At 51.7% G+C, this 67,253-nt stretch overlaps 2 protein-coding genes across 2 annotated transcripts; both read left to right on the top strand.

The window, feature by feature from the left end:
• Positions 1-10,903: 10,903 nt before the first annotated feature.
• Positions 10,904-12,406, top strand: LOC119391869 (uncharacterized). The gene is made up of 2 exons (XM_037659520.1): positions 10,904-10,967; positions 11,058-12,406. Exons 1-2 carry the CDS (start codon positions 10,904-10,906, stop codon positions 12,404-12,406), a joined length of 1,413 nt encoding a protein of 470 aa, XP_037515448.1.
• A 2,504-nt stretch (positions 12,407-14,910) lies between these two features.
• On the top strand, positions 14,911-56,193 carry LOC119391868 (mucin-19-like). The gene is made up of 7 exons (XM_037659518.2): positions 14,911-22,496; positions 23,406-25,093; positions 25,232-31,337; positions 31,755-32,087; positions 32,430-32,541; positions 51,582-51,816; positions 52,065-56,193. The coding sequence occupies exons 1-7, from the start codon at positions 14,967-14,969 to the stop codon at positions 56,191-56,193; spliced, it is 20,133 nt and encodes a 6,710-aa protein (XP_037515446.1). The 5' UTR covers positions 14,911-14,966.
• The last annotated feature ends 11,060 nt before the right edge of the window (positions 56,194-67,253 follow it).

Raw genomic sequence — 67,253 nt, 5'->3', positions numbered from 1 at the left:
TTCGCGAAACCAGTATGTTTAGTTATCGTGACATCGGGAACAGTGGCGGCGTTTCTGAACAAAGGGAAACTCGCGCACGATGATTCTGGTGTGAGGACGCACGCGCAGTGACTCCAAATGTTTTGTAGCGTTAGCTACACTGGCCTAGACGAGCCAGTTTCGCGTGGCTCCTCAAGAGCCGTGCTGTGCATGCGCGAGGATCAGTGATGTCACACAGCTGGCTCGTCGGAGCCGGCACCTCCCGCGCACTCCGCCGCTGGTCTGCGCTTTCCAGAGGAGTGACGTCGTAGCCGAGGTAGACGTACCGGCGCCAGCGCGCGCGCAGCTATTCGCCTTCGCTGTACAGTCGCCGTCTGACACTGCGCTTGAGCCGCTTGATAGCGCCTCTGACTGGCGTTTGCCAAAGTGGTTTAGCCATGGAGAAGGTGAGCGCAAATGCTGCTCAACGGCGCAGAAGAGCGGAGAAGCTTAACTCATCAGATCCCGAAGTAGTTGCCTGGCAAAATAAATATGCATGTGCCACATAATATGTATACCATGTGTGTTTCATTGGAGCATCTGTAAGCATGATAATCAAGGTAATATTACACAATCCGGAAAGCTAAGAACAATCAGCTGAACCTTTGCTAACGCTACGTTATCTTGGCATAGCCGAGCTAAGCCACTGCAACATTTTTAGACGGCGCCCTTGCAGGAAATCTCGGCGACAGGAAGCCCCTCCACAGTGAGTTAAGGCGAACAATTAAAGTGCGCGCTTACTTGCGCGCACAGACTTACGTAACACCGGTCCATGGCATGGCTGCCTGTACATATTCCATTTGCAATTTACATTTTGTCAACACTACCTCAGATTCTAGCAGGGCGGAACCTCTGAATCCTCGTCAATGTTGGTGGGTGGCCTGAGACCCCACACACAGACCTCTAAGCGTGAGATATCTAATATGATATGACGTGTGTATGCCATCTAGAAAAGCATTTTTCTGGATTTTGTTTCGCTTAAGCCATCGCCGCAGAAGGATTCCTTTTTTTTTTCATGCCTTGACGTGTTGATGGTTTATGGGGAGGGATCTCATGGGGATCTATGGGGATCTCATGAAAATTTTTAAGGTGAATGGATGTCAATGAAATTCGCTTGGAACGTTCCTTTGCACATTTACGTCATTCATGCAAAATTATCGTCTTGGTAGATGGGAACATTGGTTACAAATGAACTTTATTGAATAACTCGAACTGCGCACTTTATCGTCATCATCATCAGCCTGGCTACGCCCACTGCAGGGCAAAGGCCTCTCTCATGTTTCGCCAATCAACGCGGTGTGCTTGCTGCTCCGACGTGGTCTCCGCAGGCTACTCAATCTCGCCTGCCCACCTAACTTTCAGCCTCCCCCTCGCGCGCTTGCCTTCTCTTGGAATCTAGTCTGTTATGCATAATTATCGGCGGTTATCTTGGCTGCGCGTTACGTGTCCTGCCCGTGCCCTTTTTTTTTTTTTTGGCTTGATTTTGACTGAGATATCCTTATTTCCTGTTTGTTGCCTGACCCACTCTTCTGTCTGCGACTTCTTCCGTTTAAGTTGAACCCTTTTCGTAAGCCTCGAGGTTTCTGCTCCGTAGGTAAGTACCGGTACGATGCAGCTGTTTTATACCTTCCTCTTGGGGAATAGTTGGAAACTACCATTCATGATCTGTGAACGCCTTCCAAGAGCGCTCCACATGATTTTTATTCTTCGAGTTACTTAATTCTCATGGTTCGGATCTGCGTTCAGTACCTGCCCTAAGAAGACTTATTCCTCTGCCGCTTCCAGTGCTAGAGTAACCTAGTGCAAAGTGCTGTTCTCTTCCGAGACCGTTGAACGTGGCTTTAGTTCTGTGAATATTAATTTTCAGGCCCACCATTCTGATTTGCCTTTCCAATTCACGAACCGCCCACATGGCTTTCCACAAATACGGGACACAATGTAGGTATCTCCTGCATAGGCGTGCGCAGGGTTTCCCATTAGGGGGGTCGTACTTCTCAAAAATTTTTACAAGTTTTCTTTACAATTTTTGGGTCAAACTTTCATCGCAGCACGCCCCCTTCCCCTTTGGTCGGGTCCAAAAGACAACATGCTTAACAATTGATGAAAAAAAAAAGGTGAAAATGGGGCGATGACGTGCTTCACACAATGGCCTGACTTTGGTCCCTGGATTGCTGAAGTAAATTCGGGAAGTAAACAGTTCTTGAAATGCAAGTTGCTTCGGCCGCCATTGTCGTGAACAACTTGCGTAGCCATAACAGAGTAAACTTCTCAATGGCGGTAAATCGGGCTAGTTTAGTTTATTTTTTCCGTTCAATAGGAGGAGTACAGGACTAAAAGCTCGAGAGCTTGACGAGGTCCCGACCCCGTTACAAGTTGGCAATGCAGCAGGATGGCGGACAATCATGCATGCAAAATACAGAATACACTTTACAAGTTTAACATGGCGTCAAGTAATACAAAAGTTATGATACAAAGCACTGAAAACAGAGAGAATAGTTCATATGTATAGTCATGAAGTGGGATGAACATGAAAAGCAACAATCAATAATAACAATGGCCAAAATTCCGAGAGATATGTTATCCCGAAAAATGAATACGATGGGCGAAGTGTTTAATGTGGCAGTTTTGATTAGACGAAGGATCAAAATCTTCGTGCTTTAAGAAGTTTAGTAGGGAAGGCAGCCTGTAGGGCAATGATTGTTCATCATAAACAGTTCTAGGGGTGGGTACAGTCCACATTTCTTTGTGCCTGGTCAGTCGAACACTCGTGTTTACGTTTGGCTTGGCAAGAATAATTGTGGTATTGGTACCATGCTTAATAAAATCCTTATAACACAACATCAGCCTGTAATTATACAAAGCGAACACTGGAAGAATTTCATATTTAGGAAAAAGAAGTTTTGTAGAGGACGGATAGTGTACAGCAGCAATATGTCGTATGGCTCTTTTCTGTAGTAAATACAACTTGCATAAATTTGTCACTCCGGTAGGACACGACACTATGCTACAATACTGTAACAAATATGATACCAGCGCATTGTATATCATAACTTTCACCTTAGTAGGAAGAATGCATCGCATACGTGCAAGGACACCAATGGCAGATGACATCTTTGAGTGCAGGCTATCAATATGCACATTCCATGTTAAGTGCTTTGAAAAATATACTCCAAGGGTACTAACGAAATCTGCCATATCTAACTGCTGAGAGCCCAGAAATAAATTAATCTTATTTGTCAAGGTTTTTCCTTTAGGCCTATATAAAATTACTTGTGTTTTTGAGGGATTTATTTTTAATAAGTTCACCGAGGCCCAGTAGTCTTATGTCAGACAGCGTTTTATTAGCCATTACCTCTATCTCTGTTTCCAAGCTCCCTGTAATAAAAACTGTCGTGTCATCGGCGTACGAGACAAATGTTGCGTTGTCTGTGCAGTGTACAATGTCATTTATGTAAATCAAAAATAAAAGTGGCCCTCGAATACTTCTTTGTGGCACACCAACAACGACCGGCTTCCTTGGAGATATTTCATTGTTGGCATCTACGAATTGTGTCCTGTTTGAAAGATAAGATTTTAGAAGCACATGCGCTGTTCCACGCACACCATAGTTTTCTAGTTTGCTGAGTAGGATGGAATGATCAATTAAGTCAAATGCCTTGGAAAAAGCGACGTATATGCCTAATGCCATTTGATTACGACTAAATGCGTTTATAATTATTTCTTTTTGAGTCAAGAGGGCTGTTTCGGTAGAGCGATGCTTCCTGAACCCATGTTGAAAATCTTGAAACAAGTTGTGGTGATTAAAAAATGATAGCAATCTGATATGCATTAATTTTTCGATACCTTTCGAAAACATTGGAATTATTGAAATAGGTCGATAGTTGTTTATTGTCCCTTTATCACCATGCTTGTAAACTAGAACAACGCGTGAAGTCTGCATTTGTTTTGGAAATATACCTGTAGATAATATTAGATTATAAATGTGGGTAAGAACATGGCATATAGTATCGGGCACATGCTTTATGGCGCGAATCTGGATACCATAGGCGTCCAAAGCCCGGGTGTTACCAATATCGCTGAAGCAAGAAAAGACTTCTAGCGGGGTAGTTGGGGCAAGAAATAGAGCGTTACTGAACGTTTACACGCAGGAACTGAGCATAGCTGTTAAGGCCATCAACATCTTTTAATTGAGGTTTCAATGAAAATATATCATTAAACGCACTCGGTATAGCATTTTCGGAACTTTTTTGTCCGTTATGGCTCGAAACATCTAACAGAACGTGAAGTAGGCCTTAACAAAGCATTCAATTTGCGCCAGACTACATCACTTCTCTGGTTGCCTAGGTCACTAAACATTTCCACAAAATAAGCATCCTTTGCAGCCCTAAGCTGATTCGTTAGACTATTTCGATATTTCTTGAATTCACTTTGTGGGGCTGGATCTCTTGATTTCCAAATTGAGCGTACAGGGCATGTTTGCGTTCAGGTGTTAGCCAAGGTTTTCGTGCTTTGGATGCCCGTGCCATTTTTTTCTTTGAGAAGTGTTCATGGTAAAAATTTTGAAAGTGCTCATAAAAGCAGTGTACGCAGAGTCACTATCTTCCGCTTGGTAAACGCCATGTCAAGCCTCTTGGGCAATAGCTTGGCGAAACGCGTCAAGATTTGATGAAGTGATAGATTGAATAAAAACTGGTTTTTTAGTCTTACTAGCCATACAGTGGATGCGATTTACTAGTAATATAATTCCTAGATGATCACTAATGTCAGTGTACACAACGTCGGCCTCTAATAAATCAATATTAATGTTTGAGATGAATACATCTAATAGGGATGCGATAGTCAAAGTTGCTTGTTCATGGTCGCAAAATAACCGCAAACAACGTTGCCTGTTGGGCGAGTTGGAACAAGTCAGTCATAATGGTATTTAGCGCAAACAGTAGACAAAGGACAAAGGAGAGGACGTGTCTGAATGATAGACTCCGTGAGCACCGCTACAGCGTCCAAACCACGGTATCGGGGCACCTTGGCATCCATGTGCGGGATTGCGAATGTAGCCCTATCTTCGAAGGCACTGTGGTTCTTGCACGCAGCCAGGATCAAAGGGTGAGGGTGTTTATCGAGGCTGAGGAAATCACACGGTCCGGCGACGCATGCGTGAGCATGCCATCGCTGCACCTTTCCGATAAAGAACTTTTGTTTCTGGCGCGACGTAGGGACGGGGGCGGTACCACGGCATAGCGCTGACATGTTATTCTTTTCCAAGCGGGCATATTTTTTGCTTGTATATACTTCTCCTTTTACTCTCAGGTTTTTTCTTCAGTTCTTTTTTTTCTCTTTTTTTGATCACCTGGTCTGTATATATATATATATATATATATATGTGTGTGTTTTCTTCTCGAATAAATTTTAGTTGGAGGAATGCGCTGCGTCCACGTCCTCTCCTTTGTCCTTTGTGTACTGTTTGCGCTAAATACCATTATGACTAACCGCAAACAACGAACAGTTTGTCTCTGTGTGTTCGTCGCTCATTCTTTGCGCTGTTATTTCGCGATCGTGAGTAAACTTATGGGGTGTCCCCTCGACTAGGTGAACAAGGGGGCGGCCGCCTCCCCCCCCCCCCCCCACCTCGTGCGCACGCCTACGGTCTCCTGTGACGGCGGCGTGCAGAGACGGAAGTGAGTGAAGCGCCGGTGCAGGTGTTTATGGATGCAGCGTTGAGAAGACAAGATCGTATGCGTTTTTACCAGCGCCTCGCTGGTGTCCTTGACATTAAAAAGCTTTAATGCCGACTCGTTGGTAATTACGCCGCTGCCAAAAATTTACGCCACCAGTGAAGCAGAATACAATATTTTACGCTATATAAGCAGAAAAAGAAATGTTGTTAAAATAAGCGCATTTGTTTTGTTTTGAAGTATATTGACCGCGGAGCTGTTTAAACTTGGCAAAACTCCGTTGTCGTCCCACGTTAACTAGTTGCGCGAGGAGGAGCCACGTTAAGAGAGGGGGAGTCCAGCCTAGCTGTGCCAAGGCGGGCAAATCCAAGGAGCATATAGTGCAAGGCGGTGGGAAAGGGAAGTGAGGGTGAGGAGGGAAAGGAGGAGAGACATTAAAGCAATCGCATAGCCTTGTATAGTATAGCAAGTAGGTGGGAAAGGGAATTGAGTGCGAGGAGGAGGGAAAACGGGGTAGATGGTGAAACATAGAATAGCCATGCTAAGTATGGTATAGCTTTGGTGATTTTGTAAATCACCAAAGGACACTATTGCACCATCTATGCACCAGCTATGCACCATCTCGCCGAATTTCAAGTTTTGTTAAACACCAAATGATTTTTTTGAATAATTGAAAGCTGTTCATCATTTGCGTTTAGCAAATATTCGAGTTAGGAAAAAACTAGCATTTGTTGCTTCATAACTAAAATGGCAATCTTTTTCTTGCCAGTCTTCAGATCTGCGCGTATTGTATTTCGTTTTGTTAGCTTAAGTCCGGCTAGTGTTTCTTGCACGTAATTATTATAATAAACCAGTTCAAGTATCTATTTAATCCAAAATTGTAAGTGCGCATACGTAAACGACTCGTTAACATGAATAACGCTGTTTCGTAATTAAATTGTAGCTCAAAAAGGTATGGCACTTTACATATTAACAGCGCATAATTGTTGATATTTTAACTGATGCTTCTTGCCCCCCGAAAGGGCACTCCGTAATTTATAATCCGTAACAAAGTGCGTCAACAGTAATGTTTATAGACGTAGGATGTTGTTAGAAACATTTGGTAAAATACTGATCGATTTAGGGGCATACCTGGTCATCTCATGCCAGGCGTTCTTCAACGTTCTTCAGTGTACTTTCCCAGTGTCCTGATTAAAGGGAGCAGCTATATTTAACATCAGTTAACTTGTTAGCCCGATCTCATCAGGGTTATTTCTTGGTCACAGCAATAGCGCCCTGGCTTCATAAGAGTTAACTTTAAAGGGCCCCTCACCAGGTTTGACAGTTTTGAGCTAACGAGCGCAATGCACACACTGGGCGTTCACGATCACGTCTGCCAAAATTTGCAACGCTACGCGCCGCGGAAATTGGTCAAATTTCAAGCTGAACGCTGCTTGCCCTTCCTCTCGCGGGCGCGCGCTTTAGAGAATGAGGGGATGACGTACATGAGAAAATGGCCCTACGTAGATGGTAGTGCTGTGACGTCGCTCCTCTACGTAGACGACTATGCTCTGACGTTGCCAACTGTAACACTGCGATAATTATTTGACACGACATGTGTAGTATGTGTAATTTGTTGCTTCAATAGATTAATAAAACTTGAGAGAAATAATGAGACACACAAAGGGAATGTGTGCGTCTGTTTCATTTTTTTTTTCGTGAATTGCAGCGAGATGCGGGGCTAATGGGCCTCCCATTCCCATGCGTTCGTGTCCCCGCGGTTAGCGCATCGAGCAGACGCCAGCCCTGGAAACGAAAGTAATGTTCTGGCGCGTTCGAGCATTCATTATGCTCATTTATTCTACCGCGTCCAAGTAAACGTTAATGCGGCACTGGCTCATGATACCGCCACTGTCGTGCCCGTACAAATGTCTCAACTTTCATGCCCGTCCCGCAAAAACAGGCAGTACACCACAGAGAACGCCGACAAAACGCCCACGGCCGCTACATAAAAACAAAGGTAGCGGCCGTGCAACGCCGCTCGCGTGCTCGGGCTGGCTCGGGCACGTCATGCGCACGTGACCATGCATGCGCATGACGTGTTCATGCGTATGTGTCAAGTGAAGAGGGCAGGGAAGGGATTTGGCTTGCTAAGGCTACACGGGGCGAGTGGCAAGGGTTTGAAACTCGCCTCCTCGCATCATGGTTTCGCGCCGCTACATATTATTGTTTTTCTCAGCTCGTAATGAACCGATTTGAAAAATTCTTGCGGCATACTGCTCTTCATTCGGCACACAACTTCCAGCGTCTAACTAAAATTTGCTATGTGGCCTGGTGAGGGGCCCTTTAACGTGCACCTAAATCTAAGTACACGGGCCTCAAACATTTTGGCCTCCATCGAAAATGCAGCCGCCGCGGCCGGGATTCGACCCCGCGACCTTCGGGTCAGCAGTCGAGTGCCATAACCACTAGACCACCGTGGCGGGGCGGGAGGGTAAAGCATGGCATAGTCTTCTACAGTATAGTACAGCAAGGGGTGGGAAGGGGAAGTGAGGGTGAGGAGGGAAAGGAGGAGAGACAGTAAAGCATAGCATAGCCTTGTATAGTATAGCAAGTTGGTGGGAAAGGGAATTGAGGGCGAGGAGGAGGGAAAACGGGGTAGAGGGTGAAACATAGAATAGTCATGCTTAGTATGGTATAGCAAGGGTTTGGAAAGGGAAGGGAGGGTAAATCATGGCATAGTCTTCTACAGTATAGTACAGCAAGGGGTGGGAAGGGGAAGTGAGGGTGAGGAGGGAAAGGAGGAGAGACAGTAAAGCATAGCATAGCCTTGTATAGTATAGCAAGTTGGTGGGAAAGGGAATTGAGGGCGAGGAGGGAAAACGGGGTAGAGGGTGAAACATAGAATAGCCATGCTTAGTATGGTATAGCAAGGGTTTGGCAAGGGAAGGGAGGGTAAAGCATGGCATAGTCTTCTACAGTATAGTACAGCAAGGGGTGGGAAGGGGAAGTGAGGGTGAGGAGGGAAAGGAGGAGAGACAGTAAAGCATAGCATAGCCTTGTATAGTATAGCAAGTTGGTGGGAAAGGGAATTGAGGGCGAGGAGGAGGAAAAACGGAGTAGAGGGTGAAACATAGAATAGCCATGCTTAGTATAGTATAGCAAGGGTTTGGAAAGGGAAGGGAGGGTAAATCATGGCATAGTCTTCTACAGTATAGTACAGCAAGGGGTGGGAAGGGGAAGTGAGGGTGAGGAGGGAAAGGAGGAGAGACAGTAAAGCATAGCATAGCCTTGTATAGTATAGCAAGTTGGTGGGAAAGGGAATTGAGGGCGAGGAGGGAAAACGGGGTAGAGGGTGAAACATAGAATAGCCATGCTTAGTATGGTATAGCAAGGGTTTGGAAAGGTAAGGGAGGGTAAATCATGGCATAGTCTTCTACAGTATAGTACAGCAAGGGGTGGGAAGGGGCAGTGAGGGTGAGGAGGGAAAGGAGGAGAGACAGTAAAGCATAGCATAGCCTTGTATAGTATAGCAAGTTGGTGGGAAAGGGAATTGAGGGCGAGGAGGGAAAACGGGGTAGAGGGTGAAACATAGAATAGCCATGCTTAGTATGGTATAGCAAGGGTTTGGAAAGGGAAGGGAGGGTAAAGCATGGCATAGTCTTCTACAGTATAGTACAGCAATGGGTGGGAAGGGGAAGTGAGGGTGAGGAGAGACAGTAAAGCATAGCATAGCCTTGTATAGTATAGCAAGTTGGTGGGAAAGGGAATTGAGGGCGAGGAGGAGGGAAAACGGGGTAGAGGGTGAAACATAGAATAGTCATGCTTAGTATGGTATAGCAAGGGTTTGGAAAGGGAAGGGAGGGTAAATCATGGCATAGTCTTCTACAGTATAGTACAGCAAGGGGTGGGAAGGGGAAGTGAGGGTGAGGAGGGAAAGGAGGAGAGACAGTAAAGCATAGCATAGCCTTGTATAGTATAGCAAGTTGGTGGGAAAGGGAATTGAGGGCGAGGAGGAGGAAAAACGGGGTAGAGGGTGAAACATAGAATAGCCATGCTTAGTATGGTATAGCAAGGGTTTGGCAAGGGAAGGGAGGGTAAAGCATAGCATAGTCTTCTACAGTATAGTACAGCAAGGGGTGGGAAGGGGAAGTGAGGGTGAGGAGGGAAAGGAGGAGAGACAGTAAAGCATAGCATAGCCTTGTATAGTATAGCAAGTTGGTGGGAAAGGGAATTGAGGGCGAGGAGGAGGGAAAACGGGGTAGAGGGTGAAACATAGAATAGTCATGCTTAGATGGTATAGCAAGGGTTTGGAAAGGGAAGGGAGGGTAAAGCATGGCATATTCTTCTACAGTATAGTACAGCAAGGGGTGGGAAGGGGATGTGAGGGTGAGGAGGGAAAGGAGGAGAGACAATAAAGCATAGCATAGCCTTGTATAGTATAGCAAGTTGGTGGGAAAGGGAATTGAGGGCGAGGAGGAGGGAAAACGGGGTAGAGGGTGAAACATAGAATAGTCATGCTTAGTATGGTATAGCAAGGGTTTGGAAAGAGAAGGGAGAGTAAAGCATGGCATATTCTTCTACAGTATAGTACAGCAAGGGGTGGGAAGGGGAAGTGAGGGTGAGGAGGGAAAGGAGGAAAGACAGTAAAGCATAGCATAGCCTTGTATAGTATAGCAAGTTGGTGGGAAAGGGAATTGAGGGCGAGGAGGGAAAACGGGGTAGAGGGTGAAACATAGAATAGCCATGCTTAGTATGGTATAGCAAGGGTTTGGAAAGGGAAGGGAGGGTAAAGCATGGCATAGTCTTCTACAGTATAGTACAGCAAGGGGTGAGAAGGGGAAGTGAGGGTGAGGAGGGAAAGGAGGAGGGGAAGGCACCTGAGTCTTAGCACCACTAGTGCGTAGCTGCCTCAGTTTTTTCATCAACAAACACATCGACTGCCCGTTTGTTTTTCGTTCTATATTCGCATTACTTCTTTAAAACGCGCCAATTCTAGCTTCATTAACTTTGGGCGCCGTGGAATGGGCGCTTAACTGCAGATTATGACGGCTGTACTTCTTTTCGTTACCTCTCTTGCTGATCGCTTCATCTCGTATAAACGACAGAAGTTCTTTATATAATGCAGGCGGCGCGACTGAAGCATTGCTGCTTATCTATAGCGATATGCATACCACCCAGACGGGAACACTAAGTGCTAATTTCGCGCAAGCTTATACGCGGCAACCATCGCCATGGATACATTGCTTCTCGAAGCGAGGCTCACTAACAACGGCGTCATTGCCGTGGAGGCAGAACGTAAGGACTTTTAGATGCGAAGCAGCTTTTGCGCTGGGCTTTGTCCGTAGTTCCATTGACGGACCGTCCGCCTTTTAAAACCTACGACAGCCATCACGGACGATGGGTCCGACCACCAGCCGCAGCAACAGCTAATGCAGACGACGTCAATTGGCTCCTCGCCAACAAGTGTAGACGTTATCAGTAATAGCACCAGCAGCGGCAGCGGCGCGTCAGCTCTGACAGCACGATCGACGTCCTACGATCTGAGCATCTCGGAGCAGCTCGTCGTACAGCTCTTCATGGACGAAGTGCACAGCAAGGAAAAGGAGATGGCTGCAGCCATCGCTGCGGAAGCGGCCAGGGAGCCAGAGGAAGGACACGGCGACGTCTTGGCAACCATGACTGAGGACGACTCACAATGGCCCACCTACAGCAGCTCTGCTGCCGGGCGCCGTGGTGCGAGGAGGATTGGATGCGAGGAGCTGGCCGCGCCGTCGACGATGGCCTTCCTACTCTTGGCTGCCGTTCTCGTGTTCAACGTGCTGCTCGCCGTGGTCTACTACGAAGAACGGACGTGGCTGTGCGTGGCGACGGCAGGCCTGATGCATGCACCATCACTGTTGTTCTTCGTGGCCCGCTTCTACACGGTGACCGTCCTGGCAAGCGTCAAGGAAACCTTCATGAGGGCTCTGGTGCTCATCTGGTACTCGGTCACGCTGCCACTACTCCATCTCATGCCACTTTTCACGCTGTCGTCCGTGCTGTTCGACAAGGTGATGATGATGGTGGGCGACCCTTCGGACATGCGCCTGTTCATCGGCCGCCAGGAAGACGTGGCCTTCAGCGACCTGGTCTGGGTGGCCGTGCTGCGCGCCTTCCCGCAGGCGGTGCTGCAACTGTACCTGCTGCTCTTCCCTGGAGGTGCGGCCCTGCTGCGAGGCGACTGGCCCGACTACACCGCCTTTCTGCAAATAGGATCCGTGCTGTCCTGCGCGCTGCTGATCGCATGTGCGGCCACCTTCTACAGCAAGTACATGGTTCGCGGCCGCGGCACCGACGAGGAAACCACGGATGGATCCGCCACCTACGAGACCACCACGACCGCCACCCCGCTACAGGACTGCGACGAAGAAGACACCGGCACGGGCTACCTGCTCAAGTTCGCCGCCTGGCTGCTCATCGCGGTGGCGCGCATCGTGGCCGGCAGCTCGCTGCTGGCCGCCTACTTCGGGCCGGCCGTACTGGCCCTGGCGCTGGCGCACGTGCCCGTAGTCCTGCTATGGTCGCTGGTGTGTCGCACGCGCTACAGCGCAACCAAGTTTTTCGGCGACCTAGCATTGGGACTCATCACGCTCGTGTTTGTGCTCGACTACCGAGCCCTAAACCGCGAAGGGTTGGCCAGCACCATGTCCGCTGTGGTCTATTACTCGCCCCGAACAAGAGTTCGGGGCGAGTAATAGCAACTACAGTGAATTCATGGTGTGCTCCACATGCGAGGACGCGTTAACATCTGGCAAGGTGCCCATGATGAACAGAACTTTGTTTACCCATGCGCTCCTTCGCATCCCCACATGGTTCGCTTTAGTGGGAGGTGGTGAAATTTTTTCTGACATATCTCTGGCCGCCGCATTAGCGCTGGTGTCTTGGTAGCATTATTTGTGCTGCTGTGATGTGTTACTGTGGCACTGTTACATTTCTGTACTGCCATGCTGTTTAATGTCAACTTCTGACCCACCTTTTGGGATTCGGCTTGGTATAAATGGAAACAACTGGCTCCTTCTGCGAGGCGTAACGCCTTACCTCAAAGGTGGTAAAGCGGTGTAATGGGATCGTATAGCTACCGTCACCGTGGCTGCTTTTTAGGAGCTTGCTCGCCAAGCTTCTTATGCTCGCGCCTTGTCCTCGCCTGTGTGACCGTCGGCGCGGCGGCACACACCACGCTCGGCGCAGCTGCGCTCTCTCTGGTGATTTCAAAAATGCTCACAAGATGGCGCCGCCGCTCAAGGCGGCACACACCACGCTCGGCGCAAGCGCGACTGCTCGAGGGCCGCACCTCTCGTTTCGCTGCCTTCCTTTCTCTTCGCCGGGAGCTCACTAAGTGAACACTCTTCTTTGCCGCTCCGCAGCATGAACGGCAGCAGCGCGACGGGCTCGCAACGAAGCAGCATCTCGGGAAGATCTTGCGTTGACAATACCCAGCCAACACATGATGTCACGTTACGCTCTCCGATGCGTATCGTACGACTACAAACGTCCCACCACTATCAGGGGCACCTGTATCGATGTTGCCTTCTCGAACTTTCCATTGCGCCCCATCATCGATGATCCCTTGGCAACATACTTTACTGATCATAAAGCAATCATCTTTAAAGGGAAACGAGTCCCCAAGCTTATCGAGGGACGCCCCTTCTTGTACTTTGTAAAAGAACATCTCTTGTGTATATGTAATGCATATAGTTTATCCATCATAAAGCAATCATCTTTAAAGGGAAACCAGTCCCCGAACTCATCGAGGGACGCCCTTCTTGAACTTGGGAAAACATCTCTTGTGTATATATAATGTTTATAGTTCATCGAAATGTATATATACTTCATCAAAATGAATATAGAGCATCCAGCCTTACATTAATAAACATTGTTTATGTAATCCACATATAACAACGTTGTCACGTTTATATACGATGGTAGAGGAATGTGTTTGAACTTGGTAAAACATCTTTTGTGTATATATTGCCGCAAGTCTTATATTTCATGAGTTGAAGCTTCACCCACAAAGACTGTGGGCAACGCGCTGCGCAGGCCTCGCCGTGATGTGTAGGAAGCTTCGCGATTGTTTTGGAACAATCCGTTAAGATTGCGCGCCGCACGAGAATGTTCCAGCTTTGTCGAGAGATAACGCCTCCAACAGCGATATCGCTGGAAAGTTCGATAGCACCTGTATAAAAGCCGACGCACTTCGCCGCTTGTCAGTTGATCGACGGACGACGCCCTGTTCGCCGCTATCATTGTACAGCGTGTATTGCTGTAGTTCTAGTTCTCATTTTCCCGGCCACAAGTTCGGCCAAATAAACAGTTTCATTCTGCAAACGCCGACTGCTTTCTTCGTCGACGTCACGACCACGTGACAATATAATGTTTATAGTTCATCCAAATGTATATATACTTCATCAAAATGTATATAGTGCATCCAACCGTAAATAATAAACATTGTAGATGTAATGTATGTATAACAACATTGTCGCGTCTATATATGATGGTAGAGGAATGTGCGCGGAGCATTCGCGGGTTACCCGATCATCTCCGAGTAAGCTCCTCTAACATCATTCACTTCGTGGATATGGCGGTGGATTTTTTTTCCACCAACGCTTTGAACGAAGCTACAAATATAACGCCGTTGATGCGGCTCTGGCGTAATGAAATGTTCACAATATTTCGCTCCTGTTCTTGGTTCACCTTTCGACTTCTCCCAAACCCGCCACGGTGGTGTAGTAGTTATGGTGCTCGAATGCTGACCTGAAGGTCGCGGAAGCGAACCCCGGCCGCGGCGGCCGCATTCTTGATGGAGGCGAAAATGCTTGAGGCCCGTGTTCTTGGATTTTGGTGCACGTTAAGAACCCCAGGTGGCCGAAATGTCCGGAGCTCTACTCTACGGCGTCCCTCGTGATCATATCTTAGTTCGGACGTTAAACCCCAACAATTATTATATGATTGTTTTACTTCGCCCATCTGTTTCTCAAAGTATGTCGTCAGCCTCCTTGTACATTCTCCCCATGTTAAAGCATGAAGCAACATTCTGTGTGCGTGACTGCTCTGTTCAACTTTTCTTTCCCTTGTGCTTTCAGTCCAAAAATCCCAAAAAGTTGCAAGCGCGAGCGTAAGGCCATTCGCCGCGCTGATGGAGCTGAACGTCAAAAAGGACCTGGCAGTGCTGAAGGACATAAAAGAGAAACCGAAGGTTACAAAGGCGAACAGCCAGAAACTGATACAAAAAAGGACCCCGCAGGTTGTAACCGCAATATGCCCGCAACGGAAGGTCATGATTGCTACAAAAGCAAGCAGCAAAGCGACCAGGATATTGCCAAGGACCCCCGGGACGTAACGCACGTCAGAAAGAGCGCCCAGAGCACTAAAGCAGCCGAGCGTGACCACGACGCTGCGACAGAAGGCATGCACGACCACGGCTCCACCCTGCAAGACATTGACGACCACGGCACCACAAAGGAAACTGAGCGCCACGAGGGTGCTACGAAGGAAGCCGAGCCTGTCCACAGCACTGCAGCACCAAGTGAGCGCTTCACACCGCCTACGAAGAAACTGAGTGTGACCACCGCCTTGCGGCATGAGACTACAGCGTCCACAGCGCCTCAGAAGAATCCCAGTGCGACTATGGTGCCTGCGAAGATTGCAAGATGGACCACGGCACCTCCGAAGAATCCAAGCACGACCACAGCCCTGCTGCCTGACGCGAGTGCGTATACGGCACTTCATGTGATTCCAAGCGCGACCATGGCGCCTGCGAAGGCCGCGAGTGCGACCACGGCACCTCCGAAGCTTGCAAGCGTGACCACGAAGCCGCCGCCCCACACGAGAACGTGTACAGCACCTCCGAAAAATCCAACCGTGACGATGGCCCTGCCGCCTGAGGCAAGCGCGTCTGCGGTACCTCAGAGGAATCGAAGCGCGACCACGGCACCTGCGCAGCTTGCCAGTGTGACGGCGGCACCTGCAAAGAACTCAAGCGTGACCCCGGCGCTCCCGCACGAGGCGAGTGCCTCTACGGCACCTCAGTGGAATCCAAGCGCGACCACGGCGCCTGCGCAGCTTGCAAATGTGACGGCGGTACCTGCAAAGAATTCAAGCGTGACCTCGGCGCTCCCGCCCGAGGCGAGCGCATCCGCGGCACCTCAGTGGAATCCAAGCGCGACCACGACGCCTGCGCAGCTTGCAAATGTGACGGCGGCACCTGCAAAGAATTCAAGCGTGACCTCGGCGCTCCCACCCGAGGCGAGCGCATCCGCGGCACCTCAGTGGAATCCAAGCGCGACCACGGCGCCTGCGCAGCTTGCAAATGTGACGGCGGCACCTGCAAAGAATTCAAGCGTGACCCCGACGCTCCCGCCCGAGGCGAGCGCCTCCACGGCACAACAGAAGAATCCAAGCGCAACCACGGCGTCTGCGAAGATTGCGAATGCGACCACGGCACCTCCGCAGAACGCAAGCATGACCGTGGCCCTGCCGCCTGAGGCTAGCGCATCCGCGGCACCTAGGAGAAATCCAAGCGTGACCACGGCGCCTGCGCAGCTTGCGAGTGTGACGGCGGCACCTGCAAAGAACTCAAGCGTGACCCCGGCGCTCCTGCCTATGGCGAGCGCCTCTACGGCACCTCAGAAGAATCCAAGCGCAACCACGGCGTCTGCGAAGATTGCGAGTGCGACCATGGTACCTCCGAAGAATGCAAGCATGACCACGACCCTGCCGCCTGAGGCGAGCGCATCTGCGGCACCTGAGAGGAATCCAAGCACGACCACGGCGCCTGCGCAGCTTGCGAATGTGACGGCGGCACCTGCAAAGAACTCAAGCGTGTCCCCGGCCCTGCTGCCTGAGGCGAGCGCATCCGCGGTACCTCAGAGGAATCCAAGCGCGACCACGGCGCCTGCGCGGCTTGCAAATGTGACGGCGGCACGTGGAAAAAACTCAAGCCTGACCCCGGCGCTGCCGCCCGAGGCGAGTGCTTCTACGGCACCTCAAAAGAATCCAAGCGGGACCACGGCGTCAGCGAAAATTGCGAGTGCGACCACGGCACCTCCCAAGAATGCAAGCATGACCACGGCCCTGCCGCCTGAGGCGAGCACATCTGCGGCACCTCAGAGAAATCCAAGCGCGACCACGGCGTCTGCGCAGCTTCCGAGTGCGACCACAGCATCTCCGAAGAATGCAAGCGCGACTACGGCGCTGCCGCCTGAAGCGACTGCGTCTACGGCACCTCACAGGATTCCAAGCGCGATTACGGAACCTGTGCAGCTTGCGAGTGCGACCACGGCACCTCCGAAGAAACCAAACGTGACCATGGCCCTGCTGCCTGAGGCTAGCGCATCCGCGGCACTTCAGAGGAACCCAAGCGCGACCACGGCGCCTGCGAAGATTGCGAGTGAGACCACAGCAGCTCCGCAGAATGCAAGCGCGACTACGGCGCTGCCGCCTGAAGAGACTGCGTCTACGGCACCTCAGAAGAATCCAAGTGCGATTACGGAACCTGCGAAGCTTGCCAGTGCGACAACGGCACCTTCGAAGAAACCAAGCGTGACCACGGCCCTGCTGCCTGACGCGAGTGCATCCACGGCACCTCAAAGGAACCCAAGCGCGTCCACGGCGCCTGCGAAGATTGCGAGTGTGACCACGGCACCTCTAAAGAACCCAAGCGTGACCATGGTCCTGACTCCCGAGGCGATCACATCCACGGCACCTCAGGGGAATCGAAGCGTGACCACGGTGCATACGAACCTCGCGAGTGCGACCATGGCACCTTCGAAGAATCCAGTCGTGACCACGGTTCTTCTGCCTGAGGCAAGTGCGTCGACGGCGACGGCACCTCAGAAGAATCCAAGTGCGACCATGGCCCTGCCACCTCAGGCGAGCGCGTCTGCAGTACCTCAGAGGAATCCAAGCGCCACCACGGCGCCTGCGCAGCTTGCGAGTGTGACGGTGGCACCTGCAAAGAAGTCAAGCGTGACCCCGGCGCCCCTGCCTGAGGCCAGGTCCTCTATGACACCTCAGAAGAATCCAAGCGCGACCACGGCGTCTGCGAAGATTGCGAGTGAGACCACGGCACCTCCGAAGAATGCAAGCATGACCACGACCCTGCCGCCTGAGGCGAGCGCATCTGCGGCACCTGAGAGGAATCCAAGCACGACCACGGCGCCCGCGCAGCTTGCGAGTGTGACGGCGGCACCTGCAAAGAACTCAAGCGTGACCCCTGCGCTCCTGCCCGATTCGAGTGCCACTACGGCACCTCAGAAGAATCCAAGCGCGACCACGGCGTCTGCGAAGATTGCGAGTGCGACCATGGCACCTCCGAAGAATGCAATCATGACCATGGCCCTGCCGCCTGAGGCGAGCGCCTCTACGGCATCTCAGAAGAATCCAAGCGCGACCACGGCGTCTGCGAAGATTACAAGTGCGACTACGGCACCTCCGAAGAATGCAAGCAAGACCACGAACCTGCCGCCTGAAGCGAGCGCATCCGCGGCACCTCAGAGGAACCCAAGCGCGACCACGACGCCAACGCAGCATGCAAGTGTGTCGGCCTCACCTGGAAAAAACTCAAGCCTGACCCCGGCGCTCCCGCCCGAGGCGAGTGCTTCTACGGCACCTCAGGAGAATCGAAGCGGGACCACGGCTTCTGCGAAGATTGCGAGTGCGACCACGGCACCTCCGAATAATGCAAGCATGACCACGGCCCTGCCGCCTGAGGTAAGCGCGTCTGCGGCACCTCAGAGAAATCCAAGCGCGACCACAGCGTCTGTGCAGCTTCCGAGTGTGACCACAGCATCTCCGCAGAATGCAAGCGCGACTACGGCGCTGCCGCCTGAAGGGACTGCGTCTACGGCACCTCAGAAGAATCCAAGTGCGATTACGGAACCTGCGAAGCTTGCGAGTGCGACCACGGCGCCTTCGAAGAACCCAAGCATGACCACGACCCTGCTGCCTGACGCGAGCGCATCCACGGCACCTCAGACGAATCGAAGCGTGACCACGGTGCCTGCGAACATCGCGAGTGCGACCATGGCACCTTCGAACAATCCAGTCGTGACCACGGCCCTTCTGCCTGAGGCGAGCGCCTCTACGGCACCTCAGCAGAATCCCAGCGCGACCACGCCGTCTGCGAAGATTGCGAGTGAGACCACGGCACCTCCGAAGAATGCAAGCATGACCACGACCCTGCCTACTGAGGCGAGCGCATCTGCGGCACCTGAGAGGAATCCAAGCACAACCACGGCGTCTGCGCAGCTTGCAAGTGTGACGGCGGCACCTGCAAAGAACTCAAGCGGGACCCCGGCGCTCCTGCCCGATTCGAGTGCCACTACGGCACCTCAGAAGAATCCAAGCGCGACCACGCCGTCTGCGAAGATTGCGAGTGAGACCACGGCACCTCCGAAGAATGCAAGCATGACCACGACCCTGCCTACTGAGGCGAGCGCATCTGCGGCACCTGAGAGAAATCCAAGCACAACCACGGCGTCTGCGCAGCTTGCGGGTGTGACGGCGGCACCTGCAAAGAACTCAAGCGGGACTCCGGCGCTCCTGCCCGATTCGAGTGCCACTGCGGCACCTCAGAAGAATCCAAGCGCGACCACGCCGTCTGCGAAGATTGCGAGTGAGACCACGGCACCTCCGAAGAATGCAAGCATGACCACGACCCTGCTGCCTGAGGCGAGCGCATCTGCGGCACCTGAGAGGAATCCAAGCGCAACCACGGCGTCTGCGCAGCTTGCGAGTGTGACGGCGGCACCTGCAAAGAACTCAAGCGGGACCCCGGCGCTCCTGCCTGAGGCGAGCGCCTCTACGGCACCTCAGCAGAATCCCAGCGCGACCACGCCGTCTGCGAAGATTGCGAGTGAGACCACGGCACCTCCGAAGAATGCAAGCATGACCACGACCCTGCCTACTGAGGCGAGCGCATCTGCGGCACCTGAGAGGAATCCAAGCACAACCACGGCGTCTGCGCAGCTTGCAAGTGTGACGGCGGCACCTGCAAAGAACTCAAGCAGGACCACGGCGCTCCTGCCTGAGGCGAGCGCCTCTACGGCACCTCAGAAGAATCTAAGTGCGACCACGGCGTCTGCGAAGATTGCGAGTGCGACCACGGCACCTCCAAAGAATGCAAGCATGACCACGACCCTGCCGCCTGAGGCGAGCGCGTCTGCAGCACCTCAGAGGAATCCAAGCGCGACCACGGCGCCTGCGCAGCTTGCGAGTGTGCTGGCGGCACCGGCAAAGAACTCAAGCGTGTCCACGGCCCTTCTGCCTGAGGCGAGCGCATCCGCGGCACCTCAGAGGAATCCAAGCACGACGACGGTGCCTGCGCAGCTTGAAAGTGTGACGGCGGCACCTGGAAAAAACTTAAGCGCGACCCCGGTGCTCCCGCCCGAGGCGAGTGCTTCTACGGCACCTCAGAAGAATCGAAGCGGGACCACGGCGTGTGCAAAGATTGCGAGTGCGACCACGGCGCCTCCGAAGAATGCAAGCATGACCACGACCCTGCCGCCTGAGGCGAGCGCATCTGCGGCACCTGAGAGGAATCCAAGCACGACCACGGCGCCTGCGCAGCTTGCGAATGTGACGGCGGCACCTGTAAAGAACTCAAGCGTGTCCCCGGAACTGCTGCCTGAGGCGAGCGCATCCGCGGTACCTCAGAGGAACCCAAGCGCGACCACGGCGCCTGCGCGGCTTGCAAATGTGACGGCGGCACGTGGAAAAAACTCAAGCCTGACCCCGGCGCTGCCGCCCGAGGCGAGTGCTTCTACGGCACCTCAAAAGAATCCAAGCGGGACCACGGCGTCAGCGAAAATTGCGAGTGCGACCACGGCACCTCCCAAGAATGCAAGCATGACCACGGTCCTGCCGCCTGAGGCGAGCACATCTGCGGCACCTCAGAGAAATCCAAGCGCGACCACCGCGTCTGCGCAGCTTCCGAGTGCGACCACAGCATCTCCGAAGAATGCAAGCGCGACTACGGCGCTGCCGCCTGAAGCGACTGCGTCTACGGCACCTCACAGGATTCCAAGCGCGATTACGGAACCTGTGCAGCTTGCGAATGCCACCACGGCACCTCCGAAGAAACCAAACGTGACCATGGCCCTGCTGCCTGAGGCTAGCGCATCCGCGGCACTTCAGAGGAACCCAAGCGCGACCACGGCGCCTGCGAAGATTGCGAGTGAGACCGCAGCAGCTCCGCAGAATGCAAGCGCGACTACGGCGCTGCCGCCTGAAGAGACTGCGTCTACGGCACCTCACAGGATTCCAAGCGCGATTACGGAACCTGTGCAGCTTGCGAGTGCGACCACGGCACCTCCGAAGAAACCAAACGTGACCATGGCCCTGCTGCCTGAGGCTAGCGCATCCGCGGCACTTCAGAGGAACCCAAGCGCGACCACGGCGCCTGCGAAGATTGCGAGTGAGACCGCAGCAGCTCCGCAGAATGCAAGCGCGACTACGGCGCTGCCGCCTGAAGAGACTGCGTCTACGGCACCTCAGAAGAATTCAAGTGCGATTACGGAACCTGCGAAGCTTGCCAGTGCGACAACGGCACCTTCGAAGAAACCAAGCGTGACCACGGCCCTGCTGCCTGACGCGAGTGCATCCACGGCACCTCAAAGGAACCCAAACGCGTCCACGGCGCCTGCGAAGATTGCCAGTGTGACCACGGCACCTCTAAAGAACCCAAGCGTGACCATGGTCCTGACTCCCGAGGCGATCACATCCACGGCACCTCAGGGGAATCGAAGCGTGACCACGGTGCATACGAACCTCGCGAGTGCTACCATGGCACCTTCGAAGAATCCAGTCGTGACCACGGTTCTTCTGCCTGAGGCAAGTGCGTCGACGGCGACGGCACCTCAGAAGAATCCAAGTGCGACCATGGCCCTGCCACCTCAGGCGAGCGCGTCTGCAGTACCTCAGAGGAATCGAAGCGCCACCACGGCGCCTGCGCAGCTTGCGAGTGTGACGGCGGCACCTGCAAAGAACTCAAGCGTGACCCCGGCGCCCCTGCCTGAGGCCAGCTCCTCTATGACACCTCAGAAGAATCCAAGCGCGACCACGGTGTCTGCGAAGATTGCGAGTGAGACCACGGCACCTCCGAAGAATGCAAGCATGACCACGACCCTGCCGCCTGAGGCGAGCGCATCTGCGGCACCTGAGAGGAATCCAAGCACGACCACGGCGCCCGCGCAGCTTGCGAGTGTGACGGCGGCACCTGCAAAGAACTCAAGCGTGACCCCTGCGCTCCTGCCCGATTCGAGTGCCACTACGGCACCTCAGAACAATCCAAGCGCGACCACGGCGTCTGCGAAGATTGCGAGTGCGACCATGGCACCTCCGAAGAATGCAATCATGACCATGGCCCTGCCGCCTGAGGAGAGCGCCTCTACGGCATCTCAGAAGAATCCAAGCGCGACCACGGCGTCTGCGAAGATTACAAATGCGACTACGGCACCTCCGAAGAATGCAAGCAAGACCACGACCCTGCCGCCTGAAGCGAGCGCATCCGCGGCACCTCAGAGGAATCCAAGCGCGATCACGACGCCAGCGCAGCTTGCAAGTGTGTCGGCCTCACCTGGAAAAAACTCAAGCCTGACCCCGGCGCTCCCGCCCGAGGCGAGTGCTTCTACGGCACCTCAGGAGAATCGAAGCGGGACCACGGCTTCTGCGAAGATTGCGAGTGCGACCACGGCACCTCCGAATAATGCAAGCATGACCACGGCCCTGCCGCCTGAGGTAAGCGCGTCTGCGGCACCTCAGAGAAATCCAAGCGCGACCACAGCGTCTGTGCAGCTTCCGAGTGTGACCACAGCAGCTCCGAAGAATGGAAGCGCGACTACTGCGCTGCCGTGTGAAGCGACTGCGTCTACGGCACCTCAGAGGAATCCAAGCGCGATTACGGAACCTGTGCAGCTTGTGAGTGCGACCACGGCACCTCCGAAGAAACCAAGCGTGACTACGGCCCTGCTGCCTGAGGCGAGTGCATCCGTGGCACTTCGGAGAATCCCAAGCGCGACCACGGCGCCTGTGAAGTTTGCGAGTGTGACAACAGCATCTCCGCAGAATGCAAGCGCGACTACGGCGCTGCCGCCTGAAGGGACTGCGTCTACGGCACCTCAGAAGAATCCAAGTGCGATTACGGAACCTGCGAAGCTTGCGAGTGCGACCACGGCGCCTTCGAAGAACCCAAGCATGACCACGACCCTGCTGCCTGACGCGAGCGCGTTCACGGCACCTCAGACGAATCGAGGCGTGACCACGGTGCCTGCGAACATCGCGAGTGCGACCATGGCACCTTCGAACAATCCAGTCGTGACCACTGCCCTTCTGCCTGAGGCGAGCGCCTCTACGGCACCTCAGCAGAATCCCAGCGCGACCACGCCGTCTGCGAAGATTGCGAGTGAGACCACGGCACCTCCGAAGAATGCAAGCATGACCACGACCCTGCCGACTGAGGCGAGCGCATCTGCGGCACCTGAGAGGAATCCAAGCACAACCACGGCGTCTGCGCAGCTTGCAAGTGTGACGGCGGCACCTGCAAAGAACTCAAGCGGGACCCCGGCGCTCCTGCCCGATTCGAGTGCCACTACGGCACCTCAGAAGAATCCAAGCGCGACCACGGCGTCTGCGAAGATTGCGAGTGCGACCATGGCACCTCCGAAGAATGCAATCATGACCATGGCCCTGCCGCCTGAGGCGAGCGCCTCTACGGCATCTCAGAAGAATCCAAGCGCGACCACGGCGTCTGCGAAGATTACAAGTGCGACTACGGCACCTCCGAAGAATGCAAGCAAGACCACGAACCTGCCGCCTGAAGCGAGCGCATCCGCGGCACCTCAGAGGAATCCAAGCGCGACCACGACGCCAACGCAGCATGCAAGTGTGTCGGCCTCACCTGGAAAAAACTCAAGCCTGACCCCGGCGCTCCCGCCCGAGGCGAGTGCTTCTACGGCACCTCAGGAGAATCGAAGCGGGACCACGGCTTCTGCGAAGATTGCGAGTGCGACCACGGCACCTCCGAATAATGCAAGCATGACCACGGCCCTGCCGCCTGAGGTAAGCGCGTCTGCGGCACCTCAGAGAAATCCAAGCGCGACCACAGCGTCTGTGCAGCTTCCGAGTGTGACCACAGCATCTCCGCAGAATGCAAGCGCGACTACGGCGCTGCCGCCTGAAGGGACTGCGTCTACGGCACCTCAGAAGAATCCAAGTGCGATTACGGAACCTGCGAAGCTTGCGAGTGCGACCACGGCGCCTTCGAAGAACCCAAGCATGACCACGACCCTGCTGCCTGACGCGAGCGCATCCACGGCACATCAGACGAATCGAAGCGTGACCACGGTGCCTGCGAACATCGCGAGTGCGACCATGGCACCTTCGAACAATCCAGTCGTGACCACGGCCCTTCTGCCTGAGGCGAGCGCCTCTACGGCACCTCAGCAGAATCCCAGCGCGACCACGCCGTCTGCGAAGATTGCGAGTGAGACCACGGCACCTCCGAAGAATGCAAGCATGACCACGACCCTGCCTACTGAGGCGAGCGCATCTGCGGCACCTGAGAGGAATCCAAGCACAACCACGGCGTCTGCGCAGCTTGCAAGTGTGACGGCGGCACCTGCAAAGAACTCAAGCGGGACCCCGGCGCTCCTGCCCGATTCGAGTGCCACTACGGCACCTCAGAAGAATCCAAGCGCGACCACGCCGTCTGCGAAGATTGCGAGTGAGACCACGGCACCTCCGAAGAATGCAAGCATGACCACGACCCTGCCTACTGAGGCGAGCGCATCTGCGGCACCTGAGAGAAATCCAAGCACAACCACGGCGTCTGCGCAGCTTGCGGGTGTGACGGCGGCACCTGCAAAGAACTCAAGCGGGACTCCGGCGCTCCTGCCCGATTCGAGTGCCACTGCGGCACCTCAGAAGAATCCAAGCGCGACCACGCCGTCTGCGAAGATTGCGAGTGAGACCACGGCACCTCCGAAGAATGCAAGCATGACCACGACCCTGCTGCCTGAGGCGAGCGCATCTGCGGCACCTGAGAGGAATCCAAGCACAACCACGGCGTCTGCGCAGCTTGCGGGTGTGACGGCGGCACCTGCAAAGAACTCAAGCGGGACTCCGGCGCTCCTGCCCGATTCGAGTGCCACTGCGGCACCTCAAAAGAATCCAAGCGGGACCACGGCGTCAGCGAAAATTGCGAGTGCGACCACGGCACCTCCCAAGAATGCAAGCATGACCACGGTCCTGCCGCCTGAGGCGAGCACATCTGCGGCACCTCAGAGAAATCCAAGCGCGACCACCGCGTCTGCGCAGCTTCCGAGTGCGACCACAGCATCTCCGAAGAATGCAAGCGCGACTACGGCGCTGCCGCCTGAAGCGACTGCGTCTACGGCACCTCACAGGATTCCAAGCGCGATTACGGAACCTGTGCAGCTTGCGAGTGCCACCACGGCACCTCCGAAGAAACCAAACGTGACCATGGCCCTGCTGCCTGAGGCTAGCGCATCCGCGGCACTTCAGAGGAACCCAAGCGCGACCACGGCGCCTGCGAAGATTGCGAGTGAGACCACAGCAGCTCCGCAGAATGCAAGCGCGACTACGGCGCTGCCGCCTGAAGAGACTGCGTCTACGGCACCTCACAGGATTCCAAGCGCGATTACGGAACCTGTGCAGCTTGCGAGTGCGACCACGGCACCTCCGAAGAAACCAAACGTGACCATGGCCCTGCTGCCTGAGGCTAGCGCATCCGCGGCACTTCAGAGGAACCCAAGCGCGACCACGGCGCCTGCGAAGATTGCGAGTGAGACCACAGCAGCTCCGCAGAATGCAAGCGCGACTACGGCGCTGCCGCCTGAAGAGACTGCGTCTACGGCACCTCAGAAGAATCCAAGTGCGATTACGGAACCTGCGAAGCTTGCCAGTGCGACAACGGCACCTTCGAAGAAACCAAGCGTGACCACGGCCCTGCTGCCTGACGCGAGTGCATCCACGGCACCTCAAAGGAACCCAAACGCGTCCACGGCGCCTGCGAAGATTGCCAGTGTGACCACGGCACCTCTAAAGAACCCAAGCGTGACCATGGTCCTGACTCCCGAGGCGATCACATCCACGGCACCTCAGGGGAATCGAAGCGTGACCACGGTGCATACGAACCTCGCGAGTGCTACCATGGCACCTTCGAAGAATCCAGTCGTGACCACGGTTCTTCTGCCTGAGGCAAGTGCGTCCACGGCGACGGCACCTCAGAAGAATCCAAGTGCGACCATGGCCCTGCCACCTCAGGCGAGCGCGTCTGCAGTACCTCAGAGGAATCCAAGCGCCACCACGGCGCCTGCGCAGCTTGCGAGTGTGACGGCGGCACCTGCAAAGAACTCAAGCGTGACCCCGGCGCCCCTGCCTGAGGCCAGCTCCTCTATGACACCTCAGAAGAATCCAAGCGCGACCACGGTGTCTGCGAAGATTGCGAGTGAGACCACGGCACCTCCGAAGAATGCAAGCATGACCACGACCCTGCCGCCTGAGGCGAGCGCATCTGCGGCACCTGAGAGGAATCCAAGCACGACCACGGCGCCCGCGCAGCTTGCGAGTGTGACGGCGGCACCTGCAAAGAACTCAAGCGTGACCCCTGCGCTCCTGCCCGATTCGAGTGCCACTACGGCACCTCAGAACAATCCAAGCGCGACCACGGCGTCTGCGAAGATTGCGAGTGCGACCATGGCACCTCCGAAGAATGCAATCATGACCATGGCCCTGCCGCCTGAGGCGAGCGCCTCTACGGCATCTCAGAAGAATCCAAGCGCGACCACGGCGTCTGCGAAGATTACAAGTGCGACTACGGCACCTCCGAAAAATGCAAGCAAGACCACGACCCTGCCGCCTGAAGCGAGCGCATCCGCGGCACCTCAGAGGAATCCAAGCGCGATCACGACGCCAGCGCAGCTTGCAAGTGTGTCGGCCTCACCTGGAAAAAACTCAAGCCTGACCCCGGCGCTCCCGCCCGAGGCGAGTGCTTCTACGGCACCTCAGGAGAATCGAAGCGGGACCACGGCTTCTGCGAAGATTGCGAGTGCGACCACGGCACCTCCGAATAATGCAAGCATGACCACGGCCCTGCCGCCTGAGGTAAGCGCGTCTGCGGCACCTCAGAGAAATCCAAGCGCGACCACAGCGTCTGTGCAGCTTCCGAGTGTGACCACAGCAGCTCCGAAGAATGGAAGCGCGACTACTGCGCTGCCGTGTGAAGCGACTGCGTCTACGGCACCTCAGAGGAATCCAAGCGCGATTACGGAACCTGTGCAGCTTGTGAGTGCGACCACGGCACCTCCGAAGAAACCAAGCGTGACTACGGCCCTGCTGCCTGAGGCGAGTGCATCCGTGGCACTTCGGAGAATCCCAAGCGCGACCACGGCGCCTGTGAAGTTTGCGAGTGTGACAACAGCATCTCCGCAGAATGCAAGCGCGACTACGGCGCTGCCGCCTGAAGGGACTGCGTCTACGGCACCTCAGAAGAATCCAAGTGCGATTACGGAACCTGCGAAGCTTGCGAGTGCGACCACGGCGCCTTCGAAGAACCCAAGCATGACCACGACCCTGCTGCCTGACGCGAGCGCGTCCACGGCACCTCAGACGAATCGAGGCGTGACCACGGTGCCTGCGAACATCGCGAGTGCGACCATGGCACCTTCGAACAATCCAGTCGTGACCACTGCCCTTCTGCCTGAGGCGAGCGCCTCTACGGCACCTCAGCAGAATCCCAGCGCGACCACGCCGTCTGCGAAGATTGCGAGTGAGACCACGGCACCTCCGAAGAATGCAAGCATGACCACGACCCTGCCGACTGAGGCGAGCGCATCTGCGGCACCTGAGAGGAATCCAAGCACAACCACGGCGTCTGCGCAGCTTGCAAGTGTGACGGCGGCACCTGCAAAGAACTCAAGCGGGACCCCGGCGCTCCTGCCCGATTCGAGTGCCACTACGGCACCTCAGAAGAATCCAAGCGCGACCACGCCGTCTGCGAAGAGTGCGAGTGAGACCACGGCACCTCCGAAGAATGCAAGCATGACCACGACCCTGCCGCGTGAGGCGAGCGCATCTGCGGCACCTGAGAGGAATCCAAGCACAACCACGGCGTCTGCGCAGCTTGCGAGTGTGACGGCGGCACCTGCAAAGAACTCAAGCGGGACCCCGGCGCTCCTGCCTGAGGCGAGCGCCTCTACGGCACCTCAGCAGAATCCCAGCGCGACCACGCCGTCTGCGAAGATTGCGAGTGAGACCACGGCACCTCCGAAGAATGCAAGCATGACCACGACCCTGCCTACTGAGGCGAGCGCATCTGCGGCACCTGAGAGGAATCCAAGCACAACCACGGCGTCTGCGCAGCTTGCAAGTGTGGCGGCGGCACCGGCAAATAACTCAAGCGTGTCCACGGCCCTTCTGCCTGAGGCGAGCGCATCCGCGGCACCTCAGAGGAATCCAAGCACGACGACGGTGCCTGCGCAACTTGAAAGTGTGACGGCGGCACCTGGAAAAAACTTAAGCGTGACCCCGGTGCTCCCCCCCGAGGCGAGTGCTTCTACGGCACCTCAGAAGAATCCAAGCGGGACCACGGCGTGTGCGAAGATTGCGAGTGCGACCACGGCGCCTCCGAAGAATGCAAGCATGACCACGGCCCTGCCGCCTGAGGCGAGCGCGTCTGCGGCACCTCAGAAGAATTCAAGTGCGATTACGGAACCTGCGAAGCTTGCGAGTGCGACCACGGTGCCTTCGAAGAATCCAAGCGTGACTACGACCCTGCTGCCTGACGCGAGCGCATCCACGGCACCTCAGACGAATCGAAGCGTGACCACGGCGCCTGCGAACATCGCGAGTGCGACCATGGCACCTTCGAAGAATCCAGTCGTGACCACGGCCCTTCTGCCTGAGGCGAGTGCGTCGACGGCACCTCAGAAGAATCCAAGTGCGACCACGGCGTCTGCGAAGATTGCGAATGTGACCACGGCACCTCCGAAGAATACAAACATGACCACGGCCCTGCCACCTCAGGCGAGCGCGTCTGCAGCACCTCAGAGGAATCCAAGCGCCGCCGCGGCACCCGCTCAGCTTGCGAGTGTGACGGCGGCACCTGCAAAGAACTCAAGCGTGACCCCGGCGTTCCTGCCTGAGGCGAGCGCCTCTACGGCACCTCAGAAGAATCCCAGCGCGACCACGCCGTCTGCGAAGATCGCGAGTGAGACCACGGCACCTCCGAAGAATGCAAGCATGACCACGACCCTGCCGCCTGAGGCGAGCGCGTCTGCAGCACCTCAGAGGAATCCAAGCGCCGCCACGGCACCCGCGCAGCTTGTGAGTGTGACGGCGGCACCTGCAAAGAACTCAAGCGCGACCCCGGCGCTCCTGCCTGAGGGGAGCGCCTCTACGGCACCTCAGAAGAATCCCAGCGCGACCACGCCGTCTGCGAAGATCGCGAGTGAGACCACGGCACCTCCGAAGAATGCAAGCATGACCACGACCCTGCCGCCTGAGGCGAGCGCATCTGCGGCACCTGAGAGGAATCCAAGCATAACCACGGCGTCTGCGCAGCTTGCGAGTGTGACGGCGGTACCTGCAAAGAACTCAAGCGCGACCCCGGCGCTCCTGCCTGAGGCGAGCGCCTCTACGGTACCTCAGAAGAATCCCAGCGCGACCACGCCGTCTGCGAAGATCGCCAGTGAGACCACGGCACCTCCGAAGAATGCAAGCATGACCACGACCCTGCCGCCTGAGGCGAGCGCATCTGCGGCACCTGAGAGGAATCCAAGCGCGACCACGGCGCCTGCGCAGCTTGCGAGTGTGATGACGGCACCTGCAAAGAACTCAAGCGTGTCGACGGCCCTTCTGCCTGAGGCGAGCGCATCCGCGGCACCTCAGATGAATCCAAGCACGACGACGGTGCCTGCGCAGCTTGAAAGTGTGACGGCTGCACCTGGAAAAAACTCAAGCGTGACCCCGGCGCTCCCGCACGAGGCGAGGGCTTCTACGGCACCTCAGAAGAATCCAAGTGGGACCACGGCGTCTGCGAAGATTGCGAGTGCGACCACGGCGCCTCCGAAGAATGCAAGCATGACCACGGCCCTGCCGCCTGAGGCGAGCGCGTCTGCGGCACCTCGGAGAAATCCAAGCGCGACCACAGCGTCTGCACAGCTTCCGAGTGCGACCACAGCAGCTCCGCAGAATGCAAGCGCGACGACGGTGCTGCCGCCTGAAGCGATTGCGTCTACGGCACTTCAGAGGAATCCAAGTCCGAGTACGGAACCTGCGAAGGTTAAGAGTGCGACCACGGCACCTTCGAAGAACCCAAGCGTGACCACGACCCTGCTGCCTGACGCGAGCGGATCCGCGGCACCTCAGAGGAACCCAATCGCGACCACGGCGCCTGCGAAGATTGAATGTGTGACCACGGCACCTGTAAAGAACCCAAGCGTGACGATGGTCCTGACTCCCGAGGCAATTACATCCACGGCACCTCAGAGGATTCGAAGCGTGACCACGGCGCCTGCAAACCTCGCGAGTGCGACCATGGCACCTTCGAAGAATCCAGTCGCGACCATGGCCCTGCTGCCTGAGACGAGTGCGTCGACGGCACTTCAGGGGAATTTAAGCGCGACCACGGCGCCTGCGAAGTGTGGGAGTGCGACCACGGCACCTTCGCAGAATGGAAGCGCGACCCTGGCGCTGCCGCCTGAAGCGACTGCGTCTGCGGGACCTGCAAGGAATCTAAGCGCGATTACGGAACCTGCGAAGCTTGCGAGTGCGACCACGGCGCCTCCGAAGAACCCTAGCGTGACCGCGGCCCTGCTGCCTGCGGCGAGTGCATCCGCGGCCCCTCAGATGAACCCAAGCGCAACCACGGCGCCTGCGAAGAACACAGGCGTTATGACGGCGCTGATGCCTAAGGCGAATGCGTCTGTGTTACGTCAGAAGGTTCTAACCGCGAACATGGCGTCTGGGAACCTTGGGAGTGTAATCACGACACCTCCGAAGAATGCAAGCGCGACCACTGCTCTGCCGCCCGGGGCGAGTGCGTCTACGGCGCCTCAGAAGATTGGAAGTGCGACCACAGCGCCTGCGAAGCTTGCGAGTGCGACCACGGCACCTCCGAAGAATGCAAGCTTGGCCACGGCCCTGCTGCCCGAGGCGAGCGCGTCTACGGCACCTCAGAGGAATCCAAACGCGACCACGGCGCCTGCGCAGCTTGCGATTGCGACAGCGGCACCTCCGAAAAATCCAATCATGACCACGGCCCTGCTGCCCGAGGCGAGCGCGTCTATGGCACCTCAGAGGAATCCAAACGCGACCACGGCGCCTTCGATGATGGCGAGTGCGACCACGGCGATGCCGCCCGAGGCGAGCGCGTCCACGGCACCTCCGGTCAATCTATCCACATCTACGGCGCTGCTGCACGGAGCTATTGCGTCCACTTCGTCTCCGAAGATACCAACCATAACTGCGGCACGAGGCGAGCGCGGCGATGGAGCTGCGGCCCGAGGCGGGCCACGAGGGCTTTGTTGTGGCCCGGGCGCTCGTGGCGGATATGAAGGCCGAGCACAGGGAGATGCCGTAGACATGCAACGAAAGCCTAATTTGCGCAGGGTAGGAACGTACATCGACTGGCGTGTGCACGTAGTCTTTGTCTTAGTAATTATAGTAATCGCCGCCTTGTCACGAAGGTACTTCTCTTTTATTAATTATCCTGAAGAGAATGTTTTGCCAAGATATCGTAAATCAAGAATTCTTCCCGAATCGTACCCTCTGCCGTTTCGAAAGCGTAAATATGACCATGGGCTTCCTCGCATTCTGCTCTATAACCGAACTGGACATGGCTGGCGCCCAGAGCGGTTACTTTCCTGTCCAAACAAATACAACTCCTGGGACGCGTGTGAAGTTACCACATTCGAGGGCGATTTTAGTCGTAGCGACGCTGTGGTCGTTATAGCGGACCGCTCTACAAATCTTCTCTTGCCTGAACTGCGCTTCAGCTTTCAATTCTGGGTATTTTGGACCAAACAGGCCGGGCCTCCACAGAATGAGGACGTTGTGGATAATAACTCACCCTTATTGAGGCTCCGGTCTGACCTGTTCACCTGGACCATGGCCTACAGAGACGACGCCGACATTGTCGTTCCGTACAAGACGTGGCGCTGTGGCTTACCAACAGACACTCCTCTCACTTCGATCGTCAAGCGGAACCGCGAAATCCTGAAGACTAAGCCGAGAAAAGACGCCGCTTGGATCGTCGGCAGCTGTGAGCACTACCGCTTCGCAATGGAAATGCAGACACTCGGCACAGTTGTCGACCAAGCTAAAGTCACTGCGGCCAGTGGCACTGGCACGGGCGGCACGGTTAGCGTTCGTCTGTTTCACGATTGCGGAGTTGAGGAATGTTTATCGCGAGGCGCGTGCATACGTCATATCGCCGAGAACTACAATTTCGTAGTCGTCTCTTTAGAACCAGAGTGTTTCCAAAGCGCCTACGAGTTAATCTACGATGCGTTTGAATACGACGTAGTTCCCGTTGTACTAGCGCCACCAAATTCCACTCTAAATGTTCCCGACCACTCTGTGATCACCTCGGCAGACATGCGGAAACCGGGAGAACTTGCTGCCCTGCTGCGGGACCTCCTGAACGACCCCGCGAGGTACGAGAGCTATTTTGCCTGGAAACAAAACTGTTCATGGGCGCAGCCCGAAGCGGAACTGTGTCCATTGTGCCGTGCATTGCGGAATACTCCCGAGGAGTCTGCCAAGCATGTTCGCTACGTCCACGAGTGGTGGAACCGACGCTCACTCTGTCGGCGTGAGTACTTGCATGGTATTGACTCAGCGTTCGTACCGGAACAGTGAATGGAATGATAGAAAGTAAAAGCTCACATGACGAGGACAGAGAAGAGGCTTGAAAAGAGGCACTTCTCGGTCCTCGTCTTGTGCGCGTTTAGTTTCCGTCACTTCTTACAAGAGTGCCCGAACAGTCACTTCATTGAATGAAGACCTCCTATGTGCTATCCGAGATAATAGAATGGTTAGTGCCATATCGCTCTGCAACGATTTCTCACTCCCAAGGGCTCATCCGGAGTGGTGTTCGTCTAGCGATATAGTTAATCTTTTAAATCGTCCTGAATTCCAGCGTCTGTATTCCTAGCTTGCTTGATCAGGAACTTACGTCGATCGATATCTTGCTTGAAATATGTGGCTGCGGTCCCCTTCGTTGCGACTCATTCCTTTCTCGTTATTCGAAGACCTGCGTACGACGGTGAAGCGTTCGCTGTTGAGTACTCCACGAGGCATTGTGCAGCACGTATACAGACCGCTGCAATTTTGTCCATGTGGGCCCTGGCATCTGTTCGACGTTGGCCTTTACTATAGTTCAGTGCGACGATCGCCTCTCGTTTGGTCACGTACTGTCGGCCGCAAAAGCTTGCGGGATGTGCAGCGCGTGGCGGAGCGACGGAAAACTGCATTGCTGCGTCACCTACCGTGATGCGGCGGGTGTTGAGGCTATCGGCCGCAGCCTCCGCGATTGAATCCGGCAACGGCACGTTGTCTAAACGCGACGTCGCTAATCGTCCCGGCTGATAGTCTCAACACCCGCCGCATCACGGTAGGTGACGCACCAATGCAGTTTTCCGTCGCCCCGCCACGCGCTGCACATCCCGCAAACTTTTGCGGTCTACAGCTCCGTCCACGTCTGTGCAGCACGCGAGCAGTCGGCCTTACTCTGGGGGGCGACACCTTGCGGTGGTTGCGGAGTCTGGCGTGCTGTGCCCAGGAGCATGCGCGGCCTAATGAACATGCAGACTTGTTATGCACGAGTGACAACGTTGAAGAGTGCCCTTGTTTAAGCGAATACGCACTCGGCATCAGGGCGCTTGCGGCACCTCGATGCCTAAGAATGACGCCTATGGGCTGATAACACACGCCCGGTTTTTTCAGAAAAAACGATGCGCGCTTCGTTGCTGTTGCGAGATACGCGGTCACATGAAAAAGTGATAACCTCGGGTAAAAGCGCACAGCCGGCAAAACAAAGGCGCTTACGAACATAATGTTTGGTTTAAGGACATGTGTGCAGATCTGCATGTCTACTAGGCCGCGCATGCTCCTAGGTACAACGTGTGAGAGCCCGCAACTGCCGCAAGATGCCGGCTCGCAGAGCGGAGCGCGCTTTTCACAGATGTGGACGCGGCTGCACTTTTAAGTAGAATGCGGAATTTATAGCAGATTATTCTTAAGCGTAGACTTCATAGTATGCCCAATGGTCCACTGTTTGCCCGCTTTCTCAAGACACAATTTTTTTTACAAAAGGAATGGGTGGTATCTGTAGATGAAGTGTTTTTAAGAATGTGAGCTATAGCAATGAAAGGAACGTTCGAGCCCACATTTGGCGTTAAGAAAAATTTCTATTACTACTACAATCGCACGTGCCTGCAGCGATGCAAAAATAGTTCCCGTCATCAGTCGTCGGGCAGCGCCAGAGTTTCACAACTGGTTAAAAACTGCAGGGCGCTACGATCTCTTAACCGCCATGGCAATGATGGGAAGTACAGAAATAGGGCCTTGATCCGAGCTCTTTGGCATGGTAACATACTAAAGCAGGTGAAGCACAAAATACACGGACGGTGAATAGACTGAGACTGGCAAAGCGCTTCTTCCAACTGTCATTATTGTGCAATAAAACACTTATATAAGCATATTGTAATGCGTGGAACTGAAATGACGAGGACTTGACAGGGAGTAGAACACACACACAAGCGCTAACTTTCAACAATGATTTATTGGAAGCCGGATCAAACATACGTACGTACATGAAAACTTGTGATCACTCAGGCTTGCGCAAATGTGGAGGCATCAAGGAATGATAATTCTTTTCTGGACAATTGACAATGATGGTGCGCTGAGGCAATCTTGCCCTTACCTACGTATGGTAGCCGATTCAACAATCAACCGCGTAGTTTCATCTTGGTGCATGCGTACAAGCGAGCACTCATCAAAAACAGGGAAACACCCACACATGCTGCAAATGCGCGGAAAGCAAACCATCGCCACCTTTCATTACATTGTTTTGATGCTGTCTAAGCCTGTCGTTGAGGCACCGCCCCGTTTGCGCTACGTAGTATTTTTCACACGCTAGCGGGAGCTGGTACAAAACACCTTTTTTGCATGGCACGTGACATTGCTCTGTGCTTTTTATCACAGCCGCGAGCTTTGCGCGCAGTTGGTTTCCTGCGCGTGCACAGTTTTGCCTGCTTGTTTGGCGCCGTGAAAGCCACGCTAATTTTTGCCCGAGAGCCCACCTTTTTTATGTTACGGGAAGTCTTTTGTAGCTAGGGCATCTTAGTGAACTTCTTTTGGACATTCATAATGGTGGCGGCGTTCTGCTGGCAACCTGATGGCTTTTGAGCAGGGATTCTGCGACTGACACCAGAAGGTGGTCAGGGTTGCCTGCTTGTGCGAGGCGTGCCTTTTGGCAGTCAAGGCTGGTCCCCATTAAATGGCACAATTGGCTTGTGCGAGGGTCCCCTCGCACAAGCAGGCTACCCTGACCACCTTCTGGTGTCAGTCGCAGAATCCCTGCTCAAAAGCCATCAGGTTCCCAGCACAATGCCGCCACCATTATGAATGTCCAAAATAAGTTCACTACGATGCCCTACCAACAAAAGATTTCTCGTACCATAAAAAAGGTGGGCTCTCGGGCAAAAATTAGGGTGGCTTTCACGGCGCCAAACAAGCTGACAAAACTGTGCAGGCGCAGGAAACCAACTGCGCGCAAAGCTCGCGGCTGTGATAAAAAGCACAGAACACGTCACGTGCCATGCAAAGAAGGTGTTGTGTACCAGCTCCCGCTAGCGTGTGGAAAATACTACGTAGGGCAAACGGGGCGGTGCCTCAACGACAGGCTTAGAGAGCGTCAAAACAATGTAATGAAAGATGGCGATGGTTTGCTTGCCGCGCATTGCAGCACGTGTGGGTGTTTGCCTGTTTTTTATGAGCGCTCGGTTGTACGCATGCACCAAGAAGTAAACTACGCGGTTGATTGTTGAATCGGCTACCATACGTAGGCTAGAGCAAGATTGACTCAGCACACCATCATTGTCATTGTCCAGAAAAGAATTATCATTCCTTGATGCCTCCACATTTGCGCAAGCCTGAGTGATCACAAGTTTTCATGTACGTATGCTTGATCCGGCTTCCAATAAATCATTGAAAGTTAGCGCTTGTGTGTGTGTTCTACTCTCTGTCAAGTCCTCGTCCTTTCAGTTCCGCGCTTTACAATATGAATATGTCACACCAACAAGGCCAAATGTCTACCCTTGACTCATATAAGCATTCACAGTTCAAGCCAAGGTGCACGCGTGACAAAAGGTGCGCAATCTCGACCACTGACTAACACCAAGGTCACTTGTGGGGACTACGCAGCCACATCTCATACAAGCACTCCCACTTGGGCAGCGAAAATTTGACATCGATGTAATGCAAAACTTTTGACTACAACAAAACGATAAACTACGATGATGATTATGGCTTAAGAAAGGGCGATCGTCAAAGGACGGAATAAATGTTGCGTAAAACCGATAAGAATTTGTGAACCACAAGCCACTTAGTCCGCATAGCAGAGCAGTCGCGTTTCCTGCGCGCCGGGCGCGGTCAGGTTCGATATCGGCCTTAAAGTTCGACTATGAATGTCTCAAATTAGGTGGCACTTTTGTGATTTTTAAAAAAAAGGACATGTAAGTTATGGCGGCCTGCAACTTTTTCATATAAAGAACTGCCCTGAGGTGACTAAATAAGTAAGTTACATGACGAGTTCTTTATTAGTCATATCAGTTTCACTTAGCTGCTGCAAAGTGTTCCCCCTCGACGTACAGGAGCCTCACTGTCATAGGCTTTTGATAAAAACCTGTATTCTTTAAAAAAACATCCTGTATAGAAAACAGTCTCCAAGTAAATGCGTAGGGGGTTCTTGATTAAAGACATTGTATTACCTCCAATATGTTTCTGTTCTATTTGCCTGCGTTATATCTCAAGTGTCTTTACTTTGTAAGTACTATATCCTGTTACCATTTCTAAACATGTCCTTTTTGCTCAAGCATACGTTGTGCATATTTGTTTGTTTTGCTTTATCTATCTGCGATGAGCACTCATCTGATGTTTTATTAATATGTTTCATGTTACAAGCGCGGTATTGTGTATGTATTTCTGTGTCTAGTAATGTTTTAATATTATTCGCGTTATATTAATATTGTACATGTACTTATTTTTCCTTGTTTACAAAGTGTGCATGACGGCCTGCGTGCCGCACTGTTTTTTTTTTTTTTTGATCAAGGGCTTTTGTCAGGCTTCTAAGCCTTTTTGCTTTTTATTAATTTTGTGTTCCTTTACTGAAAGAAATAAAGAATGAACGAATGCTTTGAATAAAATAATAGAAATACGCTTTCAGTAGCGCAGCTGTATCGTAGGGAAGTCAGTCTTATTTTCTGTAAAGCATGCAAAAGGGTCAGTTACGTCAGTTAACTTTTCCGTCACGGGAAAAAAAAGAAAAATTTCACCTCTCTCGTTACTTACAGCTTTCCACAAAAAGATTTAACCCCTTTCCCCGAAGAGAGTGCAGTTTGTCGGATTAAAATCTGTTCATTTGTCTATGGGTGGTGCACCCACCAGCTGTTTACATGCCAATGCAAAGATTGCTTCATCGCTGCGACTCTGCTCGTGAAACAATGTATCGAGTGCAGCTATATTCTGTTAATTCAGCTTTGGCGCACATGAAACAGCATTTTGCTCATCGCTGTACGAGTGGTAGACGCTTGACCTTGTGACGTTATTGTGTCTAATCAGTGACTGCACACTCATCAACAGCGCCAGGGCACGGCAGCAGTATAATACCGCTTTCCGCATTGGTGTACTGCTGCGTTTCTTTCTGCAAGTCGAGCAGGCGGCGGTCAACTGGGATGTCGTTCCACGAGTTTCCCGTCGCCCACATTCCACGCACTTTGAAGGATCTCTTCTCGACAGGGTAGAATCTTGTAAATATATTTTTGTACTCTCATGTTTTCGTTGTCTACACATATTCAACATGTGTCATGATAATTAATAATCTCGTACTTATGCGCCTGCGTGCGTTGCGTGGTTTTTCCTATATATTCATGTGTCTGCTTTGTAAATAAAACATCCGTTGGAAGTTAGCGCTGCGTCCACGTCGTTTCTTTGTGTTTCTGTCCCTTCGGTGCGCTATAGGTGTTAAGATGCATCACCAACATGCCCAAGCTCACGTTCTTTCAAGAATGAGAAAGCTTGTTAATTCATTGGTGAAGGTTGGACATCTACTGGCAGGCCACTGCCGGAGGTCTTGCATTCCCGACACCCGTACCCTGCGAAGCTTTGCTACGTAGCAAGCTAGGGAAATCTTTGAGGCCTTCTGTATCAGTTTTTAATACGATAAATGTGGCCTGACACGGCAATGAAAAAAAAAAAAAGCGCATCTCGAACGGCAAAGGAGTTTTCTGTGTTAACTGCGCTGACTGCTTCTTTTTGCGGGGTTCTGCGTATGTGTAATAATAATAATATCTGGGGTTTAACGTCTGCGTATGTGTACATGTGCGTTGCCGCTATTTTCGTCAGTAAGCCATTCACTTGATGTCTAGCGCCCGTCTTGTCTCTGTGCCCCTCGCTTGTTAAGCTTGTGAAGATATCCATAGTGAAACGCGCAGCGCGAAACTACGACGAGGACACAGGAAGGAAACACACACAGCGCGGACTTACAACCTTCCTGTGTACCCGTTGTAGTTTCGCGTTGTGCGTTTCACTATGCTACACCAACATGCCCAAATTCGCTCTATTGCAAAAGATATCCATGTCAGTTGGGCCATCGAACGCAAGAGCTTACCGACGTTCAGTTGTCACTTGGCAGAGCCATCTGTATTATACCCTTTCGAAATGACCTGTTTGGTCTGGTGCCACCTTGATCGACCACATCTCTCAGGAACTGATGTTCTGGACGATAACAGCGCTTTTTTTTCGTCTTTATAAAGTTATCCCTGCGTGCTCGGCCATGTGTAGCAGCCTCGTGAGGGCTTCTACACTAAGAACAAAAAAGAGTATGTGTGACTCCTTCCGGGGAGTCTTGACTTGCCCCGCATATGACTCTCTTAAAGAGACGTTAACTCTCTTGTGGGTCACGTGACTCTCCGAAGAGAGTCTAATGATCTCCAAAGAGAGTTGACGTGCCTCTTTAAAGAGTCATATACGTGGAAAGTCAAGACTCTCTGTAAGAAGTCCAAAGACTTTTTTTTTTCTTAGCGTATACTTTGACGACCGCTGATGATGTGTTGTCCTCATTTACTGTTCCGTTCCGAAGGCCTTCGAAAATCTCATTTAATGTTAAATGGAACATGTGCCAGGCAGACATTATGCCAAACAGTAGCCGCAAAAATGGATAGCGGCTTGACAGTTTCCCGAAAGCGCAAATATGCAGCGTTTCGTCATCGAGAGGAATTTGATAGATCCCAAAGTTTGTGCTTATAGGTGCGTGAGTACATTGTACCAGCTAAATCTGCCTCTACGTCGGCCTCTCGGCACATAGCATATACTGTTGCCTTTTGTCTGGTTGATGTCGCTCGGGTCAATGCATAATTTTCCGAAGAAGCGCAGCAGTGCCCACCCGTTCGTTAAGTTTCGTGACCTTCTTGATGTTTGTTGCCCACTCCATGCACTGATGTACTTATATTTAAGCAATGGCGCAAATCGCAAATGGGACATCTTTTTGTTTCCTTGGCATGTAGTGTTTTAGGTGCCATGACACCCTATTTTAGATCATAATGTGTGTTATGTGGGTTAACCCTCGTGCGTTCACAAGCAAGCTGGCGAAATTTTAGCGTATTTGGTCGAACACTTAATTTATAATAGAATATTTTTATAAACACGTGAGCGGCCCGAGAGTCGTGCAACAATCGCGCACTCGCGAGCCGTGTCGCCAGAAACTGCTTGCTTTGCGAGCGTCTGCATTCCGGCCAACGATTTTGTTCCGTGGTCAGCTGCGCGTGCAATCGAGCTATTTTAACTTTCTTCGTCTTGGCATTGAAATTGAACGATTTGCGGTGGCTGAAGCTTTGGTAGAAGACGACGGCTCCGCTCAGTGTCGCACACATGACGTCACACGCGCCATGGCAAAATGGCGGTCGCCGGCGGTGGGCGGGGTTTATGACCGGCGACTTTTAGGGCTTGTTTTGTACTGAAATATTATTTTGTAATGCAATTTTCGTGTGTGTACAGGCACGACAGACCCTTTACTTCTATTTGCCGCTGAAAACCGCAATTTCTTGGGTGACGGCGTCATGGCCCCTTTAAAGGGACCGACAACTGATTTTTCTGGACCCAGTTTTTTTACGGCGCGACATGAAGCTCGCCCTCCGTAGCGTTTGTAGATGCAATGGTTTATCCGAAAAGCGCGTAGTTATTTTATAAGAAGTATTTTTCGATCTGAAAGGCTCCAAACACGTATGGAGGCTTGCTCCAGCAACGCTTAGAATTGATAGCGATGCCGCTAGCCCTTGTGAAAGCTGTCGTTGTTCTGCTTTCGCAGGAGTTACTGCAACTATGCTTAACCACCTTTATTTTGAGCTTTCCAACCATTTTTGAAAATAGCAAGCTGTTACAATGGGATGTGTGGCTTTATACACCTTCCCGGTATTTGTACAGCGTTGTGTGCGCCTGTGTCTTGGATGGCTTGTCCCGGCGTCTTTACTCTCTCGATACACGAGCCAAGCCAAGTAATCGAAAACGTAACTGTGCATATGCACGGCCGCACCGAGTAGCAGCGCGCGTCATTTCTGAGACGAAGTCTAGGTAGCAAAACTATGTCGCTCCATCTTAGCGACCTGGAAACTGCGTGCACGGTTCCATGAGCACGCTGAAAAGTTGCTCAAGACGCACTGACGAGCATGGGATCATTACGTCACGCGAAGGCAGCGCCACTTTAATGCATACTACTAAAGCAGGCCTATATGTACATTATTATGGAGTAATACCTTTTAATATAAAGAAACGAACAATATTTCAATACTAACAAAAAAATCGTCGACCGCGTCCGTACAGCAATCAACGCTCACGTGGCCGTCTTTATCGGATCATTCATGTTTTTGCCGCCAGAGGCGCCACAGGTCATTTTTCGCGACTTTCAATTAAGAAATAAAAATGAATCCATCTCTCACGAAAGAAACAGGGTTGGTTTGAGTCAGTGCACCGGAAATCTTTACATCAGTGGAGTCAACTCATTTCATATTCTGGGCAGTTGTCGGTCCCTTTAACGCTCTCCACACACCGGAGCCAGGAAACATATTTATTTTATATATCGGGTGTCGAAGTTATCTATATCGTTAGAAGTTATATATTGAAGTTATCACTTCGTTTGTTTGTGTGTACGTGTGTTTGTTAGAACTTTGTCGGGTATTAAATTGCCTTTTTGCCAACCCTGCCCACTTAATCTACATGTATGATCAGTGTACAGTACACTGTAACTGAATGGCTGATTGATTGATTGATTGATTGATTGATTGATTGATTGATTGATTGATTGATTGATTGAATAGACAATTAACTCATCGTTGTTTACGTGCACCACGTGCAGCTGACAGCAGACGACAGAGCTGCAGCCAGTACTCCACGAGTTGCCATCCCCACGGGCCTGAGACCTGCGTCAGACTGAACTGACACACTGTAAACCATTTTTCAACGTCAAAGTAATTTCAAGCAAGTAAAGCACTCTTTTGCCTAGAGAGAATTTGCAAAAATGGGGGTGCGCTTCCCCAAAAGCCTTTCCGTTAGCGTAACTGGTAATGTTTTGCCTAAGCAACTGTGGCCCGTACGACAGAAGGGCCAGCTGATAATTGAAACTCGCTTAATAAAAACAGCGTTGACTACTGACCCGCAGGTCGCGGGATCGCATTGGCGATGGAGGCCAAAATGCTTGTGGCCCGTGTGGTTAGATTTAGGGGCACGTTAAAGAACCCCAGGTGGTCGAAATTTCCGGAGCCCTCCACTACGGCGTCTCCAATATTCATGATGTGGTTTGGGACGTTAAGCCCCAGCAATTATATTAAAAAGCGTTGAATATTAGAGGGGTTTAAAATAACGGATTTGTCTGTTTATGGGCTGTCTACAAGCCCACCATACACTTACGCAAATCCTGTGAATGATTATTCTTTAATTACGCAGAACAAGAATATTCCCACCCGCGCTGGACGATTGCTCAAGACATTATGACTATATATACCAGACGGTCGATGTATGGTTGTGTAGCGCATGCCTTCTGTCCACTTGCTGTTTTACGATGCTATCTTCGTGTGTAAGGATGGACGTGTATGCGCGGTTTACTATCCTCTAAGGTCGTGCTCATTTTCCCTGACTGGTAGCCCTCATTTTTTTCGTTTTTCAGTAATAAGGGTGTTTAGACGATTGGTACCCCACCTCCCCCAATGCCTGAAACCCCTTTAAAGGACCGCTCACCAGGCCGCATGGAACATTTTAGTTATGCACCGGCAGTTGTTACGTGCCCAATAGAAAGCATTCTACCGCAGGAATTTTTCAAATTGGTTCATTACAAGCAGAGATAAAAAATACTTTGAAATTGCGCGCAACCGCGGGGCGAGCTTCGCACCCTCACCACTTGCCCTGTCTAGCCTTTGCAAGCCAAACGCCTTCCCTGCATTCTCCGTACCGGAGTCGGAGGATCCCGCGACGCACCCTCCTTCTTTCTCTGCTGTTTATGCTGCGCTAGACTGCGTCAACGTCCTCCTCGCACGCCGCTCCGTGCAGCGGGCGAGGAGGACGTGGAGGCTCTCCTTGGTTCGAGGCGCAGCACCTTTACCTACGTAACGCGACCTTTACTTACGTCATTGCCCCACCTTGAAGCGCGGCGCTCGCGAGGAGAAGGCAGACAACGTTCACTTAGAAATTTGAGCTTTTTTTCGGGGTAACTTTTGGTCCCAACGTGGGAGCGGCCCGCTTCGGGCTAGGAAACTAGCGCGACCTATTGGAGCTCAATAAAGTTCTTTCATCCATCATCCATCTTGGCAGACACGACCGTGAGCGCGCAACGTAAGCATTGCGTTGACAGCTCAAAATGGCGAGACCTGGTAAGGGGTAAAAAAGGGACCGACGACTGGTCACAATGTGTGACTGGCAAAAATGATACGACACTGAAATATAGTGACAGATTCCAGCATCCTTTTCGCCTCGTGAGTAGGATTTATATGTTTAAATCTTGTTTAAAAGTAACAAAAACCGGCACGTGGCGCAGCCTAGCGGAAGAGTCTTGAGGCTAATATGGAGTTGATCAGTTTTTGCTGTACACAGTCTGGTGCTGACATGCGTGCCATAATTAGTCCTGAATATTAGAGTATGTATATTATTATCTATCCCCGCTCTATCTTGTGCTGCTTACGAGGTAATAGGAGTTGCACGGTGAGAAGCGGCGCTGCCTTCGCGGTAGCCAGTGAAACATGTCGAGCCGCGGCGCATGCGCGGCAGACCGCCACGCTCGAACATGAACCGCTCTCGCTCTCACTGTTCGCAGCATGGGTTGTCACTTGTGTTTACGACTTCATGTTCGCCGCAGATTGAAAAATTCTTATTGCGAATGTTTTCACAGCGTTTTCCACGTTACCGTTCCGTGATTAGACACCCTCACCGGTAAGCTTTGCGTTGCGCTAAAGAAAATGGACACCATAAAAATTTGTTGTCGGTCCCTTTAAGGGTGAAAGTGGTTTACTGTACACGTAACTGCGAAACCGCCCCCTCGATATTTAAAGTAGCGGTATTCAAAATATGTTCAGTGCGTTCCAAGGCACCACGATGCTTTTTAACGCGAAAGTGTTTTATGCCGAGGTCCACCAAGACTTCAGTGACGCATTTCCGTCACGGAAATGACGTCGAAAAAATATACACGATCAGATGGCAAAGAAAAAAAGCTACCGTCAACGGGCATCGAACCCACGACCGCTCGATCCGCAACAACAGATGCCGGGCATGCTATCCACTGCGCCACGGTCACAGACTCTGGAGGCTTTACAAACGCGCCTTTTATATCTACCACTCTCCCGGTTGGCTGGGTGGTGTTTACCTTTGGGAGTGGTAGGGTAAAGTAATTCGTCATTGCTGCGGCCTCCGCGACTAGCACCTGCAACGCGTTACGCGTCCGTCCCGTTCGGCGCATTTTCAATACAAGTTGAATTTTGTCAATGCCTTAACACACCACGAGGTGGCGACCTTTGCCCAAGCGTAGTAAAAGCGTCGGCCTCGCTCACAGCATCACGCTAATATAAACCAAAAATAGCTCTGCGACGCGCGCCTGCCTCACCTGGCTGTAACACCGCGTTCCACGCTCACGCGCTCGCCCCGAGAAAAATCGAAGCCGGGCTACCGAGAAGGCACGACGCGCTTTGCGTTTCCCTCTAGTCCGGCTGTGGTGCTCAATCACATTTTAACATGCCGCGGGATGGCGACCAAGTTCTGCGTCCAATATGCGACGCTGTTCTGGCTATCACACCTCGTTCTCTGATTACGCTTTCACCGTTAACTACTACAGCTACCACAAGGGCTTGTCTAATCATTTAACATGGACGTTAGTCGTCGGGATGGAGATCTACCACCAATCATCAAAGTGGGTGCATACACGTTAAACGGTGCCATTAGCTGCCAGACATCAATATACATTGTGCAAACTCTCTTATATCAATGTACAGTAAGCATTCAGTTACTTCTGTAAGGGCATGCTTTACTTTCGTGTTATTCCGATTCTTATTACGGGGGGATCAACCATGTTTTTTCGGGTTCTCGACACGAGAGTTCTCTTTAGGACAACAACACCAAAAGTTATCAAATTCGTGTCAATGCTACTTTTATAACCCTCGAAAACCCTCACCCCCTTGATGCGCCACTGGCAAGATGCAGAAAAGGGCGTAATACCCGTCACACGAGAAGGTTGAATGTCATTTTTATGTAATGATATTCGACAGATCGAATGACATTAGGTGCCGTGTGTTGCTACAAGGCAAGATATAATGTCATTTGCAGATGATGGCAATCGCGATGCAGCGAAGATGGGAATGAACAAAAACAAAAGTCGCAGCGTGTGTAAAAAATGTATTATATATAGAGTGTTATAAAAATTGTTTTCACCAGGATAGCATCGCTGCTGAAATGTTAATATGAGGTTTTCTAAACATCCAAGAAAAGCTCGTGCATACGAAGTCGAGGCAAGATTGGAGCCACTGTTTTGGTCAGCGTGCACTATGGACGACATGACGAAGTGCGAGGAAGCCGCTGCAACTTCTCCCGCCGATCGGATAAGAAGCGTTGCCGCAGGATATTTCTCCTTTTGTGCAAGGCGTAATAACTAAGAAAGATTGCTTGACATTGAAATGTAAGAGCAAGCAAGTCAGTTGCGAGATATCGGCGGCTGCGATTAATAATTAATATCTGGGGTTTAACGTCCCAAAACCACGATGTGATTATGAGAGACGCCGTAGTGGAGGGCTCCGAAAATTTCGACCACCTGTGGTTCTTTAACGTGCACCTAAATCTAAGTACACGGGCCTCAAACATTTTCGCCTCCATCGAAAATGCAGCCGCCACGGCCGGGATTCGATCCCGCAACCCTATAGGGTCATCAGTCGAGCGCCATAACCACTAGACCACCGTGGCGGGGCTGCAGAGAGGCTGCGAGCAAGTGCTTTTACGGTTGCCGCGATAATGACAGCGGCGTCCAGCATTTATAGAGAACGTTGGAGCTTCCAGTGCATATAGCGTTGGTTTGAGGACACTTTGCCACACCTGGGGGCACAACACTTCCGACAAGCCTTCCGCGTGTCGCCGACGACGTTCCGATACCTCGCAGAATCATGCAGGCCTTCAATGGAGCGCCGCCTTTAATGCGGTAATATGTTGCCTATAATGCGCGCACTCATTTACAGTACCGCAATATAATTCAAATCTCTGCTCCCATGTTTTCTGCTATCCGGTTAGGAGACGAGCAGTCTCGCTCTTTGACAATGTTTCTTGACTTAGCTGGAAACGTTACTTTACAATGCCCAAAGATGAGCAAGTTCGATAATGTCACGCGGTCGTGACGTCGACGAAGGCAGCATGTCGGCGTGTCGAAGATGAAACTCTTTATTTCGCCGAACTTGTGGCCGGGAAACGGAAAGTCAAACTACAGCAATACACACTGCATACTGATAGCGGCGAACCGAGCGTCGGCCGTCGATAAACTGCTCATCGCTGGGACGCGCCGTCTTTTATACATCACGCATCGAACTTTTCAGCCTTATCACTGGTGGTCGCGCAAGTTCTGGAATAATCTTGCCTATTCGCGTCATGTGCGCGATCTTAACACAATCTGGAATGTTCCCAGACATTCTGGCCCGGCTTGCGCAAGGCAATAGTAACACGTGTAAGGGGGCGGTAACATAAAACACAGAAATAAATGAGAGCGTGTGGCAATATTGTATGCTGTCCTTCTGTCATGCATTTATCGGGCATCATTTTCAGCTGATTTTCAAAATTATTAACATATTCCCTCGTTCTAGGTATCCTTAAGTCAGCTTATTTAGCCCATTTCGTTCACATCGTAAATAAAGCCAAATGCCGAAGGTTCGAAAGATGACGACGTTGGCTTCCAACCGCTCTAATTTACAGTGGGTGCCACGAATGAATTTGTGAATGTTTTGCATTGTAATGAGCAGAGCAATCACACAAGAATTTGTGCCATCCCCGCAGTATACTAGCCGCATGGAAGCAGCAAGTAGGAAAGTTGCGAAAGTTGAATGGCGCCGCCGAGCTTTTCTACGATAGAACGGCAGTGCTGCCGGTGAATATTCTACATTACTTGGTACTCTATTATCAATTGTTTTCCGCTTAATGTGTCAGTTTGCAGGTTTGAATACGTGTACGATAAACGTGCGTCGCAAGAGACAAATGTGAACAAAATAATAATAATAATAATAATAATAATAATAATAATAATAATAATAATAACGTGTTATAGAACATATACCCTTGCAGTTGTGTTATTTATTACATCTCCTTGGCATTAAATGCGTCACCCAGATTACAGTAAAACACACAAATATTTGAATAAACGTCTCAAAAAGCAGAGCATGCCAGCTTCGCTTTCATGTACCCAATAAGCACTGAACTGCGTTGCACGATAGCTGCCTAACAAATTTCTCGTCTCCGAGGTTTCTACGCATTGGTTCACACTTGGAACGCAAGGTATTCAGTGCCGTTCACTGTGATATTCGATGAAATTGTTCCCTTCGCCTCGTCGTAGTCATTGTCAGCAGCTGCGAAGAATGCACTTTCGTTGAACGCCGTTCCACTATTCTGGCTTTCGTGCCAGAATGTCAAAACGAAGCTCCAGTTGCGAATCGGAGAAAGTTCGTCGTGTGTAGCTCTGGCCGTCCTTACTTCGGAAAGATTTGCGGAGGATCGGTGTCGTCCATTGTTCGTTTGGTCTCCGAATGAGCCGAAGCCGAAAATAAAGATGACGACGACGAGAACGGCAGCAGTGGCTACGACGCAGCGCTCGACCATTCCTACCCAACGGTCCGCCGAGATCCTGCATGCAGTGACAAAGCGTTGCTAGGGCACAGGGCCTCGTAAATAAACTATACAACAACTACACTCTAGCCTCATCAACACGTGTTACTGCAGCAGCTGCGCTAAGAAAACGTTTCAGTAAATGGCGTTTTGTGAAATCAATACAAATTGCTGACCGCTTATGGCGACTGATACCTTCTGTAATGAATACGCTCATGGGTCTTCTGGAAAATAAAGTGAAAAAAAAAATGCCTTCACATTTTACCATCTTGACCGCTTCACAAACCTGTAATAAATCGGTCTCCTTGTTTTGCTGCGCCACGTCTATGTAGCCCCATGAAACAAAATGGCAAGTGTCGAGCCACCCCGACTATAGACATGATAACGCGCGAAGTTGCAAAATGTTCAATTGCTTGTCAGCGGTGTTATTGTTCTTCACTTTATATCAAAAGATGACTTCGCAGAAACAGTTTTACATCCGCCTTGCCATAAGGTCAAAGTAATAAACATTACTGCTCGCAAACGAATTTATCGATAGTCTGACTACTAATAAAGACGGCTACCAAAAGTAAATTTGCCCTGCGGAATAAGAAACTTATTCATTCAGCCTTATAGTACAAAATTTTTGCCATATTTCCAGATATACAAGCAATGCTGATCGTGCCTTAATAAGCAACTCTTAAATGCGAAGAACGGTGCAGGTCTAAGCACCTCTCTCAATGCACCTCTTTAAAAAATCTGATTGGCAGAGAAGCGAAAACTGATGATCGCTTTGCTATATTTTCACCTATACAATCAGAACATGAAGCTATGCCCATGCAGTCCCCGAACACTAGAATAATATTTCCTTTTCCTTGTAAAGGTTAGTGAGTACTGGGATGCTGATTTTATACATAAGCGTTTCCTCATGTGCGCAAAAAGCTTTTTTAAAACATAGATTTGTAGCAAAAATAAACAGGCAAACCATGTTAATTGCGTCTTATTGACTACTACAAAAACATCACTGAGCTGTGGTACAAACATAACAAAACTTTTTGATCCTACTTTCGGGAAAATAAAACCCGAACCGCGACCGTGGTCGACTATGGCCCCCAATACCGACGTTGCCAATGTCATCACTCAGGCGTCTTACTACAAGTGGCAATTTAGACAATGTGAGGCGCTTGAATATATATATATATATATATATAAGTGGTGGGATATGACGTGCGTACCGGGGGTGTGTTTTTATAAATTATATGCTGCTATCACGCACTCACGCAATTGATGTACACGAAGCTTTCACAAACCAGAAATGCAAATAGACGCATTAGGGCAAGCGACGCGCTGAATATTTTTTTTTTCGAAGTAACGGACGCGGCTTTCAGCCAGCCACCGTGGTTGCAAGTGCCGCAAGTTGAGCATGTTAGCAGCGAAGTAAGGTAACTAGCTAATAAAAGCCAGGGACAACAGCATATCTCGTAGATGAGGCAAGCACTTAACTTTCAAGCCAAGTTTATTTGAAAGCATACGGCGGTGTAAGTATAATTATAGCGATGTCACGCAAGCGAAAAAAAAAAAACAAAAGAAGGAGTACTAAAGTCCGAATACAGTCACGACAACATGACATCAAAGACTAAGGCTTTGTATTGCAGGTGCGACTTGTTTTACAGCACTAAGTTTGGACTAGCGCGTTAGGAAAGTCAACTCGTTATTAGGCAGGTACGTGGAAGGCTGGCTCATGCACAGAAGGCCCGTTATCTGAATAAATAAAGCTTTAAATATTCCTCGAGCTAATTGTTCTTTGGTGAGGAATACAACAGGCACATGTTCCAGCAGAAGACTGCAGACACGTTATGGCAATGCAACGCTGAATTTGCAGAAGTAACACCTTTTATTTCACTCTGGTGCTCGCGTGGCCGCATGTTTACACACCGGCGCAGGCATTGCGCAAAGCCATCGTTTATGGTGTCTTATTATTATAACTGTACTTCGATTTCTATATATATTTCTTTACTTTGCAATAGTGAGATCGCTATAATTCGACATTCATATATTGAGATAGGCTCCCAAGTAAACTTGATTTGAACTTCAGCGCTTCTCCCGCATACATCGTCTTCTTTTGTCCACATATTTTATGCGCTAGTCTGTACTGGACTCTTAATAAAGTTGTACTCTCTCTCATGCGCCGCAAGTGCAAGCTTATGTCCCGTCCGTGTCAAGGTGGCGATGGTAATTGCAGAGGTAGAGCTGCGAGGCTAATATTTGCTCATAGAATTTCTGCGCAAGGAAAACTCGCTCGCGCGTGCCGTTTCGCCCACCACTGCTAAATAATGTCACACACAGAGCGACTACATTGAAGAGTCGGCGTTGACGTGATAGACGTGTGCGTGCAATTACGGCCTAGTGATATTAGGGCATCGGTGTGCTGTGCTGCAGACCGGAGTTTCGATATCACCATCGGGTGCATAATTGATGATCTCTACTTGTGCTACCCAGCAAGAGCAGTAGCACCTCACACAACAGCCACGGTCATTAAAGTCTAGAAGCTCTTGCAAAACGGTATCGCTTTAGGCGACATCAGCGTTCCACGCCTAACGTAGGGTTTTTCGCTGTGTGCCCACTGCGCAATAATTAACCTTGGAGATATTAAATTCTGAATTCTTACGTGCCAAAATGTTGTAGTTGAAGACTCAGCATTACTTGTGACCACCTGAGTTCCTCAGCATGCACCTAAATCTAAGTGCGTGGGTGTGTTCGTTTGCATTTAGCCGCCATCTAAGTATGGCTGCTTCGTCTGGCAACCGAACCCGCGTTCTCGAGCTTAGCAGCACAGCACCTTAGCCGCAAATCTATTATGGCGGGTATTGAAATTTTCTAACTTCGTCGGATGGTCGTAAACTACGTCTGTTTCCGCGTCATCAAGAAGTCCCTAGATATATACGAAGTATGTGCAGAGCAAAGAAACAAAGTGAAGACACATAAACGACATAGACTGGCGCTTGTGTGTCTTCCCTTTGCGTTCGTTTCTATGCACTGCACATACTTCGTATATATCGAGACATGTACCAACTAGCCCACCAGCTGACTATTCAAGAAGTTTCTAATTTTACCCTAACGGTGTGCCGTGCCTGCTACGGTGAAACGAACTGTGCACCAGCATCACGAATCCCGTTCCACAAAGAGTAATTAAATTTCGTCCAAGTGCTATACTGGAAGCCGCTCATGGTCACACAAAAACGTGATTCAAGGATTTGGACAGGGTGCTATGATTTCACGACGGCCACACAAAGCAACCATTTCAACCATTTGTTTTAACTGAACCTACATTTTTATAACTCCGTTGTGGCGGGACGTTTCCTCGTGTATATTTTTTACTGATTTTATAGGTCATTTTGATTCCACAATATCTACGAGTGCCCATTTAAGTATAATAATAATATCTGGGGTTTAACGTCCCAAAACTACGATATGATTATGAGAGACGCCGTAGTGGAGGGCTCCGGAAATTTCGACCACCTGGGGTTCTTTAACGTGCACCTAAATCTTAAGTACACGGGCCTCCAACATTTTCGCCTCCATCGAAAATGCAGCCGCCGCGGCCGGGATTCGATCCCGCGACCTTCGGGTCAGCAGTCGAGCGCCATAACCACTAGACCACCGTGGCGGGGCGCCCATTTAAGTATACGTGCCTAGAATGCGTGGATGGAGTCACTGGCAGTGAAGTAGCAGAGCTGTCTTGACCGGTGTCACCCGATGCTTGCTGTTGTGGCACGGATTCGACGATGGACGAATGTTCAGAACAGCGAGGACCTTCACGCTTTCCGGGCATGACGCTGATAGAGGGCACGTTAGTGGACATCGAGGTCGGCACTAAGTTGCTATTTTTCTGCTGCTGAAGTTTCGTCGTTTGTTGCCCCTACACAGTTTCGTCTTAGGCTGTTCTTCTTCTTTACCTGAGAAGATGGCTCATACCCAATACAGGTAATTGATCAAGTAGTGGGTGGACGTTTCGAGTAAGTTCTAACACTGCTAGGTGATTTTATTAATTTGAATTGCAAGTTGGCAGCGAGGAGAATCTTAACCATTCTGGATCTCAATCCAGTCCTGAAGAGAGGAGTCGTCGAATGACCGAGAAGCAAAGGGAAAACTTTCTTGCTGCGCGGATCCCTCACAATATGCACCCGTTGCACTATCAGGGAAGGCGTAGAGCAAGACCGATTGCAATCCTGAAGACGATCTAGCATGAACCCTAATCTGTTTGCTTCGTAGATGCGGCCCAATTTGCCGTACCGGCGAAGGACCACAGGGGTAACATCATCTCGTCGGCCTCCGTGACTGGGACCAGCTCTTCGAAACCGAAGCAGGTTGCCATGGACCTCTCCGTGTTTGCAAACAGTGTGACGTCACTGGCAGTGCCACACCCGCACGTCCCGCCCTCGGAGCAGGCGCTGGCTGGCAAGAAAGTTCCGCCGGCGGGATCTCTCTGCATAGCAGCGATGCGTGTGTATGCGTTCCTTCGGTAGAAGTTTCTGCAAATTGCCATTTTCTCAACTCACAACTGTAAAAGAGTCACTGCCTATAATACACGATTCTGTTAGTGTAACGAGCGTGTGGCGCCCTGCCTAGCCTAGTTTCATGACCTCGCCAGGTTCGGCAGGCAACCTTGGTCGTGCGTGAAGAATAAACACTGACGAGCGCGGCTCGGCAGTGAGTAGCTGTTACCCCGCCATGCGTTTGGGTCGTCCTTGTTAGAGCGCGGGCGCCTCGGCCCCCCTCGTCCGCGGTCCCGGGGCGGATCGTGACACTGGCGACGAGTACAGTCAACGTGTCGACCCAGGCCATCGAGAGCGGCAAAACAACGCCCCCCGCATCTGCCGCCATGCCGCTGTACGGAAGGCTCGAGCCGTTCGAGGGAGACGGGTCCGCCTGGCCCATCTATGAGGAGCAAGTTCACGTGTTTTTCCGCGCTAACGACACGCCCGAGGAGAAACAGCGGGACATTTTCCTGGCAAGTTGCGGAACCCAAGTCTTCAGTCTCCTGCTCGACCTCCTAAAGCCGGCTACACCGCATACCAAGACGCTCAGCGAGCTGCTCACTACCCTGCGCTCGCACTTCAGTCCGGCGTCGTCCACGCTAATGGAGCGTTTCCGCTTCAACAACCGGAGCCGCCGGGAAGGGGAGAGCCTCGGGCAGTTCGTCGCCGCGCTACGAGGTTTGGCGAGTACCTGCGCTTTCGGGGACCAGCTGGACTCGCTGCTACGGGACCGTTTCGTCTGCGGCATAAACAGCCCCGCCATGCAGACACGTCTCCTGGAACTTCCCGACCCCTCGCTGGACGACGTGGTGAAAGCAGCGCTGGCGATGGACGCGGCGACAAAAGACGCCGGCGAGATTGCGCGTGCGGCGTCAACAGAAGCGGCGGTCAACAAGATGGTGGCAAGGGACGGTATATGCAGTCGCTGCGGTGACGCCCATTCCCCCTCACAGTGCCAGTTCGTACATTCGCAGTGCTTCACGTGCGGAAAAACGGGGCACCTTGCACGAGTATGCCGAACGGGGAAGCAGAACAGCGCACCACAGCAGCAGCCTGGATCAAGCCCAGGTTCCACAACAGCCCGCGGTCAGGGTAGGCGTCGCAAGTGGCGGCGGGGACGTGCGGCAGCAGGCTCGGGTTCCTCCGCGGCCAGGCTCAACGTCGTGTCCGAGAACCCGCCGATTTTCGACATGTGGCACACAGGCCTTGTCCCGTCGTCTGTGCCGCCGTACGTGCTGACCGTCGAAGTTTGCGGGCGCCCCATTTCCATGGAACTGGACACGGGGGCCAGTGTGTCGGTCATGGCTGGCAAACTTTTCAAAAGGACCTTCCCCGGAGTGGCCGTCGAGGCTTCAGGCGTCATGCTGCGGAGTTACTCTGGAGAGCTTTCCCAGGTCGAAGGCCAGGCCCAGGTCAGCGTTCGTTTTGGCAACAGGGAAGCAACCCTTCCTCTGTATTTGACCAAGGGGTCATCACCGACGCTGCTCGGCAGAAATTGGATTTGCGCACTGGGTGTTCGGCTGCCAGAAGGCCAGGAAGCAGCCCTACATGGCTTACAAGACATCCCGAGCCTCCTAACAGATTTCCAGTCACTGTTCCAGCCAGGGGTGGGCACATTCGCCGGTACGACTGCTGGCATCCATGTACCCGAGGGAGTCCGGCCTCGGTTTTTCAAGCCTCGCCCGCTGCCGTTCGCACTGAAGGACGGGGTAACCCAGGAGCTGCAACGGTTACAGCGAGAAGGCATCCTGGTACCAGTTAAGACTGCGGAGTGGGCCGCTCCCATCGTTCCAGTCCCCAAGCGAGATGGTAGTGTCAGAATCTGTGGGGATTTCAAGGTTACGATCAACCCCGTCGCTACCGTCGAAAAGTACCCCCTGCCTCGGATTGAAGATCTCTGGTCGGCTTTGTCTGGTGGCCAGAAGTTCACGAAGCTCGACCTCAGAGACGCGTACCAGCAGTTGGTGCTCCAGGAGGCCTCACGGAAGTATGTCACGATATCGACAACTATGGGGCTTTTCCAGTATACGCGTTTACCATTTGGAGTGACCTCGGCACCAGCCATCTTTCAGAGAGAGATGGACAACCTCTTCAGGGGCATGAAGCACGTGGCAGTGTACTTGGACGACATCCTCGTCACCGGTATTGACGATGGAGACCACATGCAGAATCTGCACAACGTGCTGGCCCGACTTCAGGATGCTGGTCTCAAGCTCAAGCGGGAAAAGTGCGTGTTCATGGTTCCCAGTGTAGAATACCTCGGACACGTCATCTCCCAAGCCGGCCTGACTCCGGCCCCCCGCAAAGTTGAGGCTGTTCTGAAGGCGCCGAAGCCCCGAAACAAGAAAGAGCTGCAAAGCTACCTTGGTCTCATCAATTTCTACAGGAGGTTCCTGCCCAACCTGTCTGCGCATCTACAGCCACTGCACATTCTGCTTCGAGATGGCCAGCATTGGGTGTGGAAGAAGGAGCAGGACGTGGCCTTTGAGCACAGTAAACAGCTAATCACCAAGGCACCGGTGCTGGTGCACTTCGATCCAGCCAAGCCTGTTGTCCTTACTGTAGATGCATCACCCTATGGTGTAGGAGCCGTCCTAGCGCACAGAGACAAGGATGGCCAAGAACGCCCGGTGTCGTTTGCTTCTCGACGTCTTCACACAGCAGAGCAGCGTTACAGCCACCTGGACAAGGAAGGCCTCGCCCTCATGTTTGGCGTCGAGCGTTTTCACCAGTACCTGTGGGGCCGAAAGTTCGAGGCAGTGACGGACCACAAACCACTGCTGGGGCTACTGGGGCCAGACAAGGCGGTCCCCGTGCAGGCATCACCTCGAGTGGTACGATGGGCCTTGAAGCTGGCGGCCTACAGCTACCAGTTGGTGTACCGTCCGGGAAAAGACCTGGGACCTGCCGATGCCCTGAGCCGGTTGCCGCTGCCAGAGGTGCCTGCTGCTGTTCCAGAGCCAGCTGAAGTGCTCATGCTGGAGCATGCGTACCCAGAGGTACTCTCCAGGTCTGCTGTGTCGCAGGCGACCAGTCGGGACCCGGTCCTGTCCCAGGTGGTGAAGGCAGTATCCCGAGGGGAGGAGTTGGTGCAGCAGCCCTACAGCCACAAGGCCGCTGAGCTGAGCCTGGAGCAGGGCTGCCTACTTTGGGGTTCCAGGGTGGTGATCCCACAAAGTCTCCGGTCCAGGGTCCTGCAGTTGCTGCACGCGGGGCATCCTGGCGTGGAAAAGACAAAGATGGTGGCCCGGTCCCACGTTTGGTGGCCTGGACTGGACCAGGACATCGCTCACATGGTGCAGAGCTGCCAAGTCTGCCAGGAACATCAACGGGCCTCGCGTCATGTGGAGATCACCCCATGGCCATTCCCACAGAGGCCCTGGTCCCGCCTTCACGTGGATTTTGGGGGCCCCTTCAAAGGCCACTACTTCCTGGTGGTAGTCGACGCATTTTCAAAGTGGGTAGAAGTCCTACCTGTCACCACTCCGTCAGCAGGTGCGACCATTGCAGCACTTCGGCAGGTTTTTGCAGCCCAGGGGCTGCCGGACATCATAGTCTCCGATAATGGGCCCGCTTTCGCCAGCGCAGAGTACCTGGCCTGGCTGACAAAGAACGGAATCCGCCGAATGATGGTTCCTCCGTACCACCCTGCTTCAAACGGTGCAGCTGAGCGGGTGGTGCAGACTATTAAGGACAAACTTAAGAAGAGCCAGGCTGGGGATTTCCGTACGCAGGTCGCCCGCATACTCTTCCAGTACCGGACTACACCTCATGATGTCACCGGCCGTGCCCCCTGTGAGCTTCTGCTGGGACGGATGGTGAAGACACCGTTGGACATTCTGCATCCAGACCTCCGGTCTACGGCGCTCCTCAAACAGCTGAAGCAGAAGCTGGCTGCTGACAAAGGGTGCCGTCCTTGGCCATTGCCGGAGCCTGGAGTGCCAGTATTCGCCAGGAATTTCCGTTCTGGCCCACCTTGGTCTGCTGGACAAGTGGTCTCGCCTGCAAGCTCCTCCTCTCTGCTCGTACGAATGCAGGATGGAACCACATGGCACCGGCATGCTGACCATGTGAGGGCTAACCGCGGGACCTGGCTTGCATCCACGGCAACACCAGTTGCGGCCAGTGAGACAGCCATTTCGCAAGGGACAGGCGCCTCCAATGGTGCGCCACTAGTTGGGCCACCGGCAAGTTCAGTGCCATCTCTGCCAACCACAGCAGTGTCTCAGGAGGAATCAAGCGTGGCACAGGCAGCACCTGGTGCTACAGCACCTAGTCCCTCAACACCTGTACCCAGGCGGAGCAATCGACGACGAAGGGCACCAGACCGCTTTTCGCCTACCTAAATGAACGTCGAACCGGCTGGGACTTGTATTTTTTTATGTTGTGTACAATAACTGGGGGTGAGGGGTGTAACGAGCGTGTGGCGCCCTGCCTAGCCTAGTTTCATGACCTCGCCAGGTTCGGCAGGCAACCTTGGTCGTGCGTGAAGAATAAACACTGACGAGCGCGGCTCGGCAGTCAGTAGCTGTTACCCCGCCATGCGTTTGGGTCGTCCTTGTTAGAGCGCGGGCGCCTCGGCCCCCCTCGTCCGCGGTCCCGGGGCGGATCGTGACAGTTAGGTCAACATATAATGATTTGCTCGTCGTGGATGACAGCCATAAAAAAAAAAATCTTATGCTCTTCGAAAGCGAACGAACTCGAAAGCGAATTTTCACGACGACTGGTGTTTGGAGAAATATTAGTATAGCATGGATGTGAACGTATTCAATTCCCGTCGCGAAATTTGCACTGCATTTTTGAACGATGTACAGCATTGGCGGCAACATGGTCTTGAACGAATGTGCGCGAGCTCACGGATTAGATTCTCACTCACGCCGCAAAATTCTGATCCGAGATTAATGAAAAAAGAAAGAAGAAGAAGGAAACACTCGTTGGCGCGCGTTCGGTTGAGGTAAACGAATCCCCGTGAAAATTAAACCGAAGTTCTCCCCTACCACGTTCCACGTAATCCACTCAGCAGTTTTGCGATGTTAAACGGATAATCTAATTATATAGATAATCTCTTGCGTGGTTACTACGCTGTATCCGATGCGTACAACGTGTTTGCATACTTACGTCGCTGCTTTAGACGATACACAAACTCGGAATGTGCATTGACACTTCATAAAGATCGAGCCGTAAAGGTAGGCTAACAAGAATATGACAAACAAGAACCTCCGCTGTTTCCATTGAGACGTACTAGATCTCCAGTAAAAGGCGATACGCGTATGGGTTTGCGTATTCGCCGTGGAAAAACATACATGCAGCTTCGACAATGTCAAAACACGTTCTCAGCTCATGAGTAGTCTCACCTTTCAGACTGGACATTATGCACATTTTATCTATGCTCATTTTATCCATTATGCACGTTTTATAACGCAGCACAAACACTGAGATGCACGCACTCGCAGATCGTCGCGTGAAATTGAATTTCACCCTAACATTTAAAATGTCCAATACTGATGTTCTGTCGACAACCGGTCACTGCAACTGGCCCTGTTAGACACAGCGCGCACCAATGTTTTCGCAAACAAGACGCATCATTATTCACACAGAGCACAGCACACAATATTGTCAGTTTCAACGTCCGCGAAGGTGAGCCGATATCGTCGCTGCCTTTCAACGCACACTACACGCCACAGTTAACGCGGCACATTTTCGAAGACCATGCCGTTGTTCCTCGCACAGACCACCATGTGGATTCACTTCTTCAATTTAAACGAACAGGCGTAGGTTACCCTATTAATCGGGAGCACATACCGTGCCTTTTCTCTCTTTAAATGACGACGATTTAAAGAAATGCATATCGAGTACCAGTGTTTATTATGTGCTCGTTTATGTCATTTTTGCGCGGGATTCGCGATACGCTGTATCAAGGTATACGTTAAGAACGTCAGCTACCACAAAGGTTAAATCATGATCATGGGTGTTTGTTGTCGCGATGGGGATATGCCACTAAGCGTCAACGTGGGTGCATCCACGTCAAACGGTGCTATAGCTGCCAAACACGACTAGACATTGTACAAGCTCTCATAGATCACTACACAATAAGCACTAGTTATGTGAAGACACTGTTCACTTTCGTGTCCTTCCGAATCCTATAACGGAGGGATTAGCCAGGTTTTTTTTTTTTTTTTTTTGTCTTCTTCACTTCTCGAGCATTCCCAACCTACCCATCGCAAGAAATATCAAAAGCTATGCTTCACTGCCATGCCAACGCCTTGGAACTGAGTAATGGGTTGCGCTCTCCAGCAAAACAAAGCCGGGCAGGGTCTCCTGCTGCGCCGATGCGCCCGAGGCCACGTCGGTGGAGCCGCCACCAGCAGCCACCGCCGACGCCAACGCGTTGATTTTGTCGAAGGAAAAGTTGGCAAGGGCTAGCCGAGCCATGGCCGGGAGCTGTAGGCCGAGGTCCACCTGCCGTTCCGGACGAGACCTCAGGGCGACTCCCAGCGCGACCGAGATACCACCAGGACCAGAAGGTCGGCCGCCACCATCGTGGTTATCCTTGACTTCCAGAGGTTGTGTACCGGAGATGATCGGTGCTGGCTGCGTAGGAGCAGCTCGGTCCCCGAGGAAGTGCTGTGCAACATCGTGGCCGTCGCACGTCTGGCGCGACGACGCGGCGACGGCGCAACTCAGTTTCCAAAGGGATCCTCGGGCTCCTCCTCAGCCGGGCGTCGAGAGGGGCGCCCTTTCGCAGAGGCTGGACTCAACGACAGGCTGGAACCCCAGCTCTTCTCACAAGGGATACTTCTTTTGGAATATTTAGTGTAAATTTGGGAATACTTATGTAAATTGTAGGAGCGTGATTGACAAGCGTACATAATTACAGGGAATACTTTTGTTTTATAACCCAGATATCGTTATCTTGACGGAGACATGGTTAAGTGACGAAATATATGATAGCGGGTTCATTCCACTTGGATATAGCGGATTCAGAAAGGACACGGGTAGCAGGGGTGGCGGTGTCGCCATCCTTTTCAAGGACAACGTCGAGCTCGTAAAAATGTGATTTATTAGATGTTGAATGTACTTTTTGCAAGGCCTACCATGAACATGTTAGATATCTTATAGCTGCTCTGTACTGACCACCTAGTTCTGGTGTTGATGTTTTGGATTCTTTGAAGCTATACATGAGCGAGCATGCGAAACCCGGTGATCGCATTATTCTCTCGGGAGACTTTAAGTTGCCAAACATGGATTGGGTAACGATGTCGCTCAAAAGTGATAACGATAGTTTGGGAGAGGCCATGCTAGACATTGCCTTTTCTTTTAATTTGTCACAATTAATCGATACGTATACCAAAATAGAGGGTAATTCTGCAACAATTCTGGACCTCTTCTTTGTAAGTGCGAGCATCAGTGGTCAATTTACGTGCGATGTCTTTCCCGGTATATCGGATCACGAGGCTGTATTATTAACAATACATAATATGAATTGGAAAGACAACTCTAGCGCTGTCCGTTTCCGCAACTTCTCCCGTGCTGATGATGTCTCAATTATAGACATGCTTTCGTTTAACTTGCATTCGTTTTCACAAAATGTTATAGACGTGCATGAACTATGGGAACGCTTTAAATATATTGTTAAGGAGTGCATTGGAAAATATGTACCAACCATTGTTAAGAAAGGAAAAAGAATCCTTGGATTTTTCGTGCGATGCTGAGACTGAAGAGGTGGAAGAGGGTAAAAAATCGAATGAAAAAAAAATCAGCCATTGCTTCACCAGATCAACGAGAGAAATTTCTCTGTCTTTCATCTAAGTTTCGTATCCAACTATCTACCTATAAACAACGTTACTATGGGGAGTCATTGCCTTAATTCATCACGGCGTCTCCACAGAAATTTTGGAGGGAGGTGTCGCCGAAACAATACCAATGTGACGCATTGTTGTAGTTTGTTTCATTTAAAGGCCATCAGTCTACCCAACTACCAGTGCAATCAGGTTTCCCGCAGGGCTCCGTCCTAGGGCCTCTCCTTTTTCTTATTTATATAAACGACATAGTAAAAGAGATCTCCGTCAAAATAAAACTGTACGCAGACGACTGTATTCTCTACACGGAGGTTAATAATCAATCGGATCAGCTGTTGTTAAACAATTATTTTCAGCGTGTTGCTTCACGGTGTCAGCGGTGGCAGATGTGTAATAACTTCGACAAGACTTTTTTAGGAGGATAACTCGAAAGAAAAAGCCCTTAATGTTTACGTATAATTATAACAATGTTCTTTTGTCTGAGGTGTCCGAATATAAATATCTTAGGTTATGGATATCAAACAGTCTTAGATGGCATAAACATATGCGTTACGTTACATCTAATGCTTACAGAAAATTATTCTGTTTAAGGAGAACGCTAACTTTGGCTACCCCTGCTGTAAGAAAACTAGTATACAAATCGACTGTCCTACCAGTCTTAGACTGTGCTTCTATAATATGGGACCCCTATGCAAAAGCTAATATTCTTAAGCTATAAAATGTCCAGAAGAGAGCCATACAGTTTATTTATAACGATTTTAGACGCAGCTCAGTGATTGAATGACAAGCTCGCGCTAAGCTAACCCCTTTACGCGTAAGAAATCGCTCATCACGTCTAAAATTCTTATATCAGTTAGTTAAGGGACACTATAACGTGGATGTTAGCGAATAGATTTCATTTTCTTCCGGTTATTCAACGCGTCATAGGCATGGACTAACAACACCTTTTCGATCTCATAATGATTCTTTCAAGTATTCTTTTTTTCCGCGAACCGTCAGAGACTGGAACAACCTTACACTCTAAGAAAAAAGAGAGTCAAAAGAGGGTCATGGAACCGTGACTCTCTTCGGGTGTCCATCTGACCCCTTTTGGAAGGTACAGGTAGAGTGACCTAGAATAGGGGGAGTGTCCAAAGCGCCGCGCGAATACATGGGAGAAGCGAGGGCCTTTTGCGGTGAACTCCCGCGCCGCGGCGCTGCCGTGCCGGACCCGTGGGCTTTCTCCGCTGCGGAAGCCGCGTCAAAGCGGCGAGCGTCTGCTACGCGCCTGGTATTTTGGGCGCTATCAGCCAAAATTGCAGGAATTCGGGCGAGATTTATTACTGCGTCACTGGAACATAATACTGCAGCGACTCATCACACAGACAGCGCGTTTGTATGTTGTGAAACGGGGATTTTGTATATTTCCTTCCAGCCGGTTTGTCACCGCAATGGTCCACACTTACGCGGCTCTTTGAGCAACGCATTCTGCGCGCACTTCATCGTGAGAGAAGGCGCTCAATTTACTTTCGTATGGAATGACGAACGTAAACTTGCTGCAGGGGAGAATAAAGTGGAGATAACCAGGAGAACGTAGAAGATATGCACGTAGTAAATGGCTAGCTTATGCTAACGCGTTTGCACCCTTCATATATAACAGCCATACTTTATAGCCACTGTATTAGTGTATTATACAAAGTGTGTTATGTGCTTTACCGTACGTAGCCATACTGTACTAAAAGGGGTGAGGTTTCCCTCAAGCCGCGTTTGTGCGGCTTTTTCCCTCATCCACTTCCATTTAGCGCTATGTTGTACATGTGTGTGTAAATGTAAATCAATAATCAATCAAATATCATTCCTTTTATTTCGTACGTTCGATTTGTTTTACAAGGCTGCCTCCCGCGTTCTGCTGTTTCAAGCCTTTTCATGCGAAGCCGAATGTGTCCGTCGGCGTGGCCGCAGTACCGAAAGTAAAAAATTACTCGCGTAACTCGCGTCTCGTTTTCACTTGGTATACATGAAAATTGGTATGGAGGGGCACGAATGTATGCCTAACATGACCGATAGGTCATGGCATCACTGACTTGACATCTTGCCATTTGTGTAACGACTAACAATTATAATATGGCGTGTGGCGCGCAAACCCGCTTTCTTCAGCCAGAAATAATTCTGACGATGTGTGGTCTGACGATTTGTCTCTGTCAGGTGATAAAAACGTGCTGGTCACCAATATCGGTGTCAACATGTAAGACTTAGGCATACATTTTGAAGAACTGACCGGATAGGTGAAATATATGCGAAAAAATTACATTAGAAAATATATAAAAAACACGGTCTTTTATGCATTCGCCCGAGACGACTCGAAAACTTCTTATTTTTCGTCAGTCGATGCATTGATTCTCCCCCGTCCCTCTCCGAAAGCTTTCTGCAGATAACGTGGTTTCGGACTGCCCACAGGATCGAAGGCATTGCGAGCTTTTTGCACCTCACATCCTTTTACACCTTTTTTTGCACCTCACCTCCGTGATCGGCCCCAGATAAGCGATCATATGTCATGTGATAGCGTCGTCATATCACGTCACGTTGAATGACATTACGATGACGTCATAGTGACGTCACAAGTTTTGCCGATCTGTGATGTCATGGTGACGTCATCACGTGATGATTGTTGTGCATCACTCCTGTTGGCGACGCGGGACGCCGACGGTCAACTTCTGTGTTTGCATGATGAGGCGCACCTAAGGTTTTAACCTAAAAAAAAAAAAAACAAGACAACCCAACTAAATGAAACGATAACAGTGCAGCATCGTGTAGGCCTCACTTCATGTTACGAGCGATCGCCCGAAAACAAACGTGTTGATCAGCTCAGAGCAGCTGATTACACGCGTCTCGTCATCTCTTTATATTTATTTAAAAAATGACCAGACACGCTGTTTAAGTACCCCGGTGCTTTAACACGAAAGCATGGTGGACGATATATTGAGCTCATCAGGGAAAAAAAAGGGGGGGGGGGGAATCGCGGTCGGGTGCCCTGTTGACGCGCACTCGTCCGCATCTTTTTGTAATGTCTCTGAACAGCGCGAATGTTCACCTCCGAGAACCGTGAAAGCATATGAAGTTGAGAATGAGCTGTTTGAAGCTGTTTTCATTTCGTTTGGCGAAGGCTTGAAGCAATGCACGTACCTCGCGCGAACTATTCATACTGACGTTCAGCGAACCGTGTAGCTAGAAACAAGACCGACGCATATGAGTGACCACTGTTGGCTCCGAAACATCTAATATATATATATATATATATATATATAATGTGTATACATGTATGTATTATCGCATGTTGTATTTTTTTTCAGGCTATGTACATAACAGATCTCTGTATTTGAACCATTTTTCTAATGTGATTGAGATATAACACTTTCATATTTTGTCAATTTCTTACCGTATTTTTCGTTAAGGCAGCTATTTAACTTGTACAGCAAGAATGGGGATATTTGTAAATATATTTTCATGATATCTGGTTATTTGTAAAGCATTTCTTATATTAAACCTTTCATGCAAAAACTTGTGGAATAAGGTTAGTTTACCTGACATTGCTTTTCTTTTAAATGTTTGCGCACGGTTACAGAGACGGCCATACGACCGCAGTGCACGGCAATAAGCCAACAGCACTGCGGTCGTATGGCCATCTCTACTCTTTCTTTTGTTTGCCTTACGTCTTCCCGGTGTGCTCCGTCCATAATAAAGTGCGAGTGGAGGCTAACAAATTGTCGAATAAAGCGGTGTGCATATGGCTAGCAAACCACTGGCGACCATGAGTAAAAAGCTTGTAGTGTGAAGCGGTCACTACGCGTAAGCATTTCAGATGACTGCGCGTGCAATTTATTTTTTTTTGTTACTCTTAATTCTTGCATGCGTGATGCTATTGCCCGATTAACTATGCGAATAAGCTTTTTTCGTTTTTTCCTTGTGCGTGTTCGTTTTGCACGTTTTTACGCACGCACCATCGTTCTCGAACTTTATCACCGGAACTAGGCCACGCTGATGCCACTTGACAAATGATTTTTTGCATTCTCTTGTTGCCCCAGCACCAACACAACGCCTAAATATGGATAAGCTCCATTCCGGACCGCTATATAGAAGTTAAGGTGACTTCAAGTGCCATGTGTGGAAACTCAGCGCAAAAAACTACAGCGCGTAGCAGACGCCTCTCGCTTTCCGCGCGCTTCCCGAGCGCGCAACGCCCACGGGTCCGGCGCAGCAGCGGCGCGGCGCGGGAGTTCACCGCAAAAGGCCCACGCTGGAGCCGGCGCTTTGGGCACTCCCCCTATTCTAGGTCACTCTAGTACAGGCAGAGAAAAAGAGTTAGCATATTGAAAGGAGTCACAGGACCCTCCTGAAGCGCGTTTCGATTGGCTTCGGTATTGGCTTCGAGGCCCACCACTGGAAACGCCGGCGCCACCGTCGGCGTGACGTACTTGGCAGGATCACGTGGTCTCCGCGGCCGCGTCGGCTGCTTGTGGCGCACTGCCGCGTGCTTTGAAAACGAGTTTCAAATCCCACATGCGCTGCGGTCTGCTCAAATTCGGAAGTTTTCTCTCATTTTCTACTCAATTGAAACCATTGTAATAGAGTGACTGCCTCCGAAGGCGACGAACATGGGGCTCTACCGCTCGGTGCCGCAACGCCGCGCTTACGCAAAGGAGCCCAGTGTCAGCCTGCACTGGTAACCGTGGGCAGGGGCGTAGCCAAGGGGGGGGGGGGTGGGGGGGTTCAAACCCCCCCCGAAATTTTTCAGTTTTGCTTGCGTATATATACACGCGCACATACAAACGCACGCACGAACATACATAAAGTATGGTTGAACCCCCCCCCCCCCGAAAAAAATTTCTGGCTACGCCCCTGACCGTGGGACAAGAAACAGCGTGAAGCATGGGTTGTAAAGCTAAGAACCGGCAAGTAGCCATCCGCTATGAGTCTTGTGTGCAACAAGCACTCCCGCGACGAAGACTTTTGTTACTGCGTCGAGCCTGCGATGTTCGGTGAGTAGCAGACAGCGCGCACTGAGACGATGGCTCGCGCGCGCTTCCCGCCGGCAAATGATGCTTATCTGCCACAGGATGGTAAAAGCGCTACATTTTACCACGTGCGATGCCATCTCAGAACCCTCCAATGCGACCTCTTGATCGTCGGCCCCGTTCTCAGCGTCCACAAAATCGGCTGCAGATGCGCAAGTCATTGTTTAGATACATTGAATTAAAAAACGCACAGGGTTCCTTATGCATTCGTTAAAGATGACTAGAAGGCGAAAGCCATCTTCTTCTTGTCAGTCGATGTACTGATTCTCCCGCGTTACTGTATTTTCTTTCTTTTCCTAGGCGTCGCATGCTACTACATGCTCGGTCTCGTAGACTGGTTCTCCTTCCACCAGCAATCTCGAAGTGGTGAAGCTTTGGTCTATGAATTTGTTGATCACAGAGAGCGGCAAGTTCACTGGAATGCAAACGGAACGATAATAAGGAGCATTAAAAAAAGGCGTCGCATTTGCTCACGTTTTGTGTGAGCACCAAACGAAACGAATACGCTGAATAAAGAAACAGAAGCAGCGGCATTTGCCCGCTGAGAAGACCGATCAATACGCAGTACAAGACAACTTGTCAAATGACATTGAAACGTACCCGAATTTAGACCGAAAAAGAAAAAAAAACACTGAATCGTCGGGACGGCAGATCACAAACAGGGGCGTAGCCAAGGGGGGGGTTGGGGGGGTTCAAACCCCCCCCGAAATTTTTCAGTTTTGCTTGCGTATATAGGCACGCACACATACAAACGCACGCACGAACATACATAAAGTATGGTTGAACCCCCCCCGAAAAAAATTTCTGGCTACGCCCCTGATCACAAAGTTGTCATGCGCACCGAAGTCGCAGTTGTAAGGAAATTGTTTTTGAACTGCTCTGATAGCGTCCGCGCAACAGTAGTTGTATGTTTACTCACAAATTCTCATGTTTTGCGGCCTAAAGTTCACAGCGCGGTGCCAAAACGCGCTCGTAGCAAAAGCGAAACCATCAGTACGAACATACATGCAGACGCTCATACATGTAGAGGCACCGTCAGTCGTCGCGAACCCGTGCGATCGCTGGCTCGAGGCTTCTTTCTGTTATGCTCCATTTGATTATACAGGCAGTCTACTCTAACGAGATATTTCACATAGTTTGCACTCAGCGAGTGACTACCTTTCACGCAAGAAGCCGGTTCAGGGGTCTCCAACGCGGTGACAGCGTGAAGCGGGTGCTCGGTTTTCTGCAAAGAGACAGCGACTGTAGACTATCTTGTGCTTTCAGTTCGTCTAAAATGATTATCTTGACAGTAAAGAACACAGTTCATTTCGAAAGTATTTACAGAAATGCCCTGGAGGGCTTCCGCGAGGTGTTTTTGTAGAGCGCCGACAGCAAAACCTATGACGAGCGCGCCGGCGGCATCCTGCCTAGCACGCAATCGTGGCGCGTCCGATAGAGGGCGACTCCGTAACTCCTCGAGGCCAATACGGAAGAGCCGCCGTATACGCCATACATATCGCGCGCTTGCCCTTTGGCGCCTTTGTGTCGCTTTGCTCGCCGACGCAGACGGGGTTGGCGCCGAGGTGGCGCGCCGCTCTCCTCTCTCGGTCGTCTCAATCTCTCAGTCTCATCGTCTATTCGCAATGCCCATAGACTGTCACGCCACCGAGCGGAATTCAGGAGCGTCCTCTCGAGGAGGGTTAGTAGACGACAAAATGGCGGCACTATGCAATCGCTCCCTTGTTCGGCTGTGCTAGCCTCAGTGTTAACGCGTTGGCAAGAAAGGAACACTACGACTTTGCATGTTCCCTGCATCAGTGAACAAACCGGGCCCTCCGTGACACGAGAAATCTGATTCGTTCTTGCGAGACGCGAAGTTTTCGTGAAAATGCGTGGCAACTCGCGCTTTCAATGCTAGCCCACAGTGTACACATACTATCAGCTTCGCGCAGGGGCGTAGCCAGAAATTTTTTTCGGGGGGGGGGTTCAACCATACTTTATGTATGTTCGTGCGTGCGTTTGTATGTGTGCGTGTATATATGCGCAAGCAAAACTGAAAAATTTCGGGGGGGGGGGGGTTTGAACCCCCCCAACCCCCCCCTTGGCTACGCCCCTGGCTTCGCGAGACTTTCTGTAGCCACGTAGGTAAGTTAAATATTATCGTCTGACATATTCAGTTGAAGCTCACACTGTTTTTTTTGCATATATAATTGGTCAGTGTTTCTTGTAGTACATGAGTCCCATAACACTGTACGCGGGAGGGAGATCGCGCGGGCTCGCGATGTGCTCATGTATAACTGAGCGATCTCAAGTTGGCGATACATTAAAATAGGGCCTCTATCCTTTGTCAGCAAAGCGCTGTTACGAATCGTGCGAGCGACGTTTCAATCATTCGAGGACGCGTCTGCTCGACGCCTTTCGTGGAGCGAACGCTTTCCATCCGCGCCGTCCTTCGCCAGTGTGTTGGGTTTCATAGCCACCGCTGCGCCGCTTGTTTTTGTACGTTTGTTGATAGGTGGCAGCACACTGCAAGCGATTTGCTTGTTGACCGGTCTGAGAGCAAAATGGCAAAAC

The sequence above is a fragment of the Rhipicephalus sanguineus genome, chromosome 4 (genome assembly GCF_013339695.2).
Source record: "Rhipicephalus sanguineus isolate Rsan-2018 chromosome 4, BIME_Rsan_1.4, whole genome shotgun sequence".
Taxonomy (NCBI): Eukaryota; Metazoa; Arthropoda; class Arachnida; order Ixodida; family Ixodidae; genus Rhipicephalus; species Rhipicephalus sanguineus.
Note: the sequence above shows the minus strand (reverse complement) of the source record. Positions and strands in the feature narration are given on the sequence as shown.

What these genes read in the sequence shown, in the direction of transcription:
- LOC119391868 (XM_037659518.2), top strand. Translation starts at nt 14,967, where the DNA reads ATGCCCGCAACGGAAGGTCATGATTGCTACAAAAGCAAGCAGCAAAGC. An exon ending in CAAGCGCGACCACAGCGTCT is followed by an intron (nt 22,497 to 23,405) that starts GTGCAGCTTCCG and finishes CTGCCGCCTGAG; the next exon opens with GCGAGCGCCTCTACGGCATC. An exon ending in CCGACGCTCACTCTGTCGGC is followed by an intron (nt 32,542 to 51,581) that starts GTGAGTACTTGC and finishes TTTGCTTCGTAG; the next exon opens with ATGCGGCCCAATTTGCCGTA.
- LOC119391869 (XM_037659520.1), top strand. Translation starts at nt 10,904, where the DNA reads ATGGATACATTGCTTCTCGAAGCGAGGCTCACTAACAACGGCGTCATT. An exon ending in CATTGCCGTGGAGGCAGAAC is followed by an intron (nt 10,968 to 11,057) that starts GTAAGGACTTTT and finishes AACCTACGACAG; the next exon opens with CCATCACGGACGATGGGTCC.